The 60,948-nt window shown below is 41.5% G+C and overlaps 1 protein-coding gene across 2 annotated transcripts; it reads left to right on the top strand.

Annotated features, from left to right (window-relative positions):
• The first annotated feature begins 494 nt into the window (after positions 1-494).
• On the top strand, positions 495-59,283 carry adcy9 (adenylate cyclase 9). 2 transcript variants are annotated; one of them, XM_055651529.1, is made up of 10 exons: positions 495-2,408; positions 24,271-24,458; positions 32,787-32,986; positions 33,332-33,434; positions 45,609-45,814; positions 47,850-48,009; positions 48,977-49,125; positions 52,113-52,151; positions 53,055-54,243; positions 57,478-59,283. In XM_055651529.1, the coding sequence occupies exons 1-9, from the start codon at positions 713-715 to the stop codon at positions 54,208-54,210; spliced, it is 3,897 nt and encodes a 1,298-aa protein (XP_055507504.1). In that variant the 5' UTR covers positions 495-712; the 3' UTR covers positions 54,211-54,243; positions 57,478-59,283. The 2 variants fall into 2 exon arrangements, with proteins under 2 accessions (XP_055507504.1, XP_055507502.1); XM_055651527.1 differs by having other exon boundaries at positions 53,055-59,283.
• Positions 59,284-60,948: the final 1,665 nt, after the last annotated feature.

Genomic DNA, 60,948 nt, shown 5'->3' with positions numbered 1-60,948 from the left:
AGAGCAATCAAATTACACTAAATCCTGGAAAAATATTCCTTCAATTATGTATCCAAATCCTTTCAAAAAACGTTACTGAATCTGCATCCCTACCCTCTTGGCTGCAGTCCACATTAGGGGAATCTTCCAGGGTTAAAATTCCTCACATCTGCTCCGGTTCTTTTGCCAATGACTAACCCCATTTTTATTTTTTTTTTTGCATCTTCCAGCCTTATTGTTGTTGAAAGGCTCATTCACAACCTGGCCGTGAAACCGCTGCCTTCGCTGTTGGGCTCATCAGCGGGAACGGACACACGGCCATTGGCCACACGCGCACATCTCGTGCACATATACGTATACACGCGCGCGCGCACATGTAAATCCTTGCGCGCAAATGCGCGCTCCCCTGCAGTCCGCACCACGTGACCTCCGGCCTGGGCGCGCTCCAATTTGGCGGGTGGGATTTGATTAGTGCGCAGGCGTGGGGAAGCGGGCCAGCCGTTGTTTCCGGTGGCGGGTCCCCGTATGTGAAGCGCCCTCACGCCCACCCCCGTTCTCCGCCCCTCTCCCCGATCCCCGCCTGCACCAAGCTCCGGCCGCCCGTGGCGGAAATGGTGGATGGAGCGTGTGAGCCGCCGCAAACTTTACAGCAGGACGCGACAAGAGCGTTAACGGCCGGCCGCCGACTCCGGCTCCCCACAAGTTCCCCGGCGGCAGGACGCCGATTCTCTACATGGCGGCCCAGCAGTTGCGCGGCACCGAGGTTTACTGCGACGCCAGCGGGGACTGCAACCATGTCTCTGTCAAGATCAAGAGCCGTAGCGGGAGTCAGCGGGAGCAGCAGGCGGCGGCCGCTGCCTCTCCGCACCAAGGCCCCGGGCCCACAAAGTACAGCATTTCGTCTAGTTGCAGCTCGGGCGAGTCGGTGAGGCCGGCGGCCCGCTGCCCCCGCCGCCGCCGCAAGTTCCCGCAGCTCTTCGAGCGGGCGTCGGGCAAGTGGTGGGACCCCGCCTTCGACTCCCGCAAGCTGGAGGACGCATGTCTGGAGCGCTGCTTCCCGCAGACCCAGCGCCGCTTCAGGTACGCGCTAATCTACCTCATGGTGGCCGCCTTGCTCTGGGCTATCTACTTCGGCTGCGTCCTGGAGAAGGCAACCCGAGGCCTGGCCGCCGCTTTCCTGGCGCCCACACTACTCTTCATGTTGTGTTGTGCCGGCTTGCTGGCGGTCACCTTCAGCGGCCTTTACTCGCGCCACTATATCCGCATATCACTGCTCTTCACACTACTAGTCTTCGCCCTGTCGCTCGCCACTCGCTTCCCAGGCGGGGGCTTAGGCAGTTGCGGCTGGAACGAGAACCAGACTCGGGCTCCCTGCTGGACTCACTTGTCGCCTGTGGGGAGTTTCTCCATCTCGGTGGAAATGTTGCTTCTGTTGTACACCGTCATGCCGCTGCCCCTCTACCTCTGTTTTCTCTTCGGCGTCTCCTATTCGCTGCTCTTCGAACTGTTAGGTTATCACCTGGGCAGCGCCGAGTGGCTACGGGTCCCGGGATCCCAGCACCTGGTGCTCGAGGCCCTGGCTAAGTTCTTCCTACACGCTTGTGTGCATGCTGTGGGCATCCACCTGTTCACTATGTCGCAGGTACGCTCCCGCACCACCTTCCTCAAGGTGGGCCAGTCCATCATGCACGGCAAGGACCTGGAGGTGGAGAAAGCCCTGAAAGAGCGCATGATTCACTCGGTGATGCCCAGGATGGTGGCAGACGAATTGATGAAACAGGGGGACGACGAGAGCGATAACTCCTTCAAACGTTACTCAACATCCAGCCCGAAGAGTAAGAAGAAAAAGACCTCCATCCAAAGGGCACACCTCATCTTCAGGCCTTTCACAATGCAACGTATGGAGCCCGTTAGCATACTCTTCGCCGATATTGTGGGTTTCACAAAGATGAGCGCCAATAAATCGGCTCACCTGCTTGTCGGCCTCCTCAACGACCTGTTCGGACGTTTTGACCGCCTCTGCGAAGGCACGGGATGCGAAAAGATTAGTACCCTGGGAGACTGCTATTATTGCGTGGCCGGGTGCCCCGAACCTCGCACTGACCATGCGTACTATTGCATTGAGATGGGGTTGGGGATGATCCAAGCCATCGAGCAATTCTGCCAAGAGAAAAGGGAGATGGTCAACATGAGGGTCGGAGTGCACACGGGAACCGTTCTCTGTGGCATTTTGGGAATGAAACGCTTCAAGTTTGACGTTTGGTCTAATGACGTGAATTTGGCCAACCTGATGGAACAGCTTGGGGTGGCTGGTAAGGTCCATCTTTCAGAGATTACAGCCAAGTACTTGGACGAACGTTATCTGAAAGAAGATGGAAAAGTGATGGAAAGGGTTGGCTCCCAAAGTGTGGTGGCAGACCAACTGAAAGGTAATTGCTTTATAATCTGTTCTGTATCATGATATACTGGATGGTGTGTTACTGTGCTCGGTCAAGTTGGTGAAATGGATTAGCCTATGTAGATTGTATCAAAGAGATAAAACTTCATGAGCTAAGACATTATTTTTCCCTTTAGTTAGCAGTTCATCCATAACTCTTATAAGATTTGCCATTTTTACCAACTACAATTTATTAGAAAGTTAATTACCAAACAATCTTTTGCAACAAAAAACCCCACTTTTTTTTTTACCACATTCTACCCATATTTTCATAAATCGCTTGTAAATTCTGACAAAAGTCCAACACATAATACCCAGAGCCTTATCCAAAAGAGTAAGTCCATTAATGGGCAAAATTGCTTTAAAACTTGACTTTCTGACGTGCTTCATTTTGTAATGTAATTGTACCCTTTCATATGAGAATATTTAATTCTATTAGTACTTCACTTCTAAAAAGTTGTGATTCCTTCCCAGATGTACAGGAAGCTGTCAGTGAATTTGAGATAGCTTAATAACTCAATATTTGGCTTTTAAATCCACCTTAAAATCAGCAGAGTAGGAGTAAAGCAAGTGAATCGTTTTTGTACCCAGGAAAGGATCACTAAAAACTTGGTCCCTTTTAGTGGGATTCTAGATACATCAGTGAAAGCATACATTTTATTCTTGGAAAGGATCAGAGTATTTGTGTAATCTACGTCATAGTTCATGGACTGGAACATATAATGTTTAGATCAGAGAAAATGGAAATGTCACTGTTGTAATTTTTACTTAATATGTGAGAAACAAATTTTGAAGGCACTGTAAATGAACTTTTGATTATTTTAAAAGTGATTCATCCAGTTATTTGCCAGCCATTGTTGAAAATTTTAACTTTCCTTTCATCTGTTATGACATGTATGGAATACAGACCAAACAACTCGGTTAGCCCAAGATTCTTTCATGGAATTTTAATTCGTTATCTCGATGTCTAGAAGTTTGGAGTAAAAATAGATATTCCAGAATTATTTGTTCATTTGTCAAAACTCTAAATACTTGAGGTAAATATTTTTGCTAAGTTTCATAAAACAATGTTGTATAGAGTATCTCTTCCATGCTTTCCTCTAGTTAAAGCCAATCATGTAAACCTTGGAAATATGGAAGAACGGGTGCTAAGTAAACACTATCCTTTTTTTTGAAGTTATGGCGAGCTTGATCTCTTTCCCCACGTGAATGTAACCAGTGGTTTGCCACAGGGATCCGTGCTCATTCTTTATGATTTGATGAGAATGTAGATGCATATTAAATTTTCGGATGACACTAAAATTGTATAGTGGACAATGAAAGTTATCTAAGGTAACAACAGAATATGGATAAAGTGGGTTAAGGAATGGCAGAAGGAATTTAACTTGGATAGGTGTGAAGTGATGCATTTTGGAAAGTTAAAACGGGTCAGGACATGCTCAGATAATTACAGGGCCCTGGGAAGTGAAAGTAATGTTGAATGGAGACCTTGGGATACATGTATATTGTTCCCCTGATCTTTGGTATTGATTTATTATGGTCATGTGCACCAAGATAGTGAAACACTTTGTTTTGCATGCTAACCAAGCAAATCAAACCATACATGAGAATCAAACTTAAGGGGTTGGACAGGCTAGATGCAGGAAGATTGCTCCCGATGTTGGGGAAGTCCAGGACAAGGGGTCACAGCTTAAGGGTAAGGGGGAAATCCTTTAAAACCGAGATGAGAAGAACTTTTTTCACACAGAGAGTGGTGAATCTCTGGAACTCTCTGCCGCAGAGGGTAGTCAAGGCCAGTTCATTGGCTATATTTAAGAGGGAGTTAGATGTGGCCCTTGTGGCTAAGGGGATCAGAGGGTATGGAGAGAAGGCAGGTACGGGATACTGAGTTGGATGATCAGCCATGATCATATTGAATGGCGGTGCAGGCTCGAAGGGCCGAATGGCCTACTCCTGCACCTAATTTCTATGTTTCTAAACCTTGTGTGAGTACAACGGTTGGTGCAAAATAGAAATGAAATGGAGTGCCAATGCATTTAATGATGAAAGGGGTAAATTTGGTCAAAAAGGAAGCATATGCAAAGTTTAGTGAGTCCATGAATATAAAGGGAACAGGAAAAAAACCTCCACCTTTGTATTAGAAGGGCCAAAAGGGGTCATGAATTGGTTTAAACGAATTACCAATTTTTTTAACGTACACTAAACACAAGGGGGTAACTAAGAAGGTGATATATAGAATGATCCAGCTTTCTAAATCTTTAGCTCCCTGAAAGTGACAACACCAGTTGATAGAGTGAAAAATAAGGCATATAGTTAGCAATGTTACAAAATGTTGAGATTTTAAAAATCAAGCCTGCAAGTTATCCCATCAGATAAAGCATAAAAAGAAGTCTAATTTGATACCTAATTCACCTTCATATCTTCAGTCTTAAAGCTATGTCCATTTTTATACTTGGAAAATAGCATATTGTTCCCAATTGCTTTTCCATTGACTTAACACAAAAGCCCATAACTTTCTTAAAAATTAAGAGAACTGAATGACATTTTCAGTTAATGTAGATTGAAGCATTCTGAAACAAATATGAAACATCTTACTTGGATGACCTGAAATGAAAGCATATAATTAGTTAGTTACCTAATTGTAGCTAATTACAAAATTGACCGTTGTGACGGAAATAGTAATAAACACCCAGACTGCCTTGAAAATTCAAAAGTGTGATATTCTTAAGATCAGAACTTTAATATTATTGTATTATATGCTGTAAGTCCGTAACAGATAGGTAAATAAATTACAATTTCTAGCAATGGACCAAGTCTTTATGGCGAAGATCAGTTGCTAGCTGGTACATTGGCATATCATAATCAGTAGCATCATTATACTCCTCAGATTGTAACCAATAAACAACTCTGTACACCTTGTTTTTCCTCAACTTTTCAATTTTGGCATTGTAAACTACAAGTTTTTGATTTTCAAACCACGCCTGACATGCCTTTCTGCCCTTCTTTCCCATTAAGAATGTCCTGTAGATCATCACATTTGGAGTAGTCTAAATTCGGATAATCTCTGCGAATGCTGTCTAAATCAGTCTCTTTTGCTGGGCATTTGGATTGACAATTTTGCATTTCTTCTTCGGAGACATGTTTAAAATGTGAAGGAAAAAAACCCACTGAACAGCAATAACAGAAACAAGTTATTATTTGCAATTTTAGAAAGGTAGAAATGATAAAGTTAAACGCTAAAACAAATAGTAAATATCTAACAAAAAATTCATATTCATCAGTTTCATCAATTACTAGATCTAAATTCAATTACCAGATCTAAACACATATCCATTTCTTGAGAAAAGGCAAACTTTTTTTAAATAGCCTGAGTATCCAAATAACAAAGTAATCCCATTCACACAAGAATTCACAATATAACATGATTTTTAAATTTCACTGTCATGAACATATGGCAAATGGAAGGAATTTAATGCTTAATTCCCATAAATTAATCTAGAAACATCCACTCAATATAAACAAAATTATTATTTTTTGTACAATACATGTGACTAAAACTGTTGTGGATATTTAGTATAAAAATATTAATTATGGATAGACAATTACACAAAATATAGAAGATTTAGATGCTCTTATGACATGATTGTCCAAAAAAAAAGAGAATTTTAATCATCTTGCGAGTGGGTTTTTCTGGAATACAATCGATTGGAACGTTGCCGTGAATTTTAATCCCATACCAGCAGGCAAGACGTGGGCAAATTGTTTGGGGACTAAATAATATTTTTGCATTGTAAAATTAGATTAAAGCCACCCCAAGTCGCAAGATTATATGTGAAATAAACGTCTTACCCATTGTTTTGTCCTGACATTATGATCCGTCACGTTGAAGGCGTTGAGGGCGTTCGAAGTCGCTTTTTACTTTAATCCAACTATTAAATTGTCCAGCGATTTTTATATTAAAAAAAAACGGGAATGGAAGTACGAACGATTTTTCTTCATCGACTAGCAGCCCGAGGAAATCCCTCTCTGACAAGCGATACAAAAAACCTGCATTTTAATCTCCCCCCCCTCAGTAGGATGCTGAGGAGGTTTCCCAGAATGTTGCCTGGATTAGAGGGTAATTACTATAAGAAGATATTGGACAAACTGGATTGATCTCTCCGATTCATTGGTGGTTGAGGGGAGACCTGGTTTAAAAAAGATAATAAAATTGAGGTATAGATAATCAGAACCTTTTTCCTAGGGTGGAAATGTCATGGACTAGAGGCGACAGATGCTCTAGGAACAAAATTTAAAGGTGATGTGCAGGGCAACTGTTTTTTACACAGTGGTGGGTCACTAGATCGCACTGATAGGGATGGTCATGGAGGCAGATATGATAATGGCATTAAAGAGGCGCATGGATATGGAGGAATATGAATCGCATGCAGGAAGCGGACATTAGGTTAATTTTGTGCCATGTTTGGTGCAGACATCGTGAGCAGAGGGACTTGTTCCTGTGCACACTATTCTAGGTATCATCAGTGCTATTGGAACATATTGGTGATATTCGCACCTACGAACTTGAAGCTCTCGACTATCTCACTGCAGCACCATTGCAGACAGTGATGTGTGCACCACATGGCTTCCTGAATGAAGTAGATTACGGAATCAGTCTGAAGAAGGGTTTCGGCACAAAACGTTGCCTATTTTCTTCGCTCCCTAGATGCTGCCTCGCCTGCTGAGTTTCTCCAGCACTTTTGTCTACCTTAGATGACTATCTCCTTTGTTTTGCTGATCTTGAGGGAGAGTTGTTATCTTTACACCTTGTTATTAAGCCCTATACCTCCTTCCTGTACTTGTTCTTGTTATTTGAGTTTGGCCCACTACAGTGATGTCACCTGCAAGTTTGTAAATTAAGTTAAAGCATAATTTGGATATGCCGTCCTGAGTGGATAGAGGGTATAAGGTGCTGAGAATACATCCTTGGATGTTTTGATGCCTATTAATTTTACCTGTCTCTTATCTGTTTTCCAAAACTAAAACTAGTGCTTGGTTTTAAGAGGGAGGAGATTTAAAGGGAATCTCAAAAGTAAATATTTTAGTTTTCTCGAATAAGCTACTAGGCGGGGCAGGGGTGGTGGAACAGTAACAACATTTAGAGGCATCTGGATAGATAATTGAATGAATAGGCCATAGAGGGATATGGAATTGTGGAATAGGATATACATGGTTTGTATAGACATGGTGAGTTGAATAGGCTATTCCTATGTTGTACAATCCTAGTAAAATACTGAATTGTCATTCTAAGCAGTGCTACAAATTGAAAATTAATTTCCACCACTCCATGGAAACCAAATCTAGTCAATCTACTAGACTGCACCTACACTCCTTTTAATAAAGATCATTCTAATGTTGTTGCACATAATGAATCTTAACACAATTAAGATGTGTAGGAAGGAACTGCAGATGCTGATGTCAAAGATAGACACAGTAATGCTGGAGTAACTCAGTGAATCACAGCATCTCTTGACCCGCTGAGTTACTCCAACATTTTATCTACAATTGTTAATGTTGGATAACCTTCAATTGTGAACTCCAGTTTTGGTGTTTCAATAAATGTATTTTTCATTGTCACTTATCCAGATAAAATGTCTGTTTCTGTAACTGAATTTTGAATTTAACTTTATGTAAATGAAACCCAATATTTCTTCCAAATCAGCACATGAAAGCTAGTGTACATAGCACATTGGTTTGTTGCTGTAGACACTCATTTTTGATTTTGATTTTGCGGGTGGTGGGGATGTGGTGGGAAACAAAGTTAGATGCTGGAAATCCGAAGTTTAAAAAAAACTGCTGTTAAACCAAGCAACTATGGCAAGAGAAACAATCAGGTTGAACACATTTCATCAGGTGAATGTGTTAACATAATCACTGGGCCATTTGCAATCTTGTAATTTCCATTGTACCTATTTGGATTAGTATTTTTTGACACTTTGTTCAGAAAATAATGAAAAAGAGCAGGAATTAGCTGTCTGCCACATGTATCTTCTCCATTCATTAATAATGTGGCTGAACTGCTTTTTGTTTCAACTTTCCTGCCTGTTTCCCTTAATTCTTGATTATTTTTTATTGTCTAGATGACCTTCTCACCTTAAATAATCAATGCTAACATTTACAACTGTATGGAGTAGAGCATTGCAAAGATTCAGCATATTTGTCTCCATCTTAAATGTGCAAATCCTATTCATAATGACCTCATGGGTGGAAACAAAGTTCGTATGTACCCTGTTAATTCCATTCAGAATTTAATTAAAAGATTATATGATAGGAGCAGAATTAGGCCATCAGGTCTACTCCATCATTCAATCATGGCTGATCTATCTCTTCTAACCCCATTCTCCAGCCTTCTCCCCATAACCTGTGATACCTATGGTACTAATTAAGAATCTATCTATCTCTGCTTATCCACGGACTTTGTCGCCACAACCTTCTGTGGCATAGAATTCCACGGATTCACCACCCTCTGACTAAAGAAATCTCTCCTCCTAAAAGAATGTCCTTTAATTCTGAGGCTATGCCCTTTAGTCCTAGACGCTCCCACTAGTGGAAACATCCACTCTATCCAAACCTTTCACTATTCTGTATGTTTCAATGAGGTCCCCCTCATTCTTCTGAACTCAGAGAGTATTGGCCCAGTGCTGTGAAACTCTCATCATATGTTAACCTACTCATTCTTGTATACCTCCTCTGGACCCAGCACATCCTTCCTCAGATATGGTGCCCAAAATTGCTCACAGTATTCATAATGAGGCCTGACCAGCGTCTTATCGAGCCTCAGCATACAAACCCTCTTGAAATAAATGCAAGCATTGCGTTTGCTTTCTTTACCACCGATTCGACTTGCAGGTTAACTTCATGGGAATCCTGCACCAGCATTCCCAAGTCCCTTTGCACCTCCGATTTCTGAATTCTCTCCCCATGTAGAAAATAATCTATGCCTTTATTCCTACTACTAAAATGCTTGACTCCACACTGTGCTGCACTATTTTACATCTACCACTTATCTGCCCACTATCCCAACCTACCCAAGTCCTTCTGCACAGTCCCTGCGTTCTCTACACAACATTGCCCTCCGCATATTTTCGTGTCATCCGCAAACTTGGCCACGAAGCCTTCATCCAATATGCTTCCACAAAATAAACCAACAGTCTTTTAAGCCCCAATGAATTAAAAAAAAAAAAAAAGCCAACTTGGTGCCTTTGTTCAAAGACAATCGCGCCATTTCATGAACCTGCCTAGTGAACCTTTTCCTGACCATCTTCATTCCAAAATATTGCTAAAACAGTAAATGGCAGACAAACAGCTAAATTTTTATTCCCCAAGTCTGGACTTTTATTAGGTATGTTACAAAACCTACCTGAATCGTCATTGGGAATCTGCCCACAGCCAGGTCCGCGTTTTGGCGCTGTTTGGAGGGGGCGGGTTTAAAACGCGATTTTTACTAGGCTGTACTAATCGCAGATGTTCAGCCTAGTAAATCATTAACGAAAAATCGCTGCAAGACCCGGTCGCAAAAGGTATTATTAGTTTTATAGGCCTCGATAATATAGTTATAATAGTTTTTAAATCACTGTCTGATTCCGCAACCTCTCGCAGCCCCGGGGTTTTATAAAGCAAACAATTAAAGGTATGTACCTTATTTTTACATTAAATGGGGCATATATATAACCCTATATATCAAGTTATCTATAGCGAGTAGTTCATTTTGGGCTTTTTATATCCCGCAGTATTTTTCTCGGCATTTGAGGGCACTAATCCAGCGCGATGTCAACGTTCTAAACCAGCGCGTTCACATGAACCCACTAGAAAGCCGATTTAAATGGGCATTTATTTACAGCAATTGAACACTAAATTCCTTCCATTTGGCCTATAAATTAATGTAAATTAGATATAAAAATCATGTTATATTGTGAATTATTTGTGAATAATCTTTGGACACTTAGGCTATTTAAAAATGTTAATGTTTCCTTAAGAAATGGGCTTTTGACTATCCAAGATCACAGCTTTTTTGTAATGTCCATTGAAAATCAATAGGGAACAAGATGCTAATTTTCGAGTATGAAAATGGCCATAACTTTTTTAATACTTGAGATATGAAAGTGAATTTGGTGTCAAATTAACTTATTGTTATGCTTTATCAGATGGGATAAATTGCAGACTTGATTTTTAAAATCTCAAAATTTTGTAACATTGCTACTTTTATTTGCTACATAAACATTTTTCTTTTAGGCTTTTTGAACTGGATGATGAAATTGAAGAAAAATGTTAGAACAGTAACTTAAATAGCATCGGAGCTATTATGATATTTAGATTATATTTGCATTTATTATGCCAGGTGAATCTGTCATTTAGTGCTTGAAGTACCTAAATTTCATATGCTTCAAGGATTCATTTAGAACAGCTTTAGGAAACCAAGATAAATAGTCACCTATACATATTTTGCTTGTCAGTATTCAACTTAGTAGTACCAATTGTACTCTATTCTTATCTCTTGCCTTTAATTGCTAAGTCATATTTGAGAATTGAAATATTACCATTGAACAAAAACTTCCCTGTCAGTAACTGAAAAAATGTTTATCTTTCCCAAATACATCCCTGAGCAATACTTCTAAAATATCATAAAGGGTTATTAACTCTAACTATAGTAGACCTGTACTATGTTCAAAATGACTGCTGTTTTGATTTTATGTGCCTATTACCCATCATAATGTAAAACGCATAGCTTCTTTCCCGTTCCTGGTGTTCCAAAATGCACAAATAATTACTTTGTGAAGTGCATTCGGAAATTAATGTATAGAGAATAGTGGCCAGGTTATATACAGCACAATCCCACTGGCAACAAGTGGCATGTCCAGTTGTTTTTTCTTAAGGCCAAGATTGTTTGACAGTTCAAATAACTCAATGAAAAAAACAGCACCTCAATGTGGCATTCACTTGGTATTGCAATAAACTTGGAACCTACATTCCAACTGTCAAAAGTAATAATCTAGATTAAATTGAAAAGATGTAATTTGTTTGAATAATGTTATCCTCGGGGCTGATAAGTTACTGTATGGTAGTAGGTTTAACATACGAATCGGGCGACAGTGTATCCTAGGTTTGTTTTATTGTATTACTGAAGCAGTATATTATCCATTATCCCATCAGCTGTTCTGTGAAGCTCAGACATCGGGTGCGATAATGTCATGTCCCTCTATGTGACACCAGCTTTATCAATGTGACTGAATCCGAACTATGCCCTTCAGAGGAATTTGGGTATGGACAATTAATTAAAATATGGTCATTGCCAGAACGATTCATTATAAACAACTTTAAAAATTGTAAAAACAATGCATATATGATGAAGCAAGATTACATTTTGTCTCTTAAATGCCTTGCCAAAATTGCTATTCCACTTTACACTGTCTGGAAGGAAAAACAAATCTCCCAACTCTCTGTAAAGAATCTTGTTTCAGATTCTTCTTCGTATTGGTCATGGAATCTTCATAGAATCTTTTTGTAATTTAAAAAATATATATGAACCAGCTGCTTCTACAAAAGATGAATGAAGTGAAAGGAGCCATTGAGCTGAATGACTTTAGTTTAGTTTATTGTCACATGTACCGAGGTACAATGAAAGCTTTTGTTGCATGCTAACCTATTGGCGGAAAGACAATAGAAACATAGATAATAGGTGTAGGAGTAGGCCATTCGGCCCTTTGAGCCGGCACCGCCATTCAAAATTATCAGGGTTGCTCATCCAGAATCAGTACCCTGTTCCTGCTTATTCCCCATATCCCTTGATTCCGTTAGCCCTAATAGCTAAATCCAACACTCTCTTGAAAACATCTAGTGAATTGGCCTCCACTGCTTTCTGTGGCAGAGAATTCCACACATTCACAACTCTCTGGGTGAAAAGGTTTTTCCTCATCGCAGTCCTAAATGGCCTACCCCTTTTCTCTTAAACTGTGACATCTGGTTCTGGACTCTCCCAACATGGGGAAAATTTTTCCTGCATCTAGCCTGTCCAATCCCTTAAGAATTTTATGTTTCTTTAAGATTCCCTCTCATCCTTCTAAATTCCAGTAAATATAGACCCAGTCGATCCATTATTTAATCATATGTCTGTCCCGCCATCCTGGGTATTAACCTGGTGAACATGGTTACAATTGACTTGCTAGAGTATTGGCTTTAGGATCTATTTGCAAACATTCTCCCTGTGCTCTCATTCCCGTGTAACTGGCATTGTCAACTCCAGAATTGTTCTTATAAATGCTGGGTAAGATAATACAAGTTAACCTATTGTTTTAGAAAATATCTAACATTTTCCATTAAGGCATTGCAGTTGTCCAAGTTGGTCTTTTGAAATGTTATCAGTTGAAAGTAGAGGCCGTCACAAAGATGACAATGAGATGGATGCATATTGAGCTGCTTGTATGTTAACTTTTGTAAGTGTAACTCTGATGTGAAAAGAGCCTGATAAATACATTTTAACACCCACCTCAGTGACTCCACATTCCTCACAGTGATAGAAGGTGAAAAACAAAATTTTCAATCTCTTCCCTTCTTTGGCCTCGGGGGGCCTCGAGCCTTCCGTTGACGGGACGATCTTGGCTCCCGTAGCCGGCGGTCGGACCCTCCACATCGGGGGGGGATCTCAGCTCCCCGCACCGGGCGATTGGGCCCCGGGTCGGGGCTGGTCTAGCCTCCTGCGACTTTGGAGCTTCCCGAGACTGCGAGCTCCTCGATGTTGAATTCCGCAGGCCGCAGTTGGAGCCTCGATCCCAGGCAAGGGATCACAGGCTCCGATAATAAGTTCACGCCCCGAGGTCAGTCTCGAGCAAGGCCTCCAGCTCCAGAGATACGATCCGGAAATCAATCACTTCTCCGACAAGGAAAGAGATTGAAAAAATTGAAATTAATAAAAAGATATCTTTTTGATTACGTGGTAAATTAGCTAATTTCCTCAGTTCTTTATTGAAAGTTACTATTCAATTTGCAGCCTTCATCCTTTGAGGCAATGCATCACAACAGATCATAGCAATTCACCACAACACAGATGCTCTCATCTCCCCTCTGATATTTCTGATGATCTTTAAACAGTTTTTGTAGACCAAAAGGTGCCCTATGCACCTTTAATCAACATGGGTGTGACCTGGCCAGAAAACAAAATTAATTCCATTCCTTCTTTCTAGAGATGCTGCCTGTCCCGCTGAGTTACTCCAGCATTTTGTGTCTATCTTCAAAAAAATAAAGACGTTTAATGTTTTAATAGGTGCCAGTACATTGCACTGGTGCATACTGTCACAAAAAGCACTGTCTTTAAATATGATGCTAATATGACATAACAAAACTTATTCCAAAATAAATATATCAAAGCCATTGTGTGTATTTGAGGTTGACAAAAAATGCTGGAGAAACTCAGAAGCGGGTGAGGCAGCATCTATGGAGAGAAGGAATTGGTGACGTTTCGGTTCAAGACCCTACTTTAGACTTGAGTCTCTCTTTAAACCTTAAGATTGAATAGCGACTTTCTCAAACCTCAACATCTATGAACTATGAACACCGGCGTTCCTCAGGGCTGTGTGCTGAGCCCCCTCCTCTACTCCCTCTTCACCTATGACTGCACACCTGTACATGGTACTAACACCATCATCAAGTATGCAGATGATACAACGGTGATTGGCCTCATCAGCAACAACGATGAGCTGGCCTACAGGGAGGAGGTCCAGCACTTAGCAGCATGGTGCGCTGACAACAACCTGGCCCTTAACTCCAAGAAGACCAAGGAGCTCATTGTAGACTTCAGGAAGTCCAGAGGCGGCACGCACACCCCCATCCACATTAACGGGACGGAGGTGGAACGTGTTTCTAGCTTCAGATTCCTGGGAGTCAACATCTCCGATGACCTCTCTTGGACCCACAATACCTCTACTCTGATCAAGAAGGCTCATCAGCGTCTCTTCTTCCTGAGGAGACTGAAGAAGGTCCATCTGTCTCCTCAGATCCTGGTGAACTTCTACCGCTGCACCATCGAGCGCATCCTTACCAACTGCATCACAGTATGGTATGGCAACTGCTCTGTCTCCGACCGGAAGGCATTGCAGAGAGTGGTGAAAATTGCCCAACGCATCACCGGTTCCACGCTCCCCTCCATTGAGTCTGTCCAAGCAAGCGCTGTTGAGTCTGCATCGCCAAGGACTGCTCTCACCCATCAACCAAGGACTGCTCTCCTACCCCGGACGCTGGATTTTATTCAAATCGTTGCCGCTATGTCGCTCTTTCAAGGGAGTCATGCTAAATGCATTTCGTGACTGTCTCATCCCCCCCCCCCCCCCCCCCCCCCAATGACTTAATTAAAATTCAATCGTTTCTGTCGCTCTTCAAGGGAGATCTAATGCATTTCGTTGTCTCTGTACTGCCTTTCAAACAATTAAATTGATCTGAATGATATCTTTTATTCTTTGTTGCCTTTCATTAGATTGATTATGATAGGCAGCCATCAAAAGATGATAGCCAAAGATATTTGTATCTGAAGTGGATGAACAGTGTTAACTATCTTTTCTGTTGACATGAGAATCTGAGGTGATTTTATCAAAAGTGTAGGTAGAAGGCTGCGGGTTGTGGGGACGATCAAAACAAATATAAGACGGTCACCAAGAAATCCAATGGGAAATTCGGAAGAAATTTGATTAGGAGAGAATGTACCACTCGCTACTTTGGGGAGTGAGTAATTAGTTATAATTAATATGGATATATTTGAAGGAAGGTAGTCGAGAGAGTGAAAGAAGTACAAAGACCAGTATGGACTAGTTGGGCTGAATGGTATATTCCTGTGTCTCTTATCTTATGTTATCTTGCTATAAAATATAATGTCCTTTCCATTTAAAGATGTTTTTTCTGCAACCAAATACGAAAATGAAGTGCTAATTTAGGAATATTTTGCTCACTAACTTGTGTTAATATCTCCTTAAATGGATCCATATGCTTTGGTTTTTCAGTCCAGATATGATGCAAGGTTCTAACATTTAACTCAATGCTTCTACCCACTGTTTATGCAGTGAATTTTGTTAATGGTCCCAAGGAACCTTCTAATAACGTGCTTGTGACATTTTTGTCAGGCCCAATAAATGCACTGCTAAAAACCAGCTGGTTCCTCTCTGAGCTGATGAGATTGCACAAAACAATTTTGACATGTAGCAGTTATGTCCTTGTGGTTACTTTAGTATTTATTTGATTTATTACAAAAGTTTCAATTGTGCAGAGGAGTTGACAGTTGAAAGTGTTAATAATCTATTTAATGTGGGCAGGATTTTTTGGGGAAATCCCCATTCTCCAGAATCAAGTTGAAGGTGTTTTTATATCAGAATTCAAATATTGTTGCTTGTCATCCTCAGTCAGACATCTAGTACTCAGTCTTTAGAAATTACCCTGAAGTCACATTTTAGAGATGTGTATAAAATTGGACTGTTATTTCACAGAAAAATTGTGGATCATGAATTTCCTATCCTTGTTTTCCTTTTGTGTGTGGTGATGTGGAGTTTATAAACATTATTTCCTTTGCTCCAATTTATTTCTGTTGAAGTCTTGTTTGCTAAAATGTCTTGTTTCAGGACTATATCCAGAGCACATGACCTTTTAGAGCAATCTTTAATGCTTCAGTTTTTTTTGGAAAGAATTGGTATGTTCTGGTAATCCAGAAACTTGGATTAATCCAAAATTACATTAAGATCCCATTTAGAGGATTTAAATTCAGTTTTAGCTTGGGATGAAAGGGAAAGCTATATTTAATAAACACTAAAATTGTCAGATTCGCTAATGTCCTTGTGGGAAGAAAGTCTGTATGGGTCTGGTTTTGTCCGTTTGGGGGGGGGGGGGGGGGGGGGGGAACGTGCAATTAAAATGCTGAGCCCCTATGACTTAATCGATTACATGAATTCAATTAAGGATTTGAACGCTGTCTGCATTCTGGGCCCACACCAGGGTGGTTGATTCAAAACACCACTTCATTTGAGGAAAATACAATATTTGTCAACCTTAGCAGCCATTTTATAGGTAGATAGCAGTTTACTAAATGAATCCCCCCTGCCTGGTTGTACATTCCTCATTTGGTGTACCATGCTGTCATTGTGCTGCTGAAGCTCTTATTAGCCAAGCACACTTTTGGTCTATCCCTTTATACTTTTGGGTCTTTCACCCTTTTAAGTATTTCGACGCTTCCACATCTTATCATCGCTGTTCTTCATTATAAGTATTTTCAAGCAGATATCTTCAGTTTTCCGTTGCAAAAAATAACTAAGCTTGCTCTTGATTTTGCTTGAGGAAAATAACATAAGTAGACTATGAGGCCCTTGGAGATTGTTCTGCAATACAGAAAGATCATGGCTGATGTGACATTTGTCCTCCTACAATTCTCTTTGTGAAGTCCCCTTGTCCAAAAATCTATCCAGCCCTTGAATGACTTAACATCCACGGTATTTCAATAGAGTCCAAAGATTCATAAAATTGGGATGAATTACTCATTTTCGTTGACTTAAGTGACTAATTTCTTATCCTGAGACTGTTTGCAAGTTTAGTCAAATTCCCGTCCCTCCCAGCACTTCACCTCAAATCTGGAGAAGTTTGTTGATTCATCACAGAATGCTGCTTAGTTTCTTCCATGTTCCAGAGACTATAGATCTGTTTGTTCAATGCATAGAGCAAAGTGTTATCCCTGTAATCTAGAATTGACTTTGACTACAATGTCTTTAAGGGAGCTATTGGCTTTGACTTAATAATAAATGATTATTGTCACATATTTGAGATACTGTGGGGGATGTTTTGCATGCTATCCAGGCAAATTATACCTTATAAGGAAAAGGAAAATAGAGTACGGAGTATACTGTAACTGCTGCAGAGAAAGCGCAGATAAAACATGCAAAGATTGGGGAATAATAGGACCAAATAGTACTGATGTATTCAAAACCCCAGTGTAGTTGCAGCAGGGTTTTGTCCCTTTGTTCCATGCTGTGTATATGAGATGAAATGTTGCAACCCTGCCTTCACTTTATCAGCCTTCCATCCAATATAAGCGAGTTCGATATTTCAACTGCGCATGCCCAGGTCATAGGTCACTTGAGATAAACATTCTCGGCAGCTGAGCTGCTGAGTGTATACAGATCTGCGTTTCATCTGTAGTCAGGATCGAACCCGGGTCTCCAGCGCGGCTAGAGCTGTTGAATTGCTACTGGAGTTAGCAACACTATTTCTCCCTTCTCCACTGGTCCATGCAGAAATCTCAGCAGTGACAATCTAATGTTGCCAGACTGCTTGTGACAACAACGTGCGTGAGAGGGCCAATTTCTCGGCATTAATATCGGAGTTTGGGCGGAGGTGATGACATGCCAGATGGTGGGGACTATTCCCAGGAAGGGAAAGGCCTTTTGGTACAAACCAGAATCAAGATATTATAAAACATCAAATGCCCTGGAGTGCAGATGTTGATGATGTTACTGTGAAATGCGCCAATTGCTGGTGGTCAATTTTGTGTGCTGATGTTGACCATCTGGACAATTCCAAGCCCCATTTTCGACCCTGACCCGGGTCACTGTTTGTGTGGAGATTGCACGTTCTCCCCGTGCAATATAACGTTGGTTTCCTCCACATTCCAAAGATGTGCGGGTGCAAACGGGTGATCGGCGTGGACTTGGTGGGCCGAAGGGCCTGTTTCCGTGCTGTGTCCCTAAACCAAATTAATCTAACTAGGTAAAGCAAAGTCATCGGAGGACGCAGGGAAGGTGGACACGGGAACAGGTGGGATTGAAGGGAGGAAAGAAAGTTGTCTGGGACAATTCTCCCCCTCCCCCTCCCCCTCCCCCTCCCCCTCCCCCTCCCCCTCCCCCTCCCCCTCAGTGCTTGGGTTAAGGACAAGTGTATACTATAGTTCCTGACATTAATAGACTCATTGTGATCAAAACATGGTCCTCTCAGTATTTTAATGTATTTCACTTTTGAAGGCAGCTGAATGTTGCTGGACAGTTCTTTGTCAATAGCTTTGTAAACACATGCAGTAGGGTATTGGTCTGACGTTCGATACTGAGCCGCAGGCTGATGATTATGGCAGTACTTAGAATACAGAACATAACATTATGTGGCAATTTACATTGATTTAGTTAAAACCACTTTCAGAGGGTTAATTTGCATTGTTCATGTTTCTTTTAAAATGACCAATGTAATATCAACAGTATTTGGAGTATTACAGTACTGGAATATATACAGTATTTTTTGTAAAGCAATGCCATTTATACCTCAATTGCTCTCCACCCTAGTTTAATGCTGATTAATGTTGCCACAATTTGGAAGGAATGGGTATACAGACAACCTGCCATTCCGCAGCAACATCATCACCAGTACGCCAAGGTTTGTTTTGATTGTTAAGCATGCTCAAAAGGATTTTCAATATCAACCCAATTGAACTTCCCTATTTAGAAATAGTTGTGGTCATGGTCTTCAAAATGCAATTTACTGTTCCATACTTCGACACAACTGGTCATAAAGTGCCAGCCAGTTCATAGTTTGAACGAATAAAAATGTTGAAATTGCTTACTTTTCTCAACGGTTATGGCAAAAGACTGGGAATTTTAATATCTCATGAGTCATTTGCACCAGTGAGCTTCTTTATTAGACTATATTTGGGAAGGAAATCATTTATGTAATTTTCTTGACTCCTCAGTGAATCACTCCCTTTTTCTGTCATGCTCTGAGTTCTTTTGTTGAACAGGATTGTACTTGTGAAGAATTCACAACTTCAAGTTTTCAATTGTATGGATGTAACCCTGCATTTTTATTTCTACTGTCTTGCACTATGACCAGACGCTAAACTGCATTTCGTTGTACCTGTACTCGTATTTGTGCAATGACAGTAAAGTTGAATTGAATTGAATTGAATTGAATTTGTTTCAGTTGTGGAGAGCTGCGGAATTTTTCATAGCGAGTTACTGATTATTGCAGTGTTTTCTTTGTGATCGTGTTTATGGCGATCACTCAAGTTCAATTTTGAAAGGATTTCAGAGGTACCATGTGTGATTGGTCAGACCTTTCTTTTCCTGCTATTAAGACCACATGAAATTTCAGCAGAGCTGTGCCCATAAAGGCTGAGATGTTGGAATGCAACAAATGTTGAGCTGTTGGAGTTAAAATAATTTTCCAGCAGTATTTATATTTTATTAACTGTCACTAAATTGGGTTATTTAAATATTCAACACATGTTACTTAAATATATCCACATTCACACTCCCACCTCAACCCTTACCTAACTTAGTTTACACATATTATTTAAAAACATTTATTTTCAACAAGTGTCTGGAAACTACACTTTTACACAGCCCTTTGTTGATTTGTTTTTGCCATCTTGAACTGTGGCTTGTTGTCCTGCACAATTCATTTTTTTTTAGATTTAACTTTGTCTTTGCAACTTCTAGATTCCAGCATCTCTCCTCTGTTCATACTGACTGTTTATTTAAACCGTGTGACCACATGACTGATATTCTGACTGAAGCATTGTTTCACTGTAGGAACAATAAATAAATAAATAGGGTGGCATGGTGGCATAGCTGTAGAGTTGCTGCCTTACAGCGCCAGAGACCCGGGTTTGACTGTGGGTGCGGTCTGCACGGAGTTTGTCCATTCTCTCTCGTGGGTTTTCTCCGGGTGCTCTGGTTTCCTCCCTGATTCCAAAGGCTAACAGGTTAATAGGTTTATTGCCTTCTGTAAATTGCCCCCTGGCATGTAAGATGGTGCAAGTGTCTGGAGCGATCGCAGATCGGCGTTGACTCGGTGAGCTGAAAGGCTTGTTTCCATGCTGTATCCCTAAACTAAACCATATTCCAGGAATTATTGGCATTCTGTCTCTCTCCCCATCAAAAGTACACTGCTGTCATATTAGCTGGTACATCTGGTTGATGCATCAGAAATTTGTATTCCAGTGTTCTAGAAAAGGGGAGTGAAGCTAGAGGCCATAGATTTAGGGTGAGAGGGAATTTTTACAGATATTTGTGGGGATTATTGTATGGAATGAGCTGTTAGAGATGGTGATAGTGCCAGCTACAGTTACAATGTTTAAGTACAAATGTCTCTTAAACTTATTGATCGTATCTGACTCCACTTCCTCCCCGGCAAATTTCAGATATTAGCCACCTCAAAATAAACTTTTCCCTCAAATCCCCTTTAAAATTCCCACCTATGCTTACTGCTGTGGGAAAAAAAACGTTTCTAACCTATCTATGCTTCTGATTTTAAATATCTCTATCAGGTCACCCCCAGCCTCCTTCACTCTAGGAAAAACTAAACACAACATCCAATCTCACTCCATAGTCCTTCAATGAAGGCAATGATCTGGTGAACCACTTCTGCACCACATTATTCCTATATTGTGGCAATCATACTCCAAATTGAAGGGTGACCAGTGTATTGTAAATTTGCAAGTTATTGTTGCCAACCCCATTTTATTTCAATAAGTCTTCTCTCATTCTTAGACCATCAGCACATTCTATTTGATCTTTTGTTGAAACAACACTTTAAACCAGTAATTTGTCCAATAAACCACCTTTGTTTTTCCTCCAAATAAGCATATTTTAAATAAGGAGACCAAAACTGCAAGCAATATTCTGGTTGGACCAAGATTTTTCTCTAATATTGAACTATAAAATTTGAATAGAAACACAGTCTTGTTTTGTTGTTTCTTACCATGCACTCTGTTTGCTGTTGCCATTTTACATTTTTAATATTTTAAAGATCAACTTTGAATCTTTTTTTTTATCGAAATAAGTTGGGGTGGAGGCATATAGTGGCATATTAATCATGAGAACGGGGAGTGGTGTTTACATTAAAGCCAGAGACTGGTATCAAATATACACATCCTAATGTGATGATTGGGTGGGGTGGAAGGCCATCTCCTGTCTATCTCCTCGCAGTGGTGCTCTGTGTTGGAATTCCAACTTGTTTTGACAATGCAGTGGTCAAATCTCCTTTACTGAATTTTAACTGATGCCGAAATCCATGTAGATTGTATAGATAACCAGTGAGCAAGAGTTCTTAATGCACAGTGAATAAACTCGTATGAAAGATGGTTAAAATTCTGAGTAGGAGTCCTTAAAATCCTGGTATTTTACCATGAATGAAATCCATTGTTATAGATCAATGTTCCTTTGTCTGACAATGGAGGAGGCACAGGACAGAAAGGTCAGTGTGGGAATGGGAGGGGGAGTTAAAGTGTTGAGCAACCGGGAGATCGGGTAGATTAAGGCGGGCTGGTCGGAGGTGTTCAGCGAAACGATCACTGAGCTTGCGCTTAGTCTCGCCGATATACAGGAGTCCACACCTGGAACAGCGGATACAGTAGATGAGGTTGGAGGAGGTGCAAGTGAACCTCTGCCTAACCTGACAAAAGACCTGCTTTCTCTCTCCGTCCCTTCCCCATTTCCAGTTCTCCTACCACTCTTACCGTCCCCGACTACATTTTATCTCTGTATTGCCCACTCCCTTGACATCAGTCTGAAGGGTCTCGACCCAAAACGTCACCCATTCCCTCTCCAGAGATGCTGCCTGTCCCGCTGAGTTACTGCAGCATTTTGTGTCTATCTACCAGCATCTGCAGTTCTTTCCTACACAATGCCTTTGTTTTCACTTGCAATGCCTTTACAGCAAATTCTCGTAAATTCTTTGATTATTGTAAATTCTCGATTTGTAGTTTTTCTGCATTTCTCTAGTTTTCCATCTGTATTTAAGATGAGTTACATTGACATAGTTATGGCGTTTCCATTTAAATGCGGACGATGATTTGTATTTGTGCATATCATATGGCGTTCAATTAAACACATTTCAACAGTAAATGAAACATTGAAATATAATTTGTAAAGATGGTGAGCTAAATGGTGTTGGGCTTGACATAATTGACACATTCTACATGACAGCATCTGTGGAGAGAGAAACGTGACATTTTGCATACAGGACTGCAGAACATCTGGATGAAGAATCCTGGGAATGAAATATTTTAACACTCTCACTTTTCACCAAAGTTGCCTAACTTGATTGTTTCCAGCTTTACCTTTTATTCCAGATTTCTAGCATTGTTTTTAATTTAATTTTTGCATTCAAGATTGGATTAAATAGGCTTATTAAATGAACACCCGAGCCATATCATTGGTATTTCAAAGTTGGTTAGTTCAAACTCTTGGCCATGGGGAAAAATACACTAACATTCTGCAGATCGGTTTAGTTTATTGTCGGGTGTACCGAGGTACAGTGTAAAGCTTTTGTTGCGTGCTATCCAGTCAGCAGAAAGACAATATATGATTACAATTGAGCCATTTACAGTGTATAGATATATGATAAAGGAATAACATTTAATGCAAGGTAAAGCCAGCAAAGTCTGATTAAGGATAGTCCAAGGATCAACAAGGAGGTAGATATTAGTTTAGCACTGCACTCTGGATGATTCAGTTGCCTGATAACAGTTGGGAGGAAGCTGTCCTTGAATCTGGAGGTGTGTGTTTTCACATTTGTATACCTTTTGCCTGATGGGAGAAGGGAGAAGAGGGTGCCAGGGTGCAATTCATCCTTGATTATGCTGCTGGCCTTGCCGAGACAGCATGAGGTATAAATCGAGTCAATAGAAGGAAGGTTTGTTTGTGTGATGGTCTGGGCTGCGTCCACAATTCGCTGCAATTTATTGCGGTCTTGAATGGAGCTATTCCCAAACCAAGCTATGATGTATCCTGATAAAATGCTTTTCTATGGTGCATTTGTAGCAGTTGCCGAGAGTTGTAGGGGCCATGCCAAACTTCCTAATTCTTCTAAGGAAGTAGAGGTGTTGGCCGTTGCTTCAATGCGGGTGGTCCCAGAGAAGTTGTTGGTGACTTTGACTCCTAGGAATTTTAAGTTTTCAACCATCTCTACTGCAGCACCGTCAATGCAAACTGGGGTATGTGTACCGCTTTGTTTTCTGAAGTCGATCACTACCTTCTTTGTCATACTGACATTGAGGGAAAGGTTGGTGTCTCGACACCAGGACATGAGGTTCTCTATCTCCTTCGTCTCATTATATGATATCCAGCCAACAATGGTGGTCTCATCTGCGAATTTGAAAAGGGAATTAGATTTGTACATGGCTGCACAGTCGTGGGTGTACAATGAAGAAAGAAGGGGGCTGAGAACACGTACTTGCGGAGCCTCCCTGTTGAGGTTTATCATAATGATGATTTGTCCCCTAGCCTCACTGATTGGGGTCTGTTGGTCAGGAAGTCGAGTATCCAGTTGCTGAGATGAGTGCTGACACCAAGTCTCAAGTTTGGTAATAAGCTTCGATGGTATAATGGTATTGAAGGCAGAGCTGTTGTCCATGAATAGGAGTCGTACGTAGGTGTCTCTCTTATACTATCCAGGACAAAGCAACCTGCTTAATTACTATATCATTCACTACCTAAATATATTACCTCCAACGTTGACACAGTGCATTCTTTCTTCAAAATGTAAAATACATTTTTTACAAAATGCGCAAATACATTAGCTGCGTTGCGTTAAACAACTGACTTCCATCGTTCTTAGAAACATAAAATCATAGAAACGTAGAAAATAGGTGCAGGAGTAAGCCATTCGGCCCTTCGAGCCTGCACCGCCATTCTTGATTATTTTATCTTCATTTTGTTTTAAGCAGTTTATTCCCCACCCCTGAAATCTGAGTTTTGTAGTGCAGATATACTCTAGGTTAGATTCCTCACTTTGTTACCGCTTGATCTGACTAATTATACATTTCTTAATGCAGTGTTTTGAGCAGCTCTCATCTACTTTCTCCACAGGATTGCAGACTTTCCTTATTTCTGGAAGAAAGTTGGCCCATTCTGTGTGTACCTGCACCCAACCGCTGGTACCTTGCCTTGCCATGGGAGACTCCAGTTCCTTTGCAGTTCCCAATCAACTCCAAGATATAACAAGTGAAGTTGCTGCTGAAGGGATGCCACCTAGCAGCATGGTGGGCAAAGCTAAGGTGAGTGATCAAGAACTTCAGCCAATGCCAAACCATTGAAACATTGGAACTGGTTAAAAGGGAATAAAGAAAAGGCGTTCCATTATCGGTATTATTTTAGAAAATTATCTTGACTGGAAATGTGAATTTAGTAACAAATTTATTTGGTAGAAAGTGCTGCATTGAAGGACGTGAAATGCATATCAAGGGTGATGAAGTTTGCAGTTCCACTGTTGAAGTAGGACTGTTTAAGCTATTAATCTTAACTCCATACATTTTTAATTTAGTCGCTCCTTTAATTCTAAATCCACTGTCAATATTTTTATTACACAGTGTGAAGTAACTGAACGTGGGTATCTTGTTCTGTACCTTGGTGACATCTCTTCCCTGTATCTTGGATCGCACTCTCTCCAATCTGAATGTATGTGCCTCAATTCAATCCCTTAAATCTACACCATGCGTGTCTTAGTTTTTTGCTTGTTCTGCAAAGTTCTCAACTCTGTCTGTCATGTTTCACTCTTCATTACCTCCAAATACCTCAAACAATCTTCTCTCGCACATCACCCGTTCTTTTCCTTTAGTGTTTTTAGTTTAAAAGATACAGCATGGAAGCGGGCCCATCAGATGTTACTATACAGTAAGTAGAGACATTTTGTTCATTAGTGCAACATGAATGCAAGTTTGACTTTTTATAAGAATCCATTAGGTAAAGCTTCCTGACCAGTGAACAGAAGCTTGTGAAATAGAATCAGGAAAACCTGGCAGAGTGAATACATTCCACAGTGAACAAGTTAAACGCTGTCTGCCTGTATCGTGTCTGCACATTCTCCCTGTGATCGTGTGGGTTTCCTGCAGGTGCTCCAGTTTCCTTCCATATCCCGAAGACCAAATAGGTTAATTGGCCTCTGTAAATTGCCTATAGTGTGTAGGGAGTGTTTGCAAATGTGGAATGACATAGAACTTGTATAAACAGCCAACGATGGTCGGCGTGAACTTGGTGGGTCGAAGGGTCTGTTTCCATACAGTAACTTTCAATCATCAATTAGGTGGAGGATTTTTTCTTATTTTGTACTTCATGAGATGTCAAGCCCCCTTGCTGTAAAATGTCCAAATCCATACTTTTCTGAATCCCATGGGGAGTCTTGTTTCCACAGAAATGTTATGCTGTCTAAATCTACGAAAAGATTAGAGGATACAAAGTCGAGAGTAAAGGGTGTTTAATTGTCTTATGTTTCAGCAATGGAACAATGAACAGCCCACAAACGCAATAACGTAAATATATAATTGTCAATAATCTAATCGATTAATACTAGGTACCATGATAGTGTGAAACTAAAGTCGGCAGTGCAACCAATGAGACAATAAATTGAAGTTCATAGTTGATGGATATTTTTAAGGTGGAGATGGATAGATTACTACGGGTGTCAGGGGTTAAGGCCAGAAGGCAGGAGAATGGGGTTTAGAGGAAAAGATAGTTCAGCCATGACTGAATGGCGGAGTACATGTGATTAGCCAATCATCAGTTCCCCACTCATACTTCTAAGTTCCAGTGTATACAAGCCCAGTCGCTCCATTCTTTCAACATATGACAGTCCTGCCATCCTGGGAATTAGCCTTGTGAACCTACGCTGCACTCCCTCAATAGCAAGAATGTCCTTCCTCAAATTTGAAAACCAAAACTGCACACAATACTACAGGTGTGGTCTCATTAGGGTCCTGTACAACTGCAGAAGGACCTCTTTGCTCCCACACTCAACTCCTCTTGTTATGGCCAACATGCCATTAGCTTTCTTCACTGCCTGCTGCACCTGCATTGTTACTTTTAACATTAGCAAAGTAGGTGCAAGTGAACCTCTGCCTCACCTGAAAAGATGGTTAGGGTCCTTGGACGGATTCGAGGAGGGAGGTATAGGGACAGGCATTGCCTCTCCTGCGGTTGCGGCAGAAAGTACCTGGGGAGGGGGTGGTTTGGGTGGGAAGGGACGAGTTGACCAGGGAGTTGCGGAGGGAACAGTCTTTGCGGAAAGAGGGGGGGGGGGGGGGGGGGGGAGATGTGGGTGGGATCCCATAGGAGGTGGCGAAAATGTCAGAGGATCATGTGCTGTATGCGACAACTGATGGGGTGGAAGGTGGGGATTGTCCTTGTTACGAATGGGGGGGGGGGGGGGGTTCCCTTCTTCTCCATTATAGCTGAGGCTCTCTCTAGGGTCTCCTCGATATCCCGCAGCTCTGTTCTCGCTGCCCCTTCCCCCCCCCCCCCCCCCCCCCCCCCATCCTGTGCTGCTGAGTTACTCCAGTATTTTGTGTCTATCTTCTATTCTTGAACCTGGTGGTCAGACTTTTCAGGCTCCTGTGCCACTTTTGTGATGGGAGTTGCAAAATGAGAGTGTGGCTAGGGTAGTGTGGGTCTTTGATATTGGCTACTTTTTTGAGGCACCTCCTATAGTTGCATTTGGTGTGGAGGACAGTATCTGTGTCGCACATTAGAAGAGATTTGACAAATTTGGATTCTTTTCTCTGGAACGTCGGAGGCTGATAGAAGTGTATAAAATTGAGAGGTAATGATAGCTTAGACATTTAGTACTGTTTTTTCCCCAGGGTGGAAATATCAAAGATCTGCCAGAGGAGGTAGTTCAGGGAGGTACAATAACAGCATTAAAAATACACTTGTACAGGTACATGGAACAGAAAGGTTTGGAAGGATATGGGCCAAACATGGGCAAATGAGACTAGCTTAGATTGGGCAAGTTTGCTGGCATGGACAAGTTGGGCAGAAGGGCCAATTTCTGTGCTGAATGACTCTATCTAGAGAAGGGGTTCCCAAACTTTTTTGTCCCGTTTACCCCAGGCAACTTTAATAGCCCATAACAATGGTATTTCACTTATTTATGAACAACTAATGATAACAGATACCAGTATACCAGAACCAAACACAGTCAGTCAATGAGAAACAACATGTACAAATTCAGAATCAACAAATTTACCCCCTGGATGGGCGAAATTTACCTCCTGGGTGTAAATTTACCCCAGGTTGGGAACCCTTGATTTCAAGGGCATAGTTTTAAGGTCATATAGGGATAATTTAAAGGTGTGCAGGACAGTGGCAGGGAACCTGGAATGTGCTGATGGAAGCGGGTTCAAAAGTGGCATTTAAGGTTTTAAATGGGCACATGGATATGACTGGAGAGATATGGATCATGTGCAGGCAGAAGAGATTAATTTAAAGACATTTTCAGCACAGACATAGGCTGACGGGTCTGATCCTTTGCTGTTCTGTTCTATGTTCCAAAGGGAGCAACGGGATGTTGGGATTTCCATTCATATTGTCTAACTATCAGTAATTCTCAACCAGCTGTATTTTGATTTTAATTCCTGTTTTGAATTTTGCAAGAAACTGGGAGTACAGCAAAATATTAGGTATTTAAAAACTGTCGACAAGCATTCAGACATTATTCCAAAACTCGGTTTGTTCAAGTTTTTCCTCCCACACAAAATAACATTTTGAACAAGGTTAAGTGGCTGTTTTGCTGAATTGTCCCTATTTGCGATGTGATCAGCCATCAAGGGCCGTGATTCATGCTGATCCACATAGATTTTCCTGAGTAACAGCATTTAATTTATTGTGGTACAATTTCAGTGTTTTAAATTAGACACTCTACTTTTTGAACAACTTTAGTGTTGGTTTGTTATAAAACAAACACAATTCATAGATAAAAAAAAATAATTAGTATAACATGTAACATTTCGCACGGTTCTCACCAGATTGAACTATCAAACTGATTTATTTTGTTTAAAACCCTGTAAAGTGAAGCTATCCTGGTGAGAAGCAGCAAGCGCAATCTATCAAGAATTGATTTAGCATAAATGCACTTTTGAATTTGGAGTGAAATAAAGATTTGTCGTCGGTCTGAAGAAGAATTTAGACCCAAAATGTTGCCTATTTCCTTCGCTCCATAGATGCTACCTCATCCGCTGAGTTTCTCCTGCATTTTTGTCTACCTTTGATTTTCCAGCATCTGCATTTCATAGAAACATAGAAAATAGGTGCAGGAGTAGGCCATTCAGCCCTTCGAGCCTGCACCGCCATTCAATATGATCATGGCTGATCATCCAACTCAGTATCCCATCCCTGCCTTCTCTCCATACCCCCTGATCTATTTAGCCAAAAGGGCCACATCTAACTCCCTCTTAAATATAGCCAATGAACTGGCCTCAACAACCTTCTGTGGCAGAGAATTCCACAGATTCACCAACATGTAAAAAATGATTTTCTCATCTCGGTCCTAAAAGACTTCCCCCTTATCCTTAAACTGTGACCCCCCTAGTTCTGGACTTCCCCAACATTGGGAATAATCTTCCTGCATCTAGCCTGTCCAACCCCTTAAGAATTTTGTACGTTTCTATAAGATCCCCCCTCAATCATTTAAATTCTAGCGTGTACAAGCCGAGTCTATCCAGTCTTCCTTCTTAAACATTTGTCGGGCAGGGTCTCAAGCCAAAATGTCAACCATCACTCTGCCTCCTTAGATGCTGCTTGACCCACTGAGTTCTTCCATTCTTTTTTTTGCTCCAATCTCTTGTGGACCAATCCATTTTTTTGACAACTGTTTTCTAGAAATTAGCTGGTTAAGGGCCTGTCCCTCTGCACGAGGTAATTTAAGAGTTCTCCCGAGTTTTGCCCTGATTCGAACTCAGAGAATTTCCACAGCGGGTCCGTAGGAGTTCGTGGATGTCTCGTAGCGGCTGGTACGAGTAATGGTAGGTACTTGGGGAAATCCGGTAAACTCGTGATGTTTTTTCAACACTGAAAAATGTCCAAGAGTAAAAAAAAAACTAATGATGAAAAAGAATTGTCGCTTTTTACTCGTACAGGCCGCTACGAGACATCCACGAACTCCTATGGACCTGCTGCAGACATTCTCCGAGTTCGAATCAGGGGAAAACTCGGGAGAACTCTTGAATTACCTCGTACAGTCGGACAGGCCCTTTAGTTAGTTCGATAAGAGAAAGCACGCATAATCGGGGAATCTTCTCTGCCGTCTCTCAAGCACAATCCCATTCTTCCTCCAGTATGGCAATCCCAGGCTCCTTCACCGCCCTGTCTACCTGTATTGGCCTTGTACCTTGAGAGGGTACTGTACCATTAATGAATGAGATATTTGCTTGTCGGTTTAAAAAAAAAAAAATGATTCAATTTATTGTCATTGTCAGTGTACAGTACAGAGACAACGAAATGCATTTTTAGCATCTCCCTTGAAAGGGAGACACAGGGCGTCGCGGTGTGCCCGCGCCTGCCGCCGTAATTACATTCCATTACAGGCAAAGGTGGGTGAAGTGTCTTGCCCAAGGACACAACGACAGTATGCACTCCAAGCGGGACTTGAACCGGCTACCTTCCGGTCGCCAGCCGAACTCTTAGCCCATTGTGCTATCTGTCGCCTCTGCATCCTGTTTCTACTTTTGGACCGTTTTCTGTGATATATTTGATTTCAGAGATTGACTTCCTGACAACACATTTTTCCCTGTTCTACACTACCTGTTTCAATCACATAGTCACCTGAAGCTGCTATTTTATGTTACACATTCTGACTTGCTTTAGATGAGTGGTTGCTGCTTTACAGTGAAATGCAAAAATGTACGGTTTTGTTTGGGCCAGGAGGCAATTCTTTTTGTGGTTTTGAACAATGGGCACTTTTCTGATTTATCTGGCACAAAATGGTTAAAATTTCAACAGTATACCTGACATCCAGTTTTGGGGAATTTGTGTATCCTGTCTTCCAATAAAAGCAGTAGTTAAGGTTTGCATTGGATGTAAACGCTTGCAACTTCATCTGTTTATGTATTTTGTAGGTACCGTATTTCCCGGCAATGAAGACGCTATTTTTTTTTTACCCAGCGTGTGAGGAGTCTGGCCTGGGCCAGCACGGGCTGGAGCATCGAGAAGGAGGGGGTCGGGGATCATGTCAGCAACTCACTCATCGCTGCTGACGGGGAGGGAAGTAGCTCGGGTGGCTTCTAGCAGCCGCCACCTCAGCGCCTTCTGCCGGCCAGCCAGCCAGGGTGTCCTGCGGCACAGGCACAACCGGTGGAGGTGGTGGTGGTTGGCAGGTAGCTGCTGGGCAGAAGGCTGGCTGACCCCTCTTCCCCATCCCAAAGATATACAAAGTACTTCCACTGAAGCTTGAATCTGGTTGGAGTGCTTTCAACTTGGTCTAGTTTTGAACTCTGATTTTACTTTGGTTACATTGTTCAGTGTGCTTGCGCAAGCGAAATCTTGCAAGCGAAATCCAGCGCAAATGATTGCTCTGGTTTCAGCTCAGAAATCTCATGTAGAAAATAGGTAGCAAAGTTCCAACATGGATTTGTCTTAGTAACTTTTTTTCTTTTTGTGTGCAAAGAATGAGGAAGCCAATACTTAGGTAATATGTCACCATGGTGAAGCTGTGCTTCAACTTGGATGCATGGTGCTGATTTCAGTAATGTAGTGAAATAAAAGCTCAATTGTTCCCTTTGAATGTATCCTTAAAGTTGTGCTGGTAACTTGTACAACAACTGTTGATACACTGCTGCAAGGTGTGTAAATGACAGCAATTCAAGGTTTGCAATTTCCTAGCACAGTGGGGAAATTAATACTCAGATTTTTTTTTGCTTCTTCCTGTCAAACATTTGTTGAATTAAGCTATAGGACAGTTCCCTGACTACTAAAATCTGTGTGCTTGCAGTGTGAGGAGTGTTTGTAATGTAAGCTGGTAACAGAAGGACGCTGTGAAGGGAGATGTCCATCTTCATGTGTGAGCCTGGATGGTGAGTGTCATCGTGCTATTCAAGCATACAGATATCACAGGAATGCCCTCCACTCTAGGGTGTGGAATGTTTTTTTTTTCCTCTGCACCTCCCTAGCCAAGTGCAGTTGACAGCTGAAGTAAGCATAGTTTTCTGAAAAGGCCACAAAAGTGAAGAATATAAAATGCTTGTAGTATTGTAATAAATCAAAAATACCTGGTTCTAACTAATGAGTGGATTGTTCATTATCTTAACTGAACAATGGAGACACAAGACATTGTGGATGTTGGAATCTTGATCAAAAAACAAAGTGCAAGAGGAACTCCGTAGGTCAGGTAGCACCTGTGGAGAGAAATGGACAGATGACGTTTCGGGGCTAGAGCCTTCAGCAGAGTGATGGAGTGGAGAGTAGGTAGCTGGTAAGAAGAGGTGAGGCGAAGGGGTGGGGGCAAGCTGGCAAGTGACATATGGATCCAAGTGTGGAGAATTTGATTTGGGTGGGGGAGGAAGGGTGGAGACAAACGTCTTGTTCCTCACTTGACTCATCTGCCAATCAACCTCTCCTCACTTGGATCCACTTGGATCTTGCCCTCGCCTCGTTTAATCAGTTATCTCCCCTCTACTCTTAGTAAGTGCCCCAACTTAAAACATTGTCTATCCATTTTCTTCTACAGTTGCTGCCTAAGATGCTGAGTTCCTTCAGCAATTTTTGTCCTGTTTTGCACTTACTAAACATGTTGCACTGAGATGGAACACACAGGTGTTTGGATCATGAAGACTAATATTTAAAACCTTTTGTACAGATAGACCTTCTAACCTATATCCCGGGTTTTTTCTAGTCCACGTGTCCTTCCTGTAGTGTCTTGCTAGTCTGAATTCGATGCCAGCACAGAGGAAAGCACGGTGCAAAATGGTTGTCAAGATGAACGGGAAAATACTAAGGTACCATTTCACAGTGGATGTCACCCCTTACAACACTGCATACTGTGGGATACATTTTTTAAAGCAAATTTGACCTGGAATATGTTTATTTAGCTTTTGCATGCAGTCAGAATTTGTCAGATAAGCTTCAGCCATAATTTATTTCTACAATGCTGTGGTTGTGTGTTGTATGATGTCCTAGACTCTATGACTTGCAGTACAAGATTATATTAGGGAAACTAAATAATGTATGGAACAAGGACCAGCTGTATGCTGATAGGTTTGATAGAGTAGTGTGGGAGAATGCCCTAATGATATTTAAAAAAACATGGAACAGTTGAACCATATCGTCTTATTTCTGTGCTGAGAATTCTCTTTAAGATCACCATTTCCATGTTAAAGATGCAAGCATTTCAACTGTAATGGTCACTCTTCTGAGTTACATTGATACAGGTGATCAAGATTTCCCCATAAACATTAATGGCAAGTTGTAGAGCACACCGTCTTCAATCATTTGGAGTGCTGCTTGTTTCCACAGATTTCACATTGTGTGATCACAAGAACTTAACCCGTAGAATTTAGTGATGTCTTGGGTCCATCGTGTTCTCAAATGTGATTTCACAGAGCCATTTCTCTCTTTTTTAGGTACCATCATCAGGACGAAGTCTAAAGGCCCAAAATGGCCTGTTGAGTCCCCCTGAGGAAGAAAAGCTAAACAACAGCCAGACATCACTGTTTGAGATGCTACAAAGCGATAGGCAGCTAGATGGACTGCTTCCACTACGCTCCAAGCAGATCCGCGAAAAAACAGATGCTCAGTTTGTCAGTGTCATTAAAGAAGATAGGTAAGTTTTGCTTGGCATAGCGATTAAATGTTACTGAACCAAGATGAATACTGGAATTAAATGTAGATCAGGCTGCACTTTTTGGCTATTTTGCAGTAACCCCTGTTTATACTACATAAGATGCCTATAATATCTCCCATACTGATATTACCGGCAAATAAACTAATAGTCACAGGCTGTTATTTTATGGAGCATTTTCTGAGCATCTAAACATCACTTGCAAGTTTGTTTTTCAAAATGACAGTTCATACATTGCCCTTTTTATTCTCATAATTCAAAATATAACGTATGCATTTTGATTTATTGCCATTAACTTAGATTTGACCTACTTTTCTTTATTTGCAGACTTATGGATGAATACTTCTCCAAACCTCCCATTAACAAATTCAGCTTGAATTTCTTGGATTCAAGCCTGGAAAAAGCCTATAGAGGCAGCTATCAAGATGAGGTATGGTTATAGCCTGCATTATTTCCATATTTAGTTTGGATTGGCTGCTGTATTTTGTGCAGTGACCATAAACACTAAAGAGTCAAGAGAGTTTTATTGTCATGTGTCCCAGATAGGGCAATGAAATTCTTACTTGCTGCACCACAATAGAATATGTAAACATAATACAGAATAGGAGATAAAAGTTAAGTGTTTCTATAGACCATGTATACACAATAAATAACAGATAACGTGCAATAGTAATAATAGACTGTTATTGTTCAGAGCTTATTTGATATCTTCTTCAATAGCCTGATGGCTGTGGAGAAGAAGCTGTTCCTGAACCTGGATGTTACAAATTTCAGGCTCCTGTACCTTCTTCCCGATGGCAACGGAGGGATGAGTGTGTGACCAGCATGGTGTGGGCTTTGATGATGTTGGCAGCCTTTTTGAGGCAGCGACAGCGATAGGTCCCTTCAATGGTGGGAAGGTCAGAGCCGGCGATGGACTGGGCAGTGGTCCCAACTTTCTGCAGTCTTTTCCGCTCCTGGACGTTCTAGTTGCCGAACCAAGCCACAATGCAGCCAGTCAGTATGCTCTCGACTGTGCACCTGTAGAGGTTCGAGAGAGTCCTCCTTGACATACCGACTCTCTATAATCTTCTCAGGAAGTAGAGGTGCTGATGTGCCTCCTTTATAATTGCATCTGTGTGCTGGGACCAAGAAAGATCTTCGGAAATGTGCACGCCCAAGAATTTGAATTTTTTTATCCTTTCCACCATCGTCCCGTTGATATAAACAGGATTGTGGGTCCCTATCCTACCCCTTCCAAAGTCCACAATCAGTTCCTTGGTTTTGTTGGTGTTGAGAGCCAGGTTATTGTGCTGACATCATTTGGTCAATCAGTCGATCTCACTTCTATACTCTGACTCGTCCCCATCAGCGATACGTCCCATGACAGTGGTGTCGTCGGCAAACTTGATGATGGAGTTCACACTATGTCCGGCTACGCAGTCATGAGTATAGAGTGAGTACAGCAGGGGGCTAAGCACGCAGCCTTGAGGTGCTCCCGTGCTGATTGTTATCGAGGATGACATATTTCCACCAATACGGACAGTCTGTGATCTGTGGATGAGGAAGTCGAGGACCCAATTGCAGAGGGAGGCGCAGAGACCCAGATCTGTGAGCTTGGTAACCTGCTTGGAGGGGATGATGGTATTAAACACTGAACTGTAGTCGATGAACAACAGCCTGACATACAAGTTTTTGTTGTCCACGTGGTCCCAAGCGGAGTGGAGAGCCAGTGAGATTGCATCCATCGTTGACCTGTTGTGGCGGTAAGCGGTTCTTGGCGAGGTAGGAGTTAATATGCACCATAATCAACCTATCAAAGCACTTCATCACCACAGACGTTAGTGCCACTGGTCGATAGTCATTGAGGCACGTCACCTTACTCTTCTAGGGCATCGGTATTATTGATGCCCTTTTAAAGCAGGTGGGAACCTCAGACTTCAGAAGTGAGAGGTTGATGCTATTTCTTCATGCAGTCTGATGTGATCGAGTACCTTTAAGCCACAGGAGGATGATATTGAGGCTACAGTTTAATTCTAACTCAAATGTGATCTGCTTTACTTGTCTTTGGTTTTGTCCGTTAAACATGAAGATATTTATTAGTTTATGGTACCATTTATTTTGTACCATTATTTCCTATTTTAACATTTGACATTGGGACAGATGGCAAAAAAGAGTGTTTTAGGTTGCCATTGAAATGATGCAAGTTGTCCCACACTTAAATTTTATCCTATAATAATCTGCAGCGGAGTAATTACACTTTGGAGGTTAATTACTATATGATTTTGATTTAAGTCTGTATACTGGCCGTTATGCACTAAGGCTTGATAAGATAAGGATTGCTAGTGAAACTGTCATGTAGTTAAGAGCATATTAAATGTACACGCTGCAGTTGGATTCAACAGTTGGTCACCAGTCAGAACCTATACCACTGGACAGGCTATGACATGACCAAATGATGAACTAACTGGATAATTCTCACTAGAGAAGAAGAATATTGTACAGTTGACAGGAATGTCACACAATTTAAGAATATCCTTAACTGGATGCAACTGATACCAAGCATTCAGATTTTTGGATTGATGGTGATTCAATGATAAACTTCAGAGGTTAGGTTTTTCTCCCCTCTGGCTGAGCCTGTGGTGTACTTTGATGCAAATATCATGTCATTTGTGAATGGCCAGGGACTGCGAAAAGTTGTTCATTAAAGATGTTTATCATATGTTGCCTCTTTGCAGGCTGAGATTGCATGAAAATATAGGAACTAGCTCTTACCCCCCCCCCCCCCCCCCCCCCCCCCCATTAGTCTGCCATCTAGACTTTAAAATGGCGGTGATGGCAGACTAATGAAATATTAATTAAAAAGTCATGGAGTTATATATCACAGAAGTAAGCCTTTCGTCCCATCACATAGAAAGCAGGAGAATGTGTTTAGGAGGGAGAGATAGATCAGCCATGATTGAATGGCGTAGTAGACTTGATGGGCCGGATGGCCTAGGTCTGCTCCTATCACATGACATAACATGACCATAGGACCTGCATGCACACAAGTATAGTGGCCATGCTGCCCTCTGCTGGCAAAGACAAGATAGACTTCTAAATTGTGCTTCAATTCAATTTTTTTAATGCAATTTATTCACAATAAATAACGTTGGGAAGTTCGGTATCACTGGCATAACCAGCATTTATTGTTCATTCCTAATTGTCTTTTAGAAAGTGGTGATGAACCTCAGCCTTGAACCGCTGGTCTTTCTGGTAAAGGTACTCCCACAGTGGTGTAGAGAGATTATTCCAGGATTTAGACCCAGGTATGATGAAAGTCCAACAGGTCTTTTACAGGTCAGAATGGTGTCTCTTCGCAAGAGAACTTGCAAGTTCCCATGCATCTGCTAGTCTTTTGGTTGTACGATGACATGTTTGATTAAGTACTGTTTGAGTTGCCTAGGCAAGTAAGAGAAGTTTATTTTGTTGACAGTATAACTGTGTATTGGTTATGGAGGGAATTAACATTTAGGTAGTGGATGCAGTGCCAATGAAGGGGCAATTTTGCCTAAGATGGTGTTGGGCTGCTTGAGTTGGAGTTGAATTCATCCAATAGACAATAGGTGCAGGAGTGGGCCTTTCAGCCCTTCAAGCCAGCACCGCCAGTCATTTTGATCATGGCTGATCATCCACAATCAGTACCCTGTTCCTGCCTTCTCCCCATATCCCTTGACTCTGCTATCGTTAAGAGCTCTACCTAACTCTCTTGAAAGCATCCAGACAATTGGCCTCCATTGCCTTCTGAGGCAGAGAATTCCACAGATTCACAACTCTGGGTGAAAAAGTTTTTCCTCATCTCTGTTCTAAATGGCCTACCCCTTATTCTTAAATTGAGGCCCCTGGTTCTGGACTCTCCCAACATCAGGAACATGTTTCTTGCCTCTAGCAGGTCCAATCCATGAATAATCTTATGTTTCAATAAGATCCCCTCTCATTCTTCTAAATTCCAGCGTAAACAAGCCCAGTCACTCCATTCTTTCATCATATGACAGTCCCGCCATACCGGGAATTAACCTCGTGAACCTCCCTGCACTCCCTCAATAGCAAGAATGTCCTTTCTCAAATTAGGGGACTAAAACTGCGCACACTACTCCAGGTGTGGTCTCACTGGAGCCCTGTCCAACTGCAGAAGGACCTCTTTGCTCCTATACTCAACTTATTTTGTTATGAAGGCCAACATGCCATTAGCTCTCTTCACTGCCTGCTGTCCCTGCAAGCTTACTTTCAGTGACTGGTGAACAAGGACACCCAAATCTCATTGTACTTTCCCTTTTCCCAACTTGACACCATTCAGATAATAATCTGTTTAAGAAGGAACTGCAGATACTGGAAAATTGAAGGTAGACACAAGTGCTGGAGAAAATCAGAAGGTGCAGCAGCATCTATGGAGCGAAGGAAATGGGCAATGTTTCGGGCCGAATCCCTTCTTCTGCCTTCCTGTTCTTGCTCCAAAGTGGATAATCTCACATTTATCCACATTAAACTGCATCTGCCATGCATATGCCCACTCACCCAACCTGTTCAAGTCACCCTGCATCCTCATAGCATCATTCTCACAGTTCACACTGCCACCCAAATTTGTGTCATCTGCAAATTTGCTAATGTTACTTTTAATCCCTTCATCTAAATCATTGATGTATATTGTAAATAGCTGCGGGCCCAGCACCGAGCCTTGCGATACCCCACCAGTCACTGCCTGCCATTCTGAAAGGGACCCGTTAATCCCTACTCTTTGTTTCCTCTGCCAACCATTTTTCTATCCATGTCAGTACCCTATCCTCAATACCATGTGCACTAATTTTGCCCTCTAATCTCCTATGTGGGACCTTGTCAAAGGCTATCTGAATGTCCAGGTACACTATATCCACTGGCTCTCCCTTGTCCATTTTCCTAGTTACACCCTCAAAAAATTCCAGAAGATTAGTCAAGCAAGATTTCCCCTTCGTAAATCCATGCTGACTCTGACCGATCCTGTTACTACTATCCAAATGTGCCGCTATTTCATCTTTTATAATTGACTCCAGCGTCTTCCCCACCACCGATGTCAAGCTAACTGGTCTATAATCCCCTGTTTTCTCTCTCCCTCCTTTCTTAAACTGTGGGATAACATTGGCCACCCTCCAATCCACAGGAACTGATCCTGAATCTATAGAACATTGGAAAATGATCACCAATGCGTCCACGATTTCTAGAGCCACTTAAGTACCTTGGGATGCAGACCATCTAGCCCCGGGATTTATCAGCCTTCAGTCCCATCAGTCTACCCAACACCATTTTCTGCCTAATGTGAATGTCTTTCAGTTTCTCCGTCACCCTAGGTCCTCTGGCCACTAGTACATCAGGGAGATTGTTTTTGTATTCCTTAGTGAAGACAGATCCAAAGTACCTGTTCAACTCGTCTGCCATTTCCTTGTTCCCCATAAGGAATTCACCTGTTTCTGTCTTCAAGGGACCCGCATTTGTCTTAACTAATTTTTTTCCTCTTCACATACCTAAAGAAGCTTTTACTATCCTCCTTTATATTCTTGGCTAGCTTACCGTCGTATCTCATCTTTTCTCCTTGCATTGCCTTTTTAGTTATCTTCTGTTGCTCTTTAAAAGTTTCCCAATCCTCTGACTTCCCGCTCATCTTTGCTATGTTATACTTCTCTTTTATTTTTATATTGTCCTTGACTTCCCTTGTCAGCCACGGTCGCCTCTTATTCCCCTTGGAATCTTTCTTCCTCTGTGGAATTCTGCACCTTCTGTATTATTGCCAGAAATACCTGCCATTGTTGTTCCACTGTTATCCCTGCTAGGGTCTCTTTCCAGTCAACTTTGGCCAGCTCCTCCCTCGTGGCTCCATAGTGCCCTTTGCTCAACTGTAACACTGACACTTCCGATTTTCCCTTCTCCCTCTCAAATTGTAGATTAAAACTTATCATATTATGGTCACTACCTCCTAATGGCTCCTTTACCTTGAGTTCCCTTATCAAATCTGTTTGATTACACAACACTAGATCCAGAATTGCCTGGTAGGCTCCACTATAAGCTGCTCTAAGAATCTATCTCGGAGGCACTCCACAAACTCCCTTTCTTGGGGTCCAGTACCAACCTGATTTTGACGAATTTGCTAACTTACTGCTTTGCTAATTAAATTCCTCAGCCAATCCCCGCACTCACTCCTTCACATGCCCCATCTCTGCCGACCATGAAGGAAATTACTGCAGGCTGGCCCAGACCGGTTTTTAAATCACCCGCTCCTGAAAAAAAAACTAAAAAAATTCCCCAAGAGATTACCTTCTCAGCCAATCTCCGCACTCACTTCTTCATCTGCTGCTCCTCCGCCGACCTTGAAGGTATTCATCCAGGCAGATGGCGAGTGTTCCATTGTGCTGATGATTTGTGCCTTGTAGATTTGGGGTGTGCAGGGCTCGAAATTCACGGTTGCCCAGGTGTCAATGGCAACCTAAAATCCAGACGGGCAACCTAAGAGCCATGCCATTTTGCCCGCTTGGCAAGCACCCGAGACGCCTGTCGTTCAACTTTGAGCGGGCCCCCCTCTATCTCTCTCTATCTCTGTTACTTTCCGTCTCCGCTCTCCTCTCGCTCCTCATCCGCCAGCACGGCTGGCCGCCTTACACATGCGCGCTACCATGGCCTGCACATCTACCCCCTGCACATGCGCACAACCACGGCCAGCACATAATCGGCTACGGTTGTGCATATGTGCCGCCCTGCACATGCGCACTGCCACGGCAAATAGTCGGCGTAGGGCACTTTCTCCCTCCCTTTACTATGTGGGAGATCTGGCTGCCATTGCTGTCCGATCGCTGCCTCGCCGCGACCGCTGAAAATCAACGCAGAATCACTGCCTGGAGCTGGAGTAGCTCCCTTGCTTCATGGTTTCCCGGTCCTTCTTGGTTTCTTGGTCCTCCAAAATATTCCAAATGGAATTTAAACTGGAGGTGGTGAAGGGAGGGCTTAAGCCAGAAAGGGTTATTGGGAAGAAAGAGCTACTTTAAATGTAGTTGCATCTGGTTGGGTAACTATAGTAGGGTGGAGATTATTCCATGCTTTAATTGTGCGGGTGAAGAACGAATTGCTGTACACATCTGTCTTTGCAGCTGGGATCACAAATTGGATCGAATGCCCTCGTCTGCTCCTAATTGGTTTGGGTTTGTAATCTATGTCGAGCTGACCATTTAACATTTTGTAGAAACAGGTCAAACGGTGAGCTTCACGTCTGTCTTGGAGAGCGTTTCACCCCAGAGAATTCAGAAGTTTGGTGACACTCGCTTCTCTCTCATAGGTGTTAGTAACAAATCGAGCTGCCTGTCTTTGGACACGTTCGATGGAAGAAATGTTTTTATTTGTGTATGTGTCCCATGCTGCAACTGCGTAGTCCAAATGAGGTCTAACGAGGGTGAAGTATAGCTTCTCCTTGATGGAAGTTGAACAATGATGAAAGTTGCGCCTCAGAAAGTTTAGGACACCTGTTGCTTTCACCGTTGCATGATGAGTCTGACCATTCCAACGCAGATCATTCTCCAATTTGATGCCAAGATACTTGGTTTGTTTGGATTCTTCACGGGTGGCACCAAGTATATTGTAAGATGTTTCACCTGGATTCCTCTTTCTTGTGACATGCATGGTTTCACATTTGGAAGGGTTGAACTGCATGCCCCATTGTTGTGACCACTCAACCATAGTATCGAGATCCTTTTGGAGAGCATCTTCATCATCAGCTGACTAAATTGGACGGTACAGTAAACAATCAAAAATATTACAAATGGAATTTAAATTGTAATGGACCCACCACCATCAAACTCCAAACTCTGATAAATAACAGCCTATTGCACTTTATCTGTTTTTATTGTGTGTGTATATATATGGTCTATGGTATATAGACACACTGAACCTTTATCTTCTGTTCTGTATTATGTTTACATATTCTGTTGTGCTGCAGCAAGCAAGAATTTTGTTGTCCTATCTGGGACATGACAATAAAACTCTTTTGACTCTTGACTTGGACTTAGGGGAAAACAGAGCTACCTTAAATTTAGTTGTGTCTGGTTGGGCATCTATGGTAGGGTGAAGAGTATTCCATGCTTTTATTGTGTGGGGGAACTCCATGGAACAGCCAGCATCTCTGGATAGAAGAAATTTGGTGACATTTCGGGTAGAGACCCTTCTTTAGATTTCATATGGTTTTAGTGTTTTTAGTTTAATGTAAAGATACAGCGTGAAATAGGCCTTTCGGCCCACCGAGTCCAAGCCGACCGCCGATCACCCGTACTCTAGTTCTATCACACATTAGCGACGTAAGTCAAGAGTGTTTTATTCTCACACGTCCCTCTTAGAACAATGAAATCCTTACTTGCGGCAGCACAACAGAATATTTAAACATAGTACTCTGTAAACAATGTTATAAACTAGAAAATAAAACAGTGTATATTTATATATGAATATGTAACTATGTGTGCGTGTGTGTATGTATATGTATATATTATATATATATGTGTGTGTGTGTGTATTATATACACACACACACAATTTCCCTTCTGGGATTAATAAAGTTGTAATGTATAGTATTGTGTGTGTAGGAAGGAACTGCAGATGCTGGTTTAAACTGAAGATAGACACAAAAAGTGGAACTCAACAGGTCAGACAGAATCTCTGGACAAAAGGAAAATATTACGTTTTGGGTTGGGTCTGAGAAAGGTTCCTGCATACCTTTGGAATGTGGAAGGAAACAAGAGCATCTGGAGAAAACCCATGTGATCAAAGGGAAAAGGAGCAAACTCCATATGGACAGCACCCATATGCAGGATCAATTCCGGGTCTCTGGCAATTTTAGGCAGCAAATTTATGGCCAATGTACTGCGGCATAGTCTTGAACTGAATTAAAACATACAGTAGCTGTAAAGGGGAACATAGCGTCACAGAGATTTAAGACTGAAAATGGACAATTTGTTTTTTAGTAACCAAAGTTATCAGCGTACAGTTTTTTGTGTGTTGGAAAATAAAATATAGTGGCACAGCTGGTAGACTTGGAGATCTGTATTCGATCCTGTCCTTGGACACTATCTTGTTGAATTTGCACATTCCCCCTGCAAGCGTGTGGGTTTCCACAACACAAAGACGCATTGGCTTGGTAGGTTAACTTGTCTCTGTAAAGTTTCCCCTAATGTGTAGGGAGTGAGTAAGGAAAGTGGGATAACAGAACTTGTGTGAATGGGTAGACAATAATGCTTTTCTGGGTGAATGTTTACTTCACTTTTTCCAGTGAGAAAGGAAGAGCACTGCCAAAAGTTCAGACGAAGAGCACTGCCAAAGGTGAGCGGGCCGGCAGAAAGCGCTGAAGTGGCGGCCAGTTCTGCTGTCGGGTTGCGGGGAGGGCTGGAGTGTTGAGAAGGAGGGGATCGGGGATAATGCCAGTAACTCACTCACTGCTGCTGCGACACTCCGGACGCGGAGCCACCGCATTGTAGCCGAGGATAGAAGCAGCCCGGGTAGCTGCGAGCGGCCGCTGGGACACGACAGCAGAACTGGCTGCCACTTCAGCGCCTTCTGCCGGCCCGCTCACCTTTGGCAGTGCTCTTCGTCTGAACATCTCTCACCTGCCGCTCGCCGTCTTCGCTCATGTCAGCGCTTCCTGCAAATCCTTAAATTCCCACAGCCGAGTAACCTCAACCACGCTGTCGGAATTTAAGGATTTGCGGGAAGCGGCTGACATGAGTGGCAGGAGCGAAGTTTTTAGATGGAGAGCTGCCAGAGGTGAGCGGGGGCCGGCAGAAGGCGCTGAGGTGGCGGCCGGTTCCGCTGTCTGCTCCCGGCAGCCGCTCGCAGCCACCCGAGCTACTTCTCCCCCCGGCCACAATGCGGTGGCTACATGCCCAGGGTGTTGCAAGTGGGTTACTGGCATAATCCACGATCCCCTTCTTCACAACGCTCCTGCCCTTCCCGCAACTTTACCCCTGGCCAGACTCCCCATACGCTGTGAAAGGAACTCTCCCTCCCCCACACCCTGGGAAATATGGTATTTAAAAATATATAACACCAAGAAATGTACTTACCACATTATTGGTACACAAACTCCATTCTTTTCTCTTTGTTTCCTAAGATACTCTTCAGATAATGGCAATCCATATTTGAAAAACTCGCCAAGAAACTAGCGCTGCGCATGTGCAGTACAGCAAAGGCAGAATTTCAGCTGCCTTCAGCCCCGCTTGTCATTGACAGCTGGAAGCAGCGATGATGGCACGTGGGCTGCACAGACCTTCGCATGTTGCAAGTGCTGCGGATGAAAGGCACGGAGAATTATGCCTACCTAAGAGATCGATCTCTTAGATAGGCATAATTCTCCCATGCTGTTACTATTTATATTTAGTGATTACCATTTTATAATTTTAGTCGGGGTAGGCAGTGCCTACCTTGCCTACCCTGATGGCACGTGCGTGGACTCTACTCTCCCCAAATGTTACTACTAACGTGCACATTATGGGTAATGTACAGTGGCCAATTAACATGACAGCCCTCTGGTTTAAGGGATGTGGGAGGAAAGCCATGCAGTCAGGGGGAGCTTGAAAAATGCAGACTGCAGTTGTGCTGACCAAGGTGTGACAAGGTCTGATTTATAAATGACCCTGTTTGAGAGAAATTCAATGCCAGTTTTATTTTAAAGGAATTCATGTTGATGGCAATTTTAGATGCTCATATAAAATGGGAGGTCTTCTCTATTAATGGACGGGAAACTCCCTTCTGTCATAGCCCTTTGTTAGTTTAATCAAGATACATGTACATTTTTGCATTGCTTGACTAAAACAGCTCACTTAATTAGTTTTGTTTAGTGCCAAATGTAGTGTTGTGCTTTTTGATGTTAAAATCTACACAATGATTAACCAAACAATGTAATCTAGAAATTAACACTAATTACTGTCAGTGCATGGATAACTAATGTGTCAATCCTGATTCTTGTCCATTGCACGAACAGTCAATTCTCCTGCCATAGACGGATTTTAATCTTCAATTACCTTTTAACCTTAATGTTTAGCTGTTTATCAATATTGATATTTGAGACCTTGCTGTGCACAAAAAAATTCAGGAGGTGGTGTTCATAATTACATTTGTCAGGAAGAAATAGAACTGGGAAATGCTTTGGAACATCCCGAGGATGTGAAATCAGTATATAAATATTCATTCTTTTTCTTTGGGTTGCAACTAATAATGGAGGATCTACTTTTCCTTGTTTGTAAGTAAACTATTGGTTAATTCTCCTGTGTTTATATTCACACAAGCTTGGGAGAATGTGGAATTTTTCTTGCACAATGTGCAGCATTTGTTTAATGAATCTTCAATTATTCGTTCTGTTTGAGTATCTGCACTAAGCTTGTCTGTGCCTGGTCCTGTGATCTTTAACATTTTGTTGCAATGTTTGCAGAATAAATCCGAATAGTTCAAAATTGGATATTTGTGAGTTTTCAATTTTTAATTTACTTGTGAACCTCTATCAAAGGGCAATGAAGGGTAAATCATTAAATATATTTGAGGGGAAGGTAAATGTATTTCTCAGTGCTAAAATGATCAAGAGAAGTGCGGAGATGACAGAAATTGGTGGATGAGCAGCTATGATCATGCTGAATGGTAGTGCAAGACCAAACAGCCTTCTTCTGCTCTTAATTTTGATTGTTCTATCATCAGAAGGTCCCCAGAAGTTCAGGATTGTAGTTCACCACCAACCACATTACCCACCTCAGAAATCTTTTGAGGGCCTTCTAGTGGAGGCATTTCTGATGCTATTAGTGATGTGTAATAAAAGCTGGCCATGCAAGTGATGTGCACATCCAGCAAACAAAATAAATACTGCAATCGTGCAACATCCTTTGCACACATGCTATGATAAGGCTTTCCTCTTGCCTTTTTTTGGTCTATAGCATTATTTCCCAGTGTCTCGTGTTTAAATTCAGAAATGGCCATTGGTCTCCAGATCTTTGTTATAGGCTACGTAAACTATGGTTTGACCAGTCATAACCCATACAACTTTAATAACCCAGGCAATTTCTCTTGATTATTTGAATGCTGTCAGAAAAGAAACAATGTCAAGTGACATCTACTTTACAGCTGTTGTCAAATAAGTTATACAGTTACCTTTCATTTTTCTTCCTTCAGTCATCCTAATCTGACTGTTCTGCCTCGGGTTTTGATATTTCTATGTATTAGCTTCACTTATTTCTGTGCAGAAATATAAAACACATTATTTAAAACTCACATTTTCCAGAATAGCTTACAAGTGAGATTAGAAATAACAACATTAAGCATAGGTGATGAAAGTCGGAAGGGCTGAAGCGAACATGCACATGACAGAAGTTTGTCAGTGGACACCTGACATAAATTACAATGGGTGTTGCAAATTGCTGATAGCATCGCTTGCATGCAGACCCAATTTTGTGTGCACCAAGTATTTTGTATCTGGAATCGTTTGTTTGAATCATCAGTGCCTTTCACATCTATTGTGCTTTGTGTTTGTGATGCCCTTGTATCTGATCTTGTTAATCGCATACAGTATTTTTTATTTTTGTTTCTTTTTCCCCCCCCCCAATAGGTTGTGAACAATGCATCAGAGAAGACGTTTGCCAGTGCCACTTTCAGTTCACTCCTTGATGTCATTCTCTCCACCATAGTCTTCCTCTTTCTCTCCATCACATGTTTCATGAAGCAGGGACTGTGTACATCACCTTCGCATGCCTCTGTTGTGGTTTTTGTCCTTGCGATCCTGCTTCAAGTGCTTTCCTTGGTTATCTCCATCAGGTGAGGAGAGCATGTTGTGTGGAAGGCTGTATATTCTACGGGAAAGGGCAGTACAGAATTTCAGCACCATCCATAAACCACTGTTTGTGTAAATGTCTCAGTGCATCTGCTTTATAGTTCATCCATTAGGTGTTTCCCATATGTTAATTGTGTCTTATCAAGGTTTAAAAAAAAAAAAAAAAGTTGAAGACGCAAGTTATTAGGATCCTGCATCAGTTTGAGCAGTTTGAATTTCTGTTTTGTGGCAAATTAACATGATCAAGAAATTCATTTTCATATTCAATCATTTCAGTCACTTGGTCTTTGGTTTAATTTCAACCTTTAAATAAATATGTTTATTACTATGATCAGTTATATAACATTTTTACAGTATTATGTGGTTGTATGTTAAAAGAAACATCTTTTAATCGTTCCAATGGGAAATGGGGATGTTAGGCAATGGCCCCTGAACTCTTCTGATGCAGCTGCACTCAATTAGCTGACCCGACCACTGACTGTTGCTGCGGGCTTGTCTTGGTGCAGCATTCACTTCAGTATTGCTCGCCTGGATTCAAAGGTCGCCAGCAGATGTTACAGTGGACCTTTGAGGTTAGGAGGAGAAATCTGGACCGCGAAGAACATATCTAATCCAGGTCCATTACCATCAAGCAATCATTCAATGTTTGAGCATGGATCTCCTGCTGTAAGGATAAAAGGCTGTTTTCATGAGTAACTAATATATTTTTTATTTTTCTTTCTGCACTTTATCCTGTTGAACTATACACAAGACTTTGGGGGAAAATCAACCTGGAGCAAAGGCAGGTGTATGCTATTTGAGTATGAAATTGGAGGTGGTGACTGCTGGACTCTCTCCTGTAGATGCTTAAGGCTTTTGTCAGCTTGCAACCCTGATTGAACTTGGTGCTCTATAAAAGCACAAATTACAACCCAACTATCAACCATGGAGGGAGATTAGGGCTTGTCAAGTGCAGTTGTTAACTGGTGCATTTTTTCAAAATGTTAACCTTGCTAAGTAATCAAAAGCTATTGCATATTGTGTGAATATGTTGGTTTCTGAATATGAAGGTAGCTGTCTTCTGGTAATAGAAAATTCAAGATGGACACGATCAAAATATTGGTTCTTTATGCTCCACACTGTCGCCAGCAATGCATTTAGACATTCTTCGTGAACTGACTAGTAGTAATACCCCAGCAGTTCCTAACAATTGCATTTGGGTCTCCGGAAATGGGTTGAGGATGAATTAGAATTCTAGTTTACAGAACACCATTTCTGCTATTCAAAGTTAGTTGATTTCCTTTTCTGTCTTTCTAGCCCTTGCTCCAACCTCATTTAGCCTAGGAATGAAGTACAATATTTGTTTTTAATTTTGTATGGAAAAATGCCTGGAATTTGTGGGGGGTGGGGGGAAAGAGTCTCTTATTTTGGAGTGTATCATATTGCTGCATAGTGCTCAAGTCCCTTACGTGCTCCAGCTTTGCCTCAGTAGACCATGTAGTAGATGAATTTGAAGAGTTCCTATTCCCCAATTGGTGTTCAAGTTTAACTTTGGTCAGCAGCTGTATTCTGGAAATGGTAGATACTGCATGGATTGAATCCAGAGTAAGAAAGTTTAGAAATACTTGAAATGCATGTAATTTGATGCTGAAGTAACTAATTTTTGGTTTTAATTGTGTAAAATTAAAACATTTATTTATTCAGGTATTAAGGAATTAAGGTTGCCAGTGTATTTTCGTTTTGCAATGCTGGAAATACCATGATTCTGAGAATGGCATGTAGGGTTAATGTTATAGATCAGTGTCCTTCGTTGTTCGAATTCACATTGTGATCTTCAACACAGAATGATTATGTTTTAGATATCTATATGACCAGTGTTCATACATGGGTCTGATTGTTAGTCAATAGATCCCTATATATCAACATCTGCCGCATTTAAACATTAGTGGATTATGGTTGTGGTAAGTTTGAATTTATTTGGGATGGCTGTTATAATGAATTGCCCAGTTGTTCTAACCTCCATTCACTGTTCCATTGTAGAATGGCGTTTTACCTGGATGAGCTGATGCCATGTACCAAAAGACCGATGAGGGCAATCTCAGGCTGGCTGCCTCGTCATTTTGTTGGAGCCATTCTCATCTCTCTCCCTGCAGTTGCTGTGTTTTCCCATTTCACTTGTGAATTTAAAACCAATGTAAATGTAAGTATCCTTGCATCGCCATAGGGGAAGACTTGGAGAACAATCTATTCTTGAATAAAATATCCTTAATTCTACTTGAAAGTTCTGCCACTTTGAGTTATTTTGTTCTGAAGTGAAGAGTGAAGGAGGTGTATTCAGGCTTAACTTGGGATTGGATTGATACTCGGCAAAGTTTGCTTTTTCTTTGCAGTCTGGAAGCATCTTGGATTTTACCAAATTATTTTTATCTAATTCAGCAGAGCCCTAGAGTCGAGCCTGACACTCATGCCTGAGCTGTGCATTTCCAATCAATGTCTTTGGTTGATAGCTGCACGGCACAATTTAAAAAAAAGTTGGTCCCTAACTTAAAATAGAAACCAGAACCTTTCTCATCTGTATGGTTCATCCATGTTCTGATTTTGATCTAATGAACTTTGAATATGATGACCAAGCTGAGTTGTTCCACGAGAACAAACGGAAGTAGTAGGAGTCGCAGGTAGAAGAGTTCAGCCTTGAAATGGAGACAGCAATTGGCCCAAGCTAGAGAGTGAAATCTGAAAAGGAATAATTAGTCATATTGGGAAGATGCATGCAGCTAAAGTCACCCAAAGTTCATTTACTCACTGATACCCTTGCCAATGATTTCAACTAAAAAAGGCAGATTTAGATGTGGCTAGAGAATGGTGGGGATTTATTCTTGCAGTGGGCATGCAGATACAGTAGCTCCTTGCTACGCAGTGGAAGAACTGAATCTTGGTGACTTGAGAAGCAGTGATAGTTTTGAGGGTATCTTATCCCTCTCTGGAATACCAGGGATTAAAACATTTCCATTTGAATCTGGGAGTTCTGGTTAGTACAAGGTCTTGGGAGGTTTTTGTACAAGACTATGGCTCTAAGCATGTATTAAATGCAGAGGTAATGAATTTGAGCCTTCACTAAAATTAAAATCAACTTGATTGAGATATTTTACTTATGACTCTTTCTACAGGTTACCATGTTCTTCTGTTGTGCAATGATCATCACTTTCATTCACTACTGTAACTTTTGTCAATTGAGCTCCTGGATGAGGTTTTCTTTGGCTACCATTGTTGGTGTGTTGCTTCTAATTCTACTCTACGTCACGCTATGTCCTTCAATGTAAGTATTGCACTATAATTTGCTACAAATTTGCATTTGATAAGGTTCCACTTAGGAGATCAGTGGGCAAAAATAGGGCGCATGGTATTGGGGGTAGAGTGCTGACATGGATAGAAAATTGGATGGCAGACAGGAAACAAGAGTAGGGATTAACGGGTCCCTTTCAGAATTGCAGGCAGAGCCCAGTGAGGTACCACAAGGCTCGGTGCTGGGACCGCAGCTATTTACAATATACATCAATGATTTCGAAGATGGGATTCAAAGTAACATTAACAAATTTGCAGATGACACAAAGCTGGGTGGCAGTGTGAATTGTGAGGAGGATGCTATAAGAATGCAGGGTAACTTGGGTGAGTGGGCAGATGCAGTTAATGTGGATAAATGTGAGGTTATCCACTTTGGTAGCAAAAACAGGAAGGCAGATTATTATCTAAATGGTGTCAAGTTGGGAAAAGGGGAAGTACTACGGGATCTGGGAAGTCCTTGTTCATCAGTCAATGAAAGTAAGCATGCAGGTACAGCAGGCAGTGAAGAAAGTGAATGGCATGTTGGCCTTCATAACAAGAGGAGTTGAATATAGGAGCTAAAGGTCCTTCTGCAGTTGTATAGGGCCCTAGTGAGACCACACCTGGAGTATTGTGTGCAGTTTTGGTCCCCTAATTTGAGGAAGGCCATTCTTGCTATTGAGGGAGTGCAGCGTAGGTTTACAAGGTTAATTCCCGGGATGGCGGGACTGTCGTATGCTGAGAGAATAGAAACATAGAAATTAGGTGCAGGAGTAGGCCATTCGGCCCTTCGAGCCTGCACCGCCATTCAATATGATCATGGCTGAATGGAGTGGCTGGGTTTGTATACCCTGGAGTTTAGAAGGATGAGAGGGTATCTTATTGAAACATATAAGATTATTAAGGGTTTGGACACGCTAGAGGCAGGAAACGTGTTCCCGATGTTGGGGGCGTCCAGAACCAGGGGCCACAGTTTAAGAAAAGGGATAAGCCATTTTAAACGGAGACGAGGAAACACTTTTTCAGAGTTGTGAGTCTGTGGAATTCTGCCTCAGAGGGCGGTGGAGGCCAGTTCTCTGGATACTTTCAAGAGAGAGCTAGATAGGGCTCTTAAAGATAGCGGAGTCAGGGAATATGGGAAGAAGGCAGGAATGGGGTACTGAATGTGGATGACCAGCCATGATCACATTGAATGGCGGTACTGGCTCGAAGGGCCGAATGGCCTACTCCTGCATCTATTGTCTAAAGCAGAATTACCTCCGTATGCTGGATCTTTCTGGATATTTCATTCTCCCTTTTGAGGTGTGTTTTTAGGAGTTTTTAGGTCAAGGATGGCAGCAATGATAGAACTGCTGCTTCAGTGTCACAGACCCGGGTGCTAACCTGGGGGGCTGTCTGTGTGGCGTTTACACGTTCTCTCTGTGGGTTTCCTCTGTCTGTTCCGGTTTCCCTCCACATTCTAAATATGTGCAGGTTTGTAGGTTGATTGGTCTCTGTGAATTGCTCCTAGTGCAGGGAGTGGATATGATAGTGCGCTAACATGGAACAAGCGTGAACAGGTGATCAATGGTCAGCATGGTCTCGGTGGGCTAAAGGGCCTATTTCCATGCTGTATCACTAAAGGAAACAGTAGCATTTGGGTTTGTAGCAGATTGATATATCCAGTACGAGGCAGAGGAAGAACTTGCATCACTGCAAGAAATAAGCTATCACTGACTGATTGCTGAAGGTGTGCAGTAGTCCAGCTGTCAGATTGGACAAGGATGATAGCAAGCAATGGGAAAGAATATGTCAAACTATGGGAGCTTGGCTTCAGATGAAACTGGAATGTAACAGTCCTTTTGTACTGTAGGCACTTACTGTATAACCCAAAGAAAAGTTCAAATTTTTTATTCCAATCTTTTCACATCTGAAAGACGTCGGCTGGGGGTTAGTTCCAACTTGCAAAAATGTAACATGGTTGAGTAGGCAGGTATCAAGTATTCTGATGCCAATGAAGAACAAGTGACCAACAGGAAAATAAGTACATATGCTCATATTTTGTGAGTAACCAATTCTGTCCAATACTATGATGGGGTGAAATTATTCAACGTGTTTTCCCCAGGTAGATCCATACTGTCATATGGAGCCTGGGGTTTACTTGTGACATTATAGCTTAGACTAAGTGCTGGTAATATCCTACTGATATTTGCACTTGAGCTAAGTCAGACTATTTGTATTTGGTGATGCTGTAAACAAGATTATGGACAAATGAACATTTGTTCCGATGCTGTTTGTTGAAGACCTGATTGGGGCTTGTTCCACTGACCGTATTAACAAGAATTGTGGATCAGCTAGGGGGAATAATAAGATGCCATTTACATCATGAGTATCTCTAAAAGAGAGGAACATCTGAGAAGGAATGAAATGTGCAAGTCTGCCATGGAAAATAGGGGCGGCACGGTAGTGCAGTGGTAGAATTGCTGCCTTACAGTGCCAGAGACCCAGGTTCGATCCTGACTACGGGTACAGAGTTTGTACGTTTTCCCTGTGACGCGTGGGTTTTCTAAGGGTGCTCCGATTTCCTTCCACACTCCTAAGACGTACAGATTTGTAGGTTAATTGGCTTCAGTAAAATTGTAAATTGTCCCTAATGTGTAGGATAGTGCTTGTGTATAGTGCATGTGTAGGATTGTTGGTGTGCGTGGAGTCGGCCGAAGGGCTTGTTTCCACGCTGTATCTCAAGGCTAAATAGAGCAAGGTTCTTTATATTAATATTTGACAGTGATTTTGGAATAACTTTGGGGTTAAATCTTTTTAGTGGGAAAAACAAAACAATCTTTTTTTGTATTGGAGAGGATGAATCTGAAAAGTTAATTAGCACTTTAATAAACACCAATACTCTCAATCCTGGCATGTGAGTAATTACACATCTGCATGTACAGTTAATAAATTAGGTTACGAGGGAAAAACTTGGTTTAAGAACGTCCTCTTTGTTTACAGCTCGCCTGAAGTCCAATTTGACTCTCTTGAATCATTCGGGTAAGATCTTAACATTTATTATGATTTTCAGAAGCAATTGCGGAAACTTTATTTCACAAAATAGATGCAATAAATATCCTCAGTCAATGCAGGATTCCATTCCTATAATTTGCATGTCCCTTATATATGCCAAATAGTCTTTCCATTGCTGCCAAATGAATAATGGTTTATCTGATGATATAACAACTGCACAGAAGGATCTGTCTCAAAGTGGTCACTTCATTATAGTACAGTGGGTGAGGAGCATCGTCATGGTTGCAATCATTTATGTAGATGCTAAAGATCCTGCAACAGACTTCAGTGGTGTCTTTGCCAAGTTGCAACTTTCAACTAGTATTGTGAACGTAGGTAATCTGAAATAAAACACACAATCTGGAAACCTGGGTCGGCAGCAAAAGTGGAAAGCGAAACACTTAATGTTTCAAACTTTACAGAAGTCTTAAGATTTTGGGTAATCTGGACATTGATCTAATGTTCTTTTCATAATGGGGATCAGATTTAAGTAATTCATCAACTGTGAAACATAGAATGTCTCGAGAGCATGCAAGAAGCAGGTTTCTTTTCATAGACTGTAATGTAAGATTTCAGAGAAATATTAGAATGCGAGAGTATAATTTTAACAATAGCATAATACCGGGAGATCATCTTCTCTAATCTGGACAAGGTTCATGTTATCCAGTCCCTTTAGAATCGTAAATCATAATTAAGCGTTTTTCAAGTGAGGACGTCAAATTTACATCCCTTGAGCTTTTCCATTTTTGTGGTTTATGCAGTTTTACTCTTTTAATAGCATCTAATGATTGTGTAAGGAAATATCTGATTTTTTTTAAAATATTTGTAAAAACATACCTATTGGTTAAAAAGAAAAATCACACTCTTTATTGTCTTCCTCAATGCCAACAGAGAAGTGGGCTGCAATGTCTCAATGTCTACTTGGAGTTCAAAGAATCTAGAACTGATCCGAAAGGAAGTGATTCTGGATATCGTCCTGTTGCTTTTGCTCGTCTGGTTCCTGAACCGGGAATTTGAGGTCAGCTATCGTCTGAATTACCATGGTAATGTGGAGGCAGACCTTCATCGCCACAAGATACAGAGCATGAAAGACCAGGCTGACTGGCTGCTTCATAACATCATCCCTGCGCATGTGGCTGATCAACTCAAGGTCACTCCCCATTACTCCAAAAACCATGAAGATGTGGGTGTTATTTTTGCCAGCATTGTTAATTTCAGTGAGTTTTATGAAGAGAATTATGAAGGGGGCAAGGAATGCTACCGAGTGTTGAATGAATTGATTGGAGATTTTGATGAATTATTGGGAAAGCCTCAATACAACAGCAATATTGAAAAAATTAAAACCATTGGAGCTACCTACATGGCAGCTTCTGGATTAAATCCATCGCAGCGACGTGATAGCAACCATCCACACAGTCATTTGCAGACTCTTTTTGAGTTTGCCAAAGAAATGATGAGGGTCGTGGATGAGTTCAACAAAGATATGCTGTGGTTCAACTTTAAACTACGGATTGGTTTCAACCACGGACCCCTCACTGCAGGAGTTATCGGCACGACAAAGCTTCTGTATGACATATGGGGTGACACAGTGAACATTGCTAGTAGGATGGACACTACAGGAGTGGAATGTAGGATCCAGGTGAGTGAGGAGAGTTATCGAATATTAAGCGAAATGGGCTATGACTTTGATTATCGGGGGACAGTGAATGTCAAGGGCAAAGGTCAAATGAAGACATACTTATACCCTAAAAGCACAAACAGTGGGATCATCCCATCGCATCAGCATTCGGTGTCACCAGACATCCGAGTGCAAGTGGACGGAAGCATTGGGCGCTCTCCCACGGATGAACTTGCTAGCCTTGTGCCTTCTGTGCCAATCATGGACAAATCTGCTCAATGCTCGGACAACTCTGAGGATAAAGACTTGCTTTGTGCTCTACAGAAGGTAAAGACGAAGCAGGTAGAAGAGGCATGCAGCAAAATGGGTGACGAGGATCCAGAGGAGATGGATGAACTGACAAAACTACAAATTTCTACTTGTCTATGATGCATCTTGTCATATCACAAATCAGCCTCGTCGGTAGGAACCAGTTCACGTTGGTAGTGTCTGTGCGTGAAGTGATTATTCCTGGTTTTTAATATTTTCATTTTATATCCTGATTTCTGTGTTGATCACAGTAACGCAGGAGGCAGCTCCATTGCTAATGTCTATGCTGTTTATGGATATCAAGTGCCTTTTGGGGAGGGGGGGAACTGAGGCCTATGGAAAGAGGCTGCAGAAAGCATGACTTAGAACCCTGCACAATGCTTTGGTTATAATCTTCCAGTCTCTTTCCACACATCAACCCATCTCCCACCCAAATGTCTCATTCGGTTGGCTTGGTTTGCTGCTTCATCTTTTCATTCCTGTAGTCATGTCACATTTATTCTGAGCCTCTGGGGAATACTAATGATGAATGCCAGCAGTGCACCAAGGGATATGAGGCGAAAGAATCTGGTCATGTGAAGCATTAACAAATTTCAAATCAATCCTCACTTGCTGGTACTCCAAAGGGTCTGGAAATTGATAAGCTATTTCAAACTTCGGGGCAATGTTTTTCATTTACCATGCCCTCATTGAAAACAGGCTATTAACTAACTTTCTGATAGTCACCCTTGTTTCCAGGGTAGGGATAATGCCTAAAAAGAATTGGGTAAGTAGAAGTCTTAAGCCCCGGGTTGTTCAGATCTGCATGAAAATATGGCAGATTATGTTGATATTTATCGTGGCACCAAATCCAGTTTATAATACTAGAGGCTTGTTTTCATTGTTTCCAAAGAAATGTTCTCATTAAAACACTCACAATTCTTTAATCCTTTATCTGCCTTCAGTTCTGAAAATCAGCCTTATTTCAGGTTGGAGATGATAGGAGTTGCAAGTATGATATGAGATAGGACCAGTAACTGAACCAGCGGAGACTCTGTTCCCAGATATCTATGGTCGTGGGTCTATCTATACTGTTCACCAGTTAAGCAGATTGCTGCAGTAACATGGCATCTTCCAATCTTCAGATAAAATTCCTGAACCAAGCAATCTTCTATCCCAAGCCTGTGAGGGTGAAACATTCCCAGTAGTGCCGTTTAATATAATTGAAATTGTCTGAAATATTCAGCAGGTCAGGCAGCATCTGTAGAAAAAGTAACAATGTTTTGGCTTGAAGACCCTTCGCCACCTTGAAATTTTATTTTTGTTATTTTCACAGATGCTAACTGAATTGACCATTTCTAGCTGTTTTGATTTCAAGTTGTCTGCCCTTCCGATCTTGTATGGGAAGCCTATTGGTAGGGAATTGAGGATGGAAGTGATAATTTTCACAGTAAAAATAATGTATTCAAAACTGGAAGGCAAAAATTAGCATTTAATGCTGTGTCAATTTTTCATTATTAAATGGTATTGAATGGGCTTAGCAGAAATTGATAACACCTCCCCGTCCTAAATTGAAAGCTAGGACTGAATGCAAATTTTATGCCATTTCATAAGATCTGCAAAATTGCCTGGATCAGAATAGAATCGTCAATTCAATCTTTCCCCAACTATTTTTCACTGCCAGCACTTCCTCTCTCATTCCCACCACAATTTTGACATGTATTTTTTTTAAGTGCTGATTGTGTTCTTGAGTTGTGTTTTAAAACCCAGCAATGAAAATGTGTGGAATATATTGGGAAATGTAAGCCCTTCCTAATGTTATGTTGGAGGCTCCACTTGCTGCTGATCGTGAGATTCCTTATAAATTACTGACGACGCATTCGCATCTTTCAAACTTTGGAGTTAATTTAATTTAGGTATTCCAATCAAATGAATATTGGGTTTGTTTTAACCCCCTGCGTACTTGGCAAACTACTCAAACCGAACACTAACATCTGTTGAAATTTACCTTGACCTGACTCTCTCTTCCCAAAGTGGTTGAAGTGGATAATTATTTCCTTACAAAATCTAATTAAAGCTAGTGTGTCAAGCAATATAAGCAATAATATTAGATATAAGAACAACAAAATAGCGTTGAACATATGAGTTGTTGAAATGCACTGCACTCTAAATCTACAAATCAGATATGGGTTCGGTAGAGTTATTTCAATTTATTCATTGCTCGACATAAATAGGTCTCGTTTGGGACAAGACTGACAAAGTTTTGTACAACTTTCTAATGCATTCAGAATCCAAGCTCGTTGAAGAAATGTCTGAAACTGCTCTAAGAACAAGGTGTTCACTGGGGCAGCTTTGGTGTTTAACCAGTATCAAGAGAAATGTGTTCTGCAACTGCACAACAATAAATTCATACAGTTGAAATAAGTTATGTATACTTTACTTTAATGCCTCATCAGCAAGAGGTGTACACAAGATAAATCTTAATCAAATTGGACACTAAAATGATAGGATGAGAGATGTATTGACATCTCCTTTTAACAGAAGGATTGTTTTGTCTCTAATCAAATGAAATATTTTTAAATTCACTCACACCAAGCAGCTTTAGCTCCATTCAACAGGCTGGTATTTTGCAACCAATCATCTATAGCTCTACTATCACTAAGGCAACTTCTCTGCACATAAATCTTCAGATTTAATAAAGTATATTATTTCAGTGCATCCTTGCTGATGTATATGCATTAAAATAAAATTATAAGCAGATTAAGTGTTCCTAATTTATTTGCAACTAAATGGCTGCTATATAATTTGATTCCTCTCGTAATATTCAATGGAGGAATTTAAATTTGTATGAAAGCACTTGAGTACTTCTGCTGCAAACAAAATTCTTGAGGCTGGAGGCAAGTATTCGCCTGTAAGCCCAAGAAAGGAGCCTGTGACCTGGCCCTGTGTAGTGTAGGATCTTCAAGCTGTAAGTTGAGTGAGCTTTGTCATTGTACTCAAAGTTGAAAGATTATTTTCAAATGATACTAGGATAGTGTCCGTTACTGCCAATTGTCCACTATAACCGAGTACGGTATTATTGTATGTAATTGAAACAAAACTGCAGATGGTTAATACACAAAAGAGACAGTGCTGGAGTAACTCAGCGGGTCAGGCAGCACCTCTGGAGAACGTGGAGGGGTGACGCCGGGACCTTTCTTCAGACTGATTCAGTCTACTAAGTTACTTCAGCACGTTGTGTCGTATCGTCTTAAAACCAGGCGACGATGCCGCTGGTCTCCCCCCGCGAGCCCTTCCCCAGTTACCGCACAGTCCGATTGATGCGGCTCACATTATAGCCCCCTCCACCCTCCCGTCGTTTTGACCAGTCTGTCACTCCCTTCTCCACCACCTCCTTCTCCCCCACAGGTGCTGACATCGTCCAAGGCAACGTACGTAACCGACCCCGGGTGATAGATGGGGGAGAGGATGATTGGAAAGTGACGGGAGGATGACACGGCAGCGGTGGAGCGGGGAGCAGACTAAGCGACTGCCATCTGGAAGAAGCAGCCGCTGGTGAGGGGAGGGAACCCCACAGTGACCGAATGCGGCCTGTCGGTGGTGGTGATCTGAAGAAAGCCATGTCCCCAGGGGCTACAACATGAGCCATGTCAATCAGACCTTACAGGTCAGATCAAGGGCTTGCTCGTACACCTTGCAAGCCAGTGCTGGTGACGGAAGCCAGGGCTGTAAGTGGCTGGGGAGACGGTGAGAGCTGGGAATGGCATCGGCCGGTCCATCCACTTTAACCAAAATCCGTTATAAAAGGGTCCGTTAAAACGAGGGTTTACTGTACTTTAAAATTGCTCTCACTTTAAAGACTGATTATTTCAAATTAGAAAACAAGATCATGGTTAAAAACACACTTTCCATCGCTAAACGGTAAAAACACCCCCATGGCCCCACTGCTAAGGTTAGTTTTCTGATATTTTTTAAGTACTATAGTGTTTCTTAAATGGAGTTTGTTTAAATTATTTCTAATGACTGCAGCTACAAAGTCAGCTGCACCAAAGTAAATTCTGCAGCACAGTTGAATAGGAGTTGGCCAAGCTCAACAATTTCCTCTGAACATCGTGATATGATGATCTTACAGGAATAGAAAGGGTGGGGTGGGTGGGGGGAGGGTACTGTTGTGGTCCTGTCTTGGGTCATCGGTTCTGTCTTGGAGTCACCTAAGCATTTTGTATTTGCTTTCGAGGCCAATTTTATATTGGATCTCTATAATATACAGATGATGAGTATTTATCTTGAAACTACTGCAAATTCATCAGATGTTTTAAAAGTCTCTCACAGTGGAACCTTTCTAAAATAAAGTGACTGACTTAATTTAGGGAGCTGCTGTTCCACTTTTGTTCCCAATTCTCCAGAACCACTGACTGTTTGCCCAATGGAGAGAATTGGCCATCATGGTGGGAAGACCTGTTGCCATGTGCTGACATGCCCTGTCCCCTCCATAGCCACATGATTGACAGCAGAGTTGGGGTGGGTGGGTTGGTGATGGGTGATCCGGTCTTGGGGCTGTTATGTATGCAGTCCTATGGGCACTCATTAATTATCCCTATTGTACTAGGAGTTGTTGGTTTTACTTCTACCCCGCAAAACATGTTTATTGAACCACACTTGTCCACTTTGGTCACACACTGCCTCAAGAAAGACATCACTAAGAAACCTTGTTTATGAAAATACATAGCCATGACTGATCCTAAGACGGGTCTGGGAGCACCAGACCAGTTGAAGCACAGTTGCTGTGACCCATTAGCTGCTGCTGAATATAGTCTCAATAAATGGCAGTAATGAAGGAGCAGATCTCTGAACAACACTACATTGTAACTGAGTTTGGTCTGAAGGGATTGTGGGTCTCACACTCGTGGAATGGTGAATACTGCTCTGCAGTTGGTCTGATTGTAAATACAATGCCTATGCTTTGACAGACAATGTATGTGAAATATTAAGCTATATGTATATAGATAAACAATATATCTGAATTATTACTACCAATCTGTAATCAATTGTATATTAAATTCAATTTACTGCGAATAACAATGACTTCACTGTAAATGTTCACCGTACATCTGCCAATTGGAATACAGTATTCATAATAAAGTTTTACATGAATGGTGCTGTGAGGCAGCAATGCTTAACCATGAATAGCTGGACCTTGCATGCAGGATGATACTTACCTGGTATGTTCATCTGTGTCTGTGCGTATATTTAAAAGTTCTATGTCCTGTGTTGCTATGGCATACTTGCAACTTGCATTCTATAATATAATAACAAGGAATTGCAGATGCTAGTTAATACCAAAGATATACGCAAAATGCTGATGTAACTTGGGTCAGGCCACATCTCTGTAGAAAATGGATAGGTGGCCCTTCGGGTCGGGACCCTTCAGACTGATTGCTGGGGGTAAGTGGGGGAGGAACAAAGTGAAAAGTGTCTATTTTTGCTTTTCTATAAATTAGTTTACCTTTTCATATTTTTCTCTTCTGGGATCTCTGGATAAAGCCACCCCAATCCAGATTTGTTCTTGCAAGGAAGCAGACATTAATTTTTGTTCTTTTCTTGCAGCACTCAATGACTGATTATTCATCAAAGCTTAATAACCAAGATTATTTGCCTGAAATCAGAAATGCTGATTGTTGGTCAAACTTGGTACCTGTATCAGTTTTGTCTCAGTTGTAGAACTCAGAGCTGACAGTTTTTTGTAGATGAGCTACTCATGGTGAGCATTGCGCCCCTGTAGTGTTAAATGTCTCGTGGAGGTGTAAACAGAACGGCTGGAGAACAATGGAAGTTTGAACAGCATCTTGGGTATTTTATCCAAGAACCAAGGAGATTGATCTGAAATGTATCTCATTGCTGTTGGAGAGATCAGTCTGTGTCCAACATGTCAAAATTCATGTTTCAATCCTGATCTTCCTGAATCAACACACTTTTTTAAAATACAGAAGTTACTGTTCTGGCACATTTGGGCTGTGAAGAGTAAAATGCTGGGTTTAGGAACAGTCACCTTCGTTCCTCCATGTATGAGAGCTGGGTCTGAAAACCTAGCTCTCATAAAGCGTAAGCTGCTTTACGAATAGTGTTTCAGCAATCTGAAGGGTCCAAATCAGAATTTGTGATCTAGAATATTTATCTTGTCTGTACCATACCCATGATTATGACAAACATTCCTATAGTGTTTTTGCAGGGTTTCCCATTGCTTGTCCAATGTAGTTTTCCATTCTCTCAGACTTAAAATGTATTAGCAAATAGTTAAATTATCTAAATACAAAATTTGATCTTTGTGGAACGTTGAGGAACCTCCTGCATCCCAACTGATGATGATCACTGTGTAAACATGTTGCAGTGGGTCAGTGATCTAAAGGAACTATTTCAGAGGCCCAAGCCTTTGATTTTTGATGACAGTGGTTGGGGATGAGTCATTTTCCTAAAAGACATACCAGAAAAAGAGAACTTAAAATGCAATAAAAATGTGGATTCAAAACTATGCACAGTTTCTTGCCATACTTTAAAGCTGTGTAGAAGGCCTGCACTCCCCGTGTTGTCTTTGCTAAGATGGTAGTTCTGATCTGAGTATGGAGATGCACTGCACTCCAGTGCTACATTTGGGAAGTGTTGCCTTTTAAATTGGTTTCTTCAAGTCAGCAGTCTTACTCATCAGATATTTTCAGTCAAATTATTTTGCTCACAAATAGGTTTAAAGGTGTTAAGTATTTATTGAACAATACCTAAAGATCAATGTTGTTGCGTTTAGATAACATTGTTGCCCAATAACGCATTGTCTGAGAGAAATGGAAGATACTGAAGAATTCAACAGGTTTGTAAATGGAACAGATA

This window comes from Leucoraja erinacea, chromosome 20 (assembly GCF_028641065.1).
Source record: "Leucoraja erinacea ecotype New England chromosome 20, Leri_hhj_1, whole genome shotgun sequence".
Lineage (NCBI taxonomy): Eukaryota > Metazoa > Chordata > Chondrichthyes > Rajiformes > Rajidae > Leucoraja > Leucoraja erinaceus.
Note: the sequence above shows the minus strand (reverse complement) of the source record. Positions and strands in the feature narration are given on the sequence as shown.

What these genes read in the sequence shown, in the direction of transcription:
- adcy9 (XM_055651529.1), top strand. Translation starts at nt 713, where the DNA reads ATGGCGGCCCAGCAGTTGCGCGGCACCGAGGTTTACTGCGACGCCAGC. An exon ending in GCATGGTGGGCAAAGCTAAG is followed by an intron (nt 24,459 to 32,786) that starts GTGAGTGATCAA and finishes TCTCTTTTTTAG; the next exon opens with GTACCATCATCAGGACGAAG. An exon ending in GTCACGCTATGTCCTTCAAT is followed by an intron (nt 49,126 to 52,112) that starts GTAAGTATTGCA and finishes CTTTGTTTACAG; the next exon opens with CTCGCCTGAAGTCCAATTTG.